The sequence below is a fragment of the Ailuropoda melanoleuca genome, chromosome 7 (assembly GCF_002007445.2).
Source record: "Ailuropoda melanoleuca isolate Jingjing chromosome 7, ASM200744v2, whole genome shotgun sequence".
In the NCBI taxonomy this organism is placed as follows: Eukaryota; Metazoa; Chordata; class Mammalia; order Carnivora; family Ursidae; genus Ailuropoda; species Ailuropoda melanoleuca.
In genome coordinates this window covers 97,059,500-97,131,588 of record NC_048224.1, presented here as the reverse complement: position 1 = coordinate 97,131,588, position 72,089 = coordinate 97,059,500, and the positions used below count along the sequence as shown (strand labels likewise).

The 72,089-nt window shown below is 39.4% G+C and overlaps 1 pseudogene; it reads left to right on the top strand.

The window, feature by feature from the left end:
• Positions 1 to 41,067: 41,067 nt before the first annotated feature.
• On the top strand, positions 41,068 to 60,021 carry LOC100476199 (annotated as a pseudogene).
• The last annotated feature ends 12,068 nt before the right edge of the window (positions 60,022 to 72,089 follow it).

Below are 72,089 nucleotides of genomic sequence, written 5' to 3'. Positions count from 1 at the left end.
AGCTGGTTCTTTGAGAGAATCCATAAAATTGACAGACCACTGGCAAAACTTGTCCAAAAACAAAGAGAAAGGACTGAGATTATTAAAATTATGACTGAAAAGGGAGAGGTCACGACCAGCACCATTGAAATTGCAAGGATTATTAGAAACTTTTATCAACAGCTATATGCCAAAAAACTAAACAATCTGGAAGAGATGGAGGCCTTCCTGGAAACCTATAAACTACCAAGACTGAAACAGGAAGAAATAGATTTCTTAAATAGGCCAATTAACTATGAAGAAATTGAGTCAGTGATAAACAACCTTCCAAATAATAAAACTCCAGGCCCAGACGGTTTTCCTGGGGAATTCTACCAAACATTCAAAGAAGAAATAATACCTATTCTCCTAAAGCTATTTCAAAAAATAGAAACAGAAGGAAAGCTACCAAACTCATTCTATGAGGCTAATATTACCTTGATCCCCAAACCAGGCAAAGACCCCCTCAAAAAGGAGAATTACAGACCGATTTCTCTAATGAATATGGATGCCAAAATCCTCAACAAGATCCTTGCTAATAGAATCCAACAGTACATTAAAAGGATTATCCATCATGACCAAGTGGGATTCATACCTGGGATGCAAGCATGGTTCAACACTCGCAAATCAATCAATGTGATACATCATATCAACAAGAAAAGACTCAAGAACCATATGATCCTCTCAATTGATGCAGAAAAAGCATTTGACAAAATACAGCATCCTTTCCTGATTAAAACCCTTCAGAGTGTAGGAATAGAGGGTACATTTCTCAATCTCATAAAAGCCATCTATGAAAAGCCTACTGCAAGCATTATTCTCAATGGGGAAAAGCTGGAAGCCTTTCCCTTAAGATCAGGAACACGACAAGGATGCCCACTCTCGCCACTATTATTCAACATAGTACTAGAAGTCCTTGCAACAGCAATCAGAAGACAAAAAGGGATCAAAGGTATCCAAATCGGCAAAGAAGAAGTCAAACTGTCTCTCTTTGCAGATGACATGATACTCTATATGGAAAACCCAAAGGAATCCACTCCCAAACTATTAGAAGTTATAGAACAATTCAGTAAGGTGGCAGGATACAAAATCAATGCCCAGAAATCAGTTGCATTTCTATACACGAATAACGAGACTGAAGAAAGAGAAATTAGGGAATCCATCCCATTTACAATAACACCAAAAACCATGCGTTACCTTGGAATTAACTTAACCAGAGACGTAAAGGACCTATATCCTAGAAACTATAGATCACTTTTGAAAGATATTGAGGAAGACATAAAAAGATGGAAAAATATTCCATGCTCATGGATTGGAAGAATTAACATAGTTAAAATGTCCATACTACCCAGAGCAATCTACACTTTCAATGCTATCCCGATCAAAATACCGAGGACATTTTTCAAAGAACTGGAACAAATAGTCCTTAAATTTGTATGGAACCAGAAAAGGCCCCGAATCTCCAAGGAACTGTTGAAAAGGAAAAACAAAGCTGGGGGCATCACAATGCCGGATTTCGAGCTGTACTACAAAGCTGTGATCACAAAGACAGCATGGTACTGGCACAAAAACAGACACATCGACCAATGGAACAGAATAGAGAACCCAGAAATGGACCCTCGGCTCTTTGGGCAACTAATCTTTGATAAAGCAGGAAAAAACATCCGGTGGAAAAAAGACAGTCTCTTCAATAAATGGTGCTGGGAAAATTGGACAGCTACATGCAAAAGAATGAAACTTGACCACTCTCTCACACCATACACAAAAATAAACTCCAAATGGATGAAAGACCTCAATGTGAGACAGGAATCCATCAAAATTCTAGAGGAGAACATAGGCAACAACTTCTATGACATCGGCCAGAGCAACCTTTTTCACGACACATCGCCAAAGGCAAGAGAAATAAAAGATAAAATGAACTTATGGGACTTTATCAGGATAAAGAGCTTCTGCACAGCCAAGGAAACAGTCAAAAAAACTAAGAGACAGCCCACGGAATGGGAGAATATATTTGCAAAGGACACCACAGATAAAGGACTGGTATCCAAGATCTACAAAGAACTTCTCAAACTCAATACACGAGAAACAAATAAACAAATCATAAAATGGGCAGAAGATATGAACAGACACTTTTCCAATGAAGACATACAAATGGCTAACAGACACATGAAAAAATGTTCAAAATCATTAGCCATCAGGGAAATTCAAATCAAAACCACACTGAGATACCACCTTACGCCAGTTAGAATGGCAAAGATAGACAAGGCAAGAAACAACAATTGTTGGAGAGGATGTGGAGAAAGGGGATCCCTCCTACATTGTTGGTGGGAATGCAAGTTGGTACAGCCACTCTGGAAAACAGTGTGGAGGTCCCTTAAAAAGTTAAAAATTGAACTACCCTATGACCCAGCCATTGCACTACTGGGTGTTTACCCCAAAGATACAGACGTAGTAAAGAGAAGGGCCATATGCACCCCAATGTTCATAGCTGCATTGTCCACAATAGCCAAATCATGGAAGGAGCCGAGATGCCCTTCAACAGATGACTGGATTAAGAAGCTGTGGTCCATATATACAATGGAATATTACTCAGCTATCAGAAAGAACGAATTCTCAACATTTGCTGCAACATGGACGGCACTGGAGGAGATAATGCTAAGTGAAATAAGTCAAGCAGAGAAAGACAATTATCATATGATTTCTCTCATCTATGGAACATAAGAACTAGGATGATCGGTAGGGGAAGAAAGGGATAAAGAAAAGGGGGGTAATCAGAAGGGGGAATGAAACATGAGAGACTATGGACTATGAGAAACAAACTGAAGACTTCAGAGGGGAGGGGGTGGGGGAATGGGATAGACTGGTGATGGGTAGTAAGGAGGGCACGTATTGCATGGTGCACTGGGTGTTATACGCAACTAATGAAGCATCAAACTACATCGGAATCTGGGGATGTACTGTATGGTGATTAACACAATATAATAAAATAAAATTAAAAAAAATAAAATAAAATAAAATAAAATAAAATAAAAGAAGAATAATGGAAAAGAATTCAAGAAATTAATTATGGGAACAGAAAGAGGATGAAAGTTTGTGATTTGTTTCCTATAACTTCATAACTTCCCCTCATGCAATGACCACAGATCAGTGTGATTTGTTTCCTATAATTTCATAACTTCCCCTCATGCAATGACTGGCTTCAGATCAGTCCATCATCTGTTAGGGCATATACACAATGCTTTCTCCATGTTTCCTAATTCCTTGACTTCTCAGTTTCAAAACAGCTTAGCTTCAAAAGTTCTTTGAAACATTTTTCCACTTTAGCTTTTAATGAGTAAACTTTAATCCTCAGTTTATAAATTATAGGAGTATAGTCTGTTGCTCATTCACTGTAATTTCTCTTTGCTTCTTTTAATATCTAGTGACCAGGCAAAGGAAAAAAAAAAATGTCCTAGAGCAAGGTGTTTGTTAAGGGTCCCCTCACCCTGCTAATCGTGGTCCCATTTCACGGTCAACTGCCTTGCTTGGTTGGTTTTGGAGAATGAAACATGGGGAACTCTATAATAAATACCTCTTTGTCTCTTTCTAAGTCTCTGCCTGTCTACTTTCCTACCCCACTGAAATGGGCTAAACAACTATAACTACTCTTCACTGATTCTCCAAAAACAATAACCCTGGCACTGGAGATACAACAGCAGTTAAAAGCAGACCCATTATCTGGTCTTAAGTAGCCCATAGTCTAGTAGGAAAGACAGATGTTGTCACAGAGCCACATTAGTAAGTGTGTGGTTTCAGGCTGTAATATGATGTCACTCTGTCCAAGAAGAAAGAGGAAATGGGTGTTTGGGATATTATGACACACCTTGGCCTCAGTCATTGTTGAGAAGCACAATAAAGAAGGAAGAAGGAACTAATACTGCTACCTACCTGTAATGGTTAATTCTCTATGTCAATTTGGTAGGCTTTGGTGGCCAGCTGTTTGGTCCAACACTAGTCTAGACGTTACCATGAAGGTATTTTTCACATGTGATTAGCATTTACAATCAGTTGACTTTAAGTAAAGCAAATTGCCTCAGATTGGGTGAGCATCATCCAGTAAGTTGAAGGCTGTAAGAGTAAAGACTGGGGTTTCCCAAAGAAGAAATTCTGTCCCCAAACTGCAACATAGAAATCCTGTCTGTTTCCAGCCCGCTGGCCTTCCTTTCAGATTTCAGACTTAAAACTGTAACATCAACTCTTACCTGAATTTCCAGCCTACTGACTTGCCCTAAGGATTGTGGACTTAGCAGCTCCCATGAAAATAAGTCAATTCCCCCTTCCCCAAACAATTATAAGGAGCCAATTCCAGAGCAGAGTTCTATTTCCCTGGAGAACCCTGATCAATATACTGTTGTCCCTACACCACACAGGCAACCCCCATAACACACACACACAAACACACACCCAAGGGCTACAAAGCCAAAACATCAAATGCTGTCTAGCCACAATGGCAGCTCTACCTTGTTCCAAAGAATGAATTTTGATATCTTTCAATGACAGATGATAAAATAACCCAGCAAAGCATCCTGGCATGTGTAACAGTATACTAAGTGGAAAACTTCCTATTGTCTCAAAGTTTTAGCTAAAGCCCTGAAGGTAAAGATGAACATTGTAAAGTACAATACTTCAAAAGATACGCCAAAACACCTATACTGAAACACCTATGTATGATTTGCTAAGAACTGGCCCAAAGCTAGTTAGGCAACCTTTAACTCATTCCCCACATCCAGGTTATATAAAGAAAAGGCTACCAGGAGATGGATGAGCAAAGACTGTTGAGACAAGAATACTTTACGATGAACTGCAGAAGTGCTGTATGCTGGAAACTTTCTCCTACTCCCACCACTTCCTCAAGCCAAATGGTTCCCCCGAGAGAACTGTTTAGACAGTTTGACATGTAACCCTAGTATTCAAAAGGCACGGGGGCTGGTACCTGAAATAGTCCAAAGTGAGCAGGTAACCAGAGCAGAGTGGAGAGAGAAGGGGATGCACTGGAAATGGTTCACATTTCCAGCATTTAAAGGGATATGGGGGTTGAATTTACCCCATGTGCCAAATAAGTGCTGTAGAGAGTGGCCAGAAATTATTCATCTTGAGTGATTTTGACAAGAAATCTACCTGCCAGGTGCAGTGTCCCCGAATGCAAAAGGCTGGGTATGGGTTCAGAGCCGGAAGGAGAGTTGAGGTAGATGAATCAGAGAGCAGCGCAGTGTTACCAGTTCTGCTCATGTGTCACGTTAGAACCCAGAAGTGCCCCAGAAAGAAAGACCCAGCTTTAGGCTCTCGTCTCACAGAGGGCACAAATGACAGACCACACCACTGCCAATCAAATAAGCCCCTTTCCTCCAGTTCCTGCTCGTCCTTCTCTCTGACCATGAAGCCCTCAGAAAGCAGTGAGTGGGGAGGGACAAAAATGTCTGTCACCCTCCGCTGTATGTTTCTGAGCCTGGGAAAAGGAGAAACTTAAAATTAGACAAGTGAGGCTGGATTATTAATCTGTGAAACTACAGAAATTAACAGACCTGCCACATCCTTAAAAAAATGAAATGAACTTTATCCAACATTCCACCCTAAAAGAGCAGTCTTGCCCTCTCTGGATCACTTTGCTCCTCAAAAGTACAGCTTCCTTTCCTACTTCATTTCTTCTACTGAGCATGTTCTCCAAATTCCCATCTTTCTCAGCCTTCCTAGACCAAATGATTTCCAGTTATAATCTTACCCCAAAGTAATTTTAAAGCACATTACCGCCAAATAAAATACATTACCATTTTGAAATTAAGATACAACATAACTTTCCTGCATGCTAAAAATTATGTCTGAAGAACTAGTAACAGTAATAAAAGAGAAAATATTTTTCAGATTTTGCCAAAAAACAGAAAAACAGGTAGAAATGATCATTTACTAAAGCACTTGTGGGAAAAACTCACATCATATAACCTATATTTAATAAGTAAAAATGCCTATGAATACTTTCCTAACAGCAGCAGATTTAAAGCCAATCAGGAAAAGAAATATAGCTACACACCCACATAAATGAAGTAATAGTTGTTTTTGTATCATTTATGCAATGACAGATTAGATGATGATAGATAGATAGATAGATAGATAGATAGATAGATAGACAGAGCCAGCCAGCTATCAGAGCATTGTTTTATACTGTGAGAGAGTCAAAGTTCAGAAAACATGAAAGCATCAGAAATAATGGTAAAATGAGTAGAAATGGTGAATTTAGGTAATGAGCAGGGATTCTTCTAATTAAAATACAATAGTAATTATAATAATTAATTACTTTTTACAGCCTTTTAAATGTTTGAATTTGAAGAGCATTGGACAACAAGCCAGATAATTTGGTAATCCTGGCTCTTCATTTACTAGTTAGGCCACTTTAAACAAGCTACTTAAATTCTCTGGGCCACCATTTTGTTTATCTATAAAATGAGTATATTAGATCAGACAATCTTTACAATTACATCCATATATATTCTTCCACAAATCAATTTCATACCTCACCCCTTCCCTTCTTAAAGTTATGCCTCATGTCTCTTAACTCTATATTCCCCTTCCTAGGGTAAAGGATGTTATATGATGGCAAAGATAGGAAGAAAGGAGGCCTGCAAAGAATGTAAATGAAATCTCAACCTCTCTCTTAACGTACTGATTTGTGCTGATTTGTTCTTTTTTGCCATCTTCATTTGATCTCCTAATGGGGTGCCTCACCAGAGAATAAACTTGCTTGGTTTTCCTCCTTTGAGTTAGGTTAGAGAGGAGGTGCTAGAAGGTCCCCATTGGTCGCTTTAATGGAGCGCATCTCCTTTGATGTACTGAAGGCAGTCTGCCTCCAGGGACTGGATGTAGGGCTCTTTGAATGCAAGATGCAAAATTATTCCTAGAAGGATAGGTAGAAAATAAAGTGCAATCAGACCCATTTTTTCTGCAGTTTGAAAAAAAGAAAACTATAAATTCAATACAATTTCAAACAGAATCCCAATGGATTTGTCTTGCTTTGGATCTTGACGTTAATTCTAAAATCCGTATTAAAAGAACAAAAAAACTATTTGAAATATGAGAAGAAGAAGGGAGTCACTCTACAATATACCAAGTCTTACTATAAGCTATATTACTTAAGACAAGATAATATTGAAGCAGAGATAGATGACTAAACCAATGGAAGGGATGAGAGAGCCCAGAAACAGACCTGTACATATCTGGTAACTTGACATAGGAGAGGAATATCACTGAAGATCAGCTAAGAAAACATGGACGATTCAATAAATGGTGCTCATACAAGTGGTTATATGTGTGGGAAAAATTGGATTTCCTGCCTCACCTCATAAGCAAAAATAAATTCTAAGTAAAGACTTAAATGTGTACAACACAACTTTAGAACATTTAGAAAAAAAAATAGAATATTGCTTTTTAAAAGTCAAAAAAGAATCATAAAGGAAAAGATTATAAGTTAAACTACGTTAAAATTAGGAATTTCTGCATATCAAAGGGCAATATTAAAAGAAAAAATGTCAAAAGTCAAGCCTTAGACTGAAGATACCTGTAACCAGTTTAACCCAGAAGAGATCAATATCCAGAACAAGAAAACCAAAAGAAAAACACAGCCATCTAATATTACCAAGTGTTGAGAAGAATATGGAGTAATAGGAAATTTACACACTACCATTGAGAGCAAATTGGTACAATCACTTTGAAGAGCAATTTAACAATAGCTAATGAATTTGAATATGCACAGATCTTTTTTACCCAGGTAAATCCACTGAAAGAGACTTTGGAGTGAAATCATGAAAGCAGAAAAGATGTGACATTTTGGGAAAAGACAATGAATTCATTTTGGCTGGAGCTCATGTGAAAACATGTTGGATGAAATAAAATCTTTGGTTTGGCAACAAGGCACTCTAACCTGGCTCCAAGCTCTATTTCCTACTCAAATTCTATTCTATAGGCAATGAGGATCATTTGAAGACTGATAGGCACAAGGACAGCAAAATCAGCACAGTTTTGAGAATTCAAGCTTAGGACAGTGAGGAAACCTCTGAATTATTATAAACTGAAGAGTGACATGATCCAATACACACTCTGGAAAAATAATTCAGACAAAAAAATGATTATTCCATCTCTGTGTATTTACTGCTAATCAGAGTTGATGCTCGGTGTAATACGGTGGAGATAGGGCAAAGGGACAAATGGTGAGCAGAAAATGGTAGGAGACCAGATCACACTAAAAAGTAAATCATGAGATCTTCAATGTGAAAAGTTTGTCCAACACAGAACAAATCACTGGAGAAAATTCATTGGTGGATGTTAAGAAACAGAGCTGTTATGGGATTTTAAGATACTATAATAATTGGCCCATTACAGATTTTTACTTTTAGTAATACCTTCCTCTTACAGTGGAAATCTCCTTTTTTGCCAAGAGGCATTTTTGCTACAAGAAATATGTAAATAAAAATGTTTCCCTTGTTATTACATATTTTTTCACTGCCAAGCTGTTTATATTGAGAATATAAGAGAATAATCTATAGAAAAAGTACAACAATGGTGGAGACATGTAAATGCAATAAAAGAAATATATTCAAATACCCACCCTAACTCTACCTCATAAATGAACAAAGCTCCTTTGTTATGATTTAATAATATCCTTTTTTAAGATTTTTTTTGAGAGAGAGCACAAGTGAGAAGGGGGAGGGGCAGAGGGAGAGAGAATCCTGAAGCATTCTCCTCACTGAGTGAGGAGCCCGATGCACAGGGCTAGATCCCAGGACCCTGATATCATGACCCGAGCCAAAATCAAGAGTCAGATGCTCAACTAACCGTGCCACCCAGGCACCCCAATTTAATAATATTCTTTACAGGGACTGTAACTAAAAGAAATTTCCATAAATTAATCCCAAAATTGTAAAGTATTGCTTATTATAGATTATTGCTTATTAATACAAAAGACTATTATAGAATTTACTATGTTGAAAACAATGATATCACATTCTTATTTTCTCAAAACACAAAAGGACTCAGTATATATAAATGGGGCATACTGTAATTAATTGTAGTATATTAACAATTCTTCTGAAAATAGTCCTATAACGACTATTAGGTAAAATAGTGTAAGAAGTGACTCACATAGTTATTTTTACACCATACCTATTTCTTTTGCTAATTTTCTTACAATATCTGAAACTGAAAGAATATCTGAAAAAGTTTTCTCAAAATTTATCATAAAAACTAGTTATTCCATTTACTAAAATCCCACTTCCTAATTTCTACAAAGTACTAGAACAGATCTGTACCATTGAGAAATAAACAAAAATCACCAGCTTTTACATGAACATTGAAAAAACTAAGTCACTCTAAGCAAAATGTAACTGGTCTCACCAACAGCACTTTGTCTAAAATGTTCATTAGTTTCATTTTAGTGCTACTTTTTAGTATTTTAATACTATATTATTTGATAAGTTTCTTGGTTATTTCCCTACAGTAAGAGCCCCTGAACTTGGAAAAGAATATATAAGTACCATGAATTCAAGGTGGGGATTCAAATATTCTGTGTGTTTCCTTTATCTTTTCTTCCTCCCCAAAATGGCATCAGTTAGCCCTTCTTGGCAAACAGATATAGATACCACACTTCTTAATGGGCTCTCCATTTTCAGAAGATGTTCTTTTTCAACTATACATAAAACTACAGAACTAATATAAAACTACTTCCTCCAAACACAGCAGGGGCTAGGTTTAGATAATATTTTGTCCAAACCCACTTCAAAAGTGAACAAGCTAGAAAAAAGGAGCATACATGGGGAATCTTGGATCACAGTTCCATGTATAGTTATTGTCATGACTATTGTTATCATCATAAAATATATAGCATGTTAGCACCACTAAGGAGCACAAAGAAAAGGCTGAATTTTGGCTTCAATTTTGTAACATTTTTCTCCATTATTATTATGAATGTAGGAGTATTTTTTCTTTCCTTCTCTTTATCTTCCATAAGTGTCTCCTGAATACCCACTTTAGAAAATCACTGGATGACTTATTCACACAGGACTTTTCCCACAAAACCAGCTTCTGCTGAGATCCTTAGGAAAAGGAGAGGATCATTACTAGAGTCACATTTAAATGCATTTTAGGAGTTCATTAAAAAATAAATTAGAAATACTACCATTATCTTTCAAAATTGCTAACACCATTCTATGAAAGAATAGGCCTTCACTTAGGCTTTCAAATTTCTGACCATGAAATCTGACCCATTAGTGTCATTTTGATTAGAAAATATTGCTTACCCAGTAAAGGATTACATCTCTGGAAGTGAAAGTAAGTTTTTCCTATATGTAGAACTTTGTTTTCTTCAGAGAAAAAAAAAACACTTTCATGAATACCTAAAGGAAATTATTTTACCTTTCCGATATTTTCAATAAACTTTCAGACAGAAAAACCAAAATTTTGGCATTTCAGCACTAAACAAAAACAGTAACACGTAACTTTCTGGGGCTTTTTTTCTTCTTGCTAAAGAGCTCATAATTATTAATATATCAACATGATATATTAATAGATTAATTCATGTCTATCCCATAGATTATTACTAATAGAGATTTAACACACTAAGGATATACAAAACCTTGAATCAACTTATTCCATGTCTTTTGTTTTTCAAAAAAGGAACTTTTGCCAGAACTTTTGCTTTGTTTGTACACAGAAAATAATTTTTAGGGGCGCCTGGGTGGCACAGTCAGTTGAGCATCCAACTTTTGATTCTGGCTCAGGTCATGATCTCAGTGTCATGGAATTGAGCCCCACATCAGGGTCCATGCTCAGTATGGAGTCTTCTTGATTCTCTATCTCTCCATTTCCCTCTGCCCCTCCCCCTGCTCATGCACCCTCAGTAAATAAAGAAAATCTTTAAAAAAAAAAAAAGAAAGAAAAGAAAAGAAAGAAAGAAAAGGAAAGGAAGGGAAAGAATTTTAATTGCTGAAAGACAAAACTTGCACCTTGAGTTGTGCCATACTCTACTGAAAGCCATGTCCCCATGAGCCCATGTAAACTGGATTCTGATTACTGTCTCCATATCCTTCAGTTGTGTCCTTTCATCTTATATCTCTGAAATCTCCATTAGGACGGAAAACCTATAATTTCTTTCCCTTTAAAAGTAATTCATAACTCTAATTTAATATATTTAAACCGTGGGCTAAACATTCAGATGATGCACCAGGGTTAAAAGTTCCAGCCCTTGCACTCAAGGGGATGTTCAATGCAGGTTCATAATGCTGCGAATTAATTCTAGTACACTGTCAAAAAGAAACAAATAATTAAGTACCCATTGAAGCAAAACAAATACTCCAATATCAATACAGCATATAAAACACCACAACTTGTCAGGTAATTTAGCGTGCTGGAATTCTTTCAATATAACTGACAGCAGCAGCCCCAATTCTCAAGGTAATCTGGAAATTTTATCATGTATTGAAATGCAATTCCTTTTAAATGTTAAACACTGCACATTTTACAGAAGTTATTTCACAGCCTCATGCATATCCCCATTTATTCTGCTGTCAGAACCTAGAGCCAAAAAAGCAAGGGCCAGGAAAAGGCACCAAAAAAATTCACATATAGTACTCCCTTCCCCTTCAGAAGGACCCTAACTAGAACCACTTAACATTCATGAAGAACTAAAACTATAAGAGCAAACAGTGGTATTTTACAGACTAAGATGACACCTGCCACTGAAGGTGTTAGAATTTTCCTCGTTAACCAAGCACAAAACAAGAATTAAAGAGTAGAAGCAGTAGATTTTGGAGATAGCCTGAAATTTTTTGGCCTCTCTTTTTTATTGAATTATCCACAATGCCTACATAGAGTAGGCATTTGTTGAATGAATGAACGAATGAATGAATGAATGAATGAGTGAATAAGTATGCTTGAATCCTACACTGGCCCCAATTCTAAAACTAGTTTACAATACCTTTTCTTGTCTTAAAATTGAAATGGATTATACATACCTTTCTTCCATGGTTATCTTCAACAACTTAGGACCTAAAATAACTTCTTCTCCTTCTCTGCCAACCTTCTCCCTGCCTTTAATTCAGTTTTTAGGTTTGGCCTATATATGCTTGGATTAATTTACATGCTTTATTAGAGAAACCCTAGCTGCCTTAACAAATAAAACCAAAAGTTTCAGAGACTCAAAATAATTAAAATTTCTTTCTTATTCACCTAATAATATTGAACAGGAAAACAAAAGGAGTAGCCCTTCCATAAGGCCATAGGAACTCAGAATTACATAAATTCTGCCATTTTCACCAAAGAGCTTGTAAATTTATCCTGGGAGTTATCACCTTCCCAACTAACTAGAGGGAAGGAGGAGCCTGGAGAAGAGTATGACAGAAGAGTATGTGTCAGACTTGAAATTCATATGCATCATTTCCAATCCCTTTCCACTTGCTAAAACCCAGTCAATGGCTAGATCTAATTACAAGAGGGTCTTGGATAATGTGGTCCCCACCTGGGTGGCCACACAGCTTCTCACCAACAGCTCTATAACATATAAGGTGAAGGGCACAGGGACAGCACAAATATTTTGCTTGACAGTTCCATGTTTCTGCCACAGTTGTGTCCTCATCGGAGACATGAGATCTAAGGCAGCTTGGGACCAGGACTGCCTGGCTGCTGCCTGATGCTGTCAACCTCGGTTTACCTATATGTTACCTTTGAGACACATGTCAAAAAAAGAAACCATGGAGAGACTCAAAATGACTACTGATTTTTTTCATTTGTTAAGTAATTTTGAAAATAAATGTTATTTGTGACATCCACGAGCCATCAAGCGTTACAATTCATTGACAATACAATTGTCCTGTTCCACGTGACTGCTAGCTTCGATGCACGGGAAACTAGAATGTGGTAACAGAAATCAACTTTTATCTCCAGGAGTGGAATATGTGATATCCATGGCACTTCCAGTTTAAATTAGTGAAGAAGTAGGTCTTAAATATACTCTTTAATGATCTTTACTACAGTCATAGATCTCATACTTAAAAAAAAATTGCATGCCACAAATATGACCTATTCATTTTCTCCCAAAGGAAATCTGACCATAATTTCAGCAGAAACTTGTAGTTCTAGCACTCAAATTTGAAGAGCTTCACAAAGGTATTTTTGAAACTTTCTAATGACATCAACCTCTGCCTCTGGCCTTCGTCTTTTTACTGGCAATTCCAAGAGGATTGAATAAATCTAATGAAACACTGAACTCTTTCAAGTGGTCAGTAATCCATAGAAAATGCACTAGTTAGAAATCATTATTGCCTAAGCTATTTCAAAAAAAAAAAATTGAGTGGAGCACTAGGTCATAATCTCCCAAGAGGAAGTTACAAATAATTCAGTCTAAATCTCATGAAAATCATCTGCCACAAGGAAAAAAAAAATGAATACTATGCAGCTGTTTCTGCTATTGAACAAAATTGAAGAACAAAGTAATTTGCAAGAGTGGCAAATGGGGGTAAAATATTTGCCATGATAAATGATAATAATAACTGAGATTTAAAATTTCTAGAAACAGGTTAAGAGTTATAATCACTGAGCCTTCTTTGTATGTTGCACAACATCTCACCCATTTCAGACACAACAAAAGGATACAGGAAACCTCTCACTTCTCCATACAACACACATCACTATCTGCCTCTGCAATATTTTCTACCCCACTGAATTGTACGCATATCCTTGCAAAGTGCTTCTTTCTCCAAAATTCACAACAGCAACAAATCTACATATGAATTCTAACTCTAATGTGAATTTAATTTAACACTGATTTGGGTAAATATAATTAAGGGCACCATGATTGGGGGGGAAATGGTGTTAGAGCTGACAATATGTTGTGCATAGCAACTTGGTCCAATTTAACTTTTGATCAATAGTGGCGTTTGGGAGTAAAGAGAAAATAGACTGAGCATATCAATTAAAAATTGGTCTGAAATAACAGGAGCTACTTCAGATGAACTTCATTTGAAAAATGCGATCTTCTAAAAGGCCAATACAACGCCTGGCTACTGACTACAGATTCCACTTTTACATGAGATCTAGAAAACTGGAGACCCAGTGCTGGTCTACACAACATAAAACATTTTCCATTTTGCATTTTGTGATTTGAAAGAGAAATATACTGGTACACCATCCAGATGAACTATGCAGTGAATGGCAAGTACTCTCAGGCAGAAAACCACATGCTGTGGATTTATTTTCACTTGTGAGGCTGCTCCAACATGTGCTGCAACTCAGTTTCCTGGGTATTCTCTTGGGGACTCTCCAACCAGCCACTCAGCAACCTCATCTGCCCTTTTCAACATAGCACGTTACGGTAACAATGGAAGCTGATCCCCAAAAGATAGCAGCAATATAAACTCGGAAACCTGTTTCTTCTCTCTGTATTTACAATTTGTTCCCTAGGTTAGCATGGCATGACACTTTGCTTATTCTTGTTAGCCTCTCAGGGAAAAAAAAATCATTCTATAATCTTGTTCTAGTCTGTTTTTCATTTCATATATAAATATTAGAGCCAGTTTGTGCAAGGCGGGGGGGGGCGGGGGGGGGAGTCTTTTTTGGTGGAGGTTGAGTATAGCTGACACACAATGTTAGTTTCAGGTGCACAACACAGTGATTCAACAAGTTTATACATTATCCTATGCTCATCACAAGAGTAGCTACCATCTGTCCCCATATATCACTATTACAATATCATTGACTGTATTCCTTATGCTGTGCTTTTTATTCCCGTGACTTATTCATTCCACAGCTCAACACTATTTTGATTGGAGGAACTTTAATTTTCTAATGTGAGGTATTATCAAATATACTACATAAACAAATTATTTAAACCAACAATCTTAGTGAGATAATTCAGTATCCTTGTTACCCTGAGATACCTCCACAGTAGATATATGATACTTCACACATAAACTCTAATTACACTAATTACAATGCAGGGGGAAAACAGCCTTTGTTTTGTAAATGCCTAATAAAATCGAGCATCAGAGCATTCCAAATGAACACATTAGGCATTGGTTAAGCAACAAGTCTCTTTGTCAGGTTATTTACAGGGGCCAAGAGAAACAGCCTTCCTCAGATATTTCCTCTGACCATAATTCTCCAACCTGGCCCCAAATATTTAATGACTAAACTTAAAATTTACACTGGGGAGAAAGCAAAACAAATTGCTATCTATATTTATAGGCCAAACTAATTTTGCATAATTATCTTTGATGAACTAATCAAATAAAGTCACTATTTTATTCCATGAGGCATCTTACCTATCTACATGAAGACAGGCCTGGGTTGAATTAGGGAGAAGCACAAGAAGAACATCACTGGTTCTTTATAAGCTACTCCAGGGAAGCTATAAGACACTGAAAGATGTATATACCACCCTAGAAGTAGTAGGGCACTATCTACAAAGAGAGAGAAAGAATATAAAAAAGGAAAGTGATGGGATACCTGGGTGGCTCAGTCAGTTAACCGTCGGGCTTTTGATTTGGGCTCAAGTCATTGAGTAAAGGACAGACGAGACTAGGTAGGAAGACACAGGTAGAGGGCAATGTGACTAGGCTCACAGAAATCTCAAATGAGGAGAAATAGATGAGATATTAACAAAGAGAAGGGAACACCTTGTTTGTGCTCGTGATATTTACAAGAACACTTTGTTCCTTCTAAATATGGATAGGATATACTCATATTTATGAATCCACCATGTTATTGACATGAAATTTACCAAGTTTCCTGGTCAATTTTCTATATAAGGAGGACCATAAAAGCCCTCAGGGGCAACCCACTGGGGACCCTTCTCACTGTAGAGAGCTCTTTTTCCTTCCTTTCTGTTCTCACCTTCACTTAATAAATTTTCACTTCACCCTTTGTCCACAAGATTCATTCTTCCACTCCTTGAGACAAGAACCCTGCAATCCTGCAACATCATGATCTCAGTGTCGTGAGATCGAGCCCTGCATCAGACTCCATATTCAGCACAAAATCTGCTTGGGATTCTCTACCTCTCCCTCTGCCCCCCCCCCCGCTCAAACACACTCTTTCTCTCTCCCCACTGTCCCATAATTAAATAAAATCTTTTTTTAAAAAGGAAGATGAAAGGGGTGCCTGGGTGGCACAGCAGTTAAGCGTCTGCCTTCGGCTCAGGGCATGATCCCGGGGTCCTGGGATCGAGCCCCACGTCAGGCTCCTCCGCTGTGAGCCTGCTTCTTCCTCTCCCACTCCCCCTGCTTGTGTTCCCTCTCTCGCTGGCTGTCTCTATCTCTGTCAAATAAATAAATAAAATCTTTAAAAAAAATAAAATAAAAAGGAAGATGAAAGAAAAGAATGATATATAACATTAATATGGTTGATGGTGATCCTGCGATTTTAAAAAAACCCTATTTTCCAGTAATCATCTTATCATTCATGCTATGATTATACACCACTGGACACTAGTTATACTATTCATAAAACTACTGAACTCAAGCAAAAGATCTAAAATGCCTAGAATTAAAGAAGCAAAATTAAGGGCACTATTTATCTTCCTACTCCATCAGAAAAGAAATATTCTGGGAAGATGGTGGCCACATAGTTTTTGAATCTCCTTTAATCTTTACTTAAATAGATAGCAGGGGAAAAAATTCAGAGACAGCATGTCCAACAAGCTAAGTGACAAGACATCCCCACAAACCATCAACTGCAAAGCAGTGAGGAGAAATCACCAACAACCAAAGATCTCCAAGGTATCAGTGTTTGTACAGAAGAAAGCAAAGCAATATCTGATTGTCCTAAGCACAAGAAATGCCAATAGCAAACATATGCTCACAGAAATGCACCTGAAACTGGAAGGATTTTGCCCAATATTATGGTAGGAGAGTACAAAATGGCAAATAGGACTGAAGGAAACAGAGCAGTCTAGACACGCTTTGCTTCTGAAATAGACTTTCACGCTGAAAAGAAAATTTTAAGGAAAAGAAACTGGTGGTAATTGAATCAAAATTTCACAGAACAAGGAAGACAGAAATGAAGGAAAGTGAATGTCCAGAGGAAAGTGAAGAAGGAAAGTCACCAGGTTTTGAACGCTACTCAACAGCAGTGGAAGAAGGAGCACTCTGAAGTTAGAAAGCATTATTAGCATAAGACTATGGTTTTGAGTTGCCGTTTCCTATTAAAAAGAACCAAGGCTTCTTGGACAAATTGTTGATTCCATGTCTGGAGCAGGACACATACAAAATGATGTTGAAATACCCTTTTAAAAAGCAAAGACTATCAGATGGGACAATGTGGCTTCAATAACGAAAACCATTCCTATGGATATATATAGATCCATTCATTAATGTTTAAATTACTAAAAATTAAACAATCACCTTCAAAGGATAGTAAATAAAGAGAAAGAAACAAGCTTTTATTGTCTTTCCTATATGACTAGACCACTAGATAACCAAATAATAGATGAGAGCAAGTGTCTACTTTTAAAAATATTTAAGATAATTTTTTAAATGATAGGCTATCACCATTTGCAACCACCATCCACTCGATGAATTAATGGATTTATATAATAAGTATCAATGCCTGCTGAAAAAAAGAGACAACCAGATATATGTGCCTTCTTTCGTCTTGCTAAAATGTCAAACATGAGTATGACCAACCCTCTGAATCTTGTAGCCAATTTTTAGGAATTAGAAAGGAGAATAGAACATGACAACTTAGCCAAGAATATACAGTTACCAAAATCTAGACAAAAGGAAACTCGACAGTTCAAGTTATCGAGGTCCTTCAACAACAAAATTTTAAGGAAAAAAAAGGGATGAGGTAGGTAGGGGTGGAGAGAAAAACTGTAGATTAAAAGAGAATCTAAAGACATCATTTTTTAATGAAAAAGACTAAGATACAGTGCATAAAGATGTACTGTTGGGTGGTAAAAAAAAAATGCAAGGACGTAATTACTATAAAAGTCAGGATAGTGGCTATTCTGACAGAAGGGAGGGTTTGTAACTGGGACGGGCCTCACCAAGGGGTTTCTGAGATGGCTGATAAGGTTCTATTTCTTGAATTGGATAGTAGTTACATGGTGACTGTTCTAAAATAATTCACTACTGAAAGACAATATTAATAAAAGGAGAAATGAAAGAAAGAAAGGGGAAAAAGCAACAGGAGACCCATGGCAGATGGAAGATGGTAGGGGTTGTGCATAGGTTGTGTCTATGCAATCAGAAAAAGACTGAATTAAGACTCTCAAACTCCCATCTTCCACCTCCAGTGAAACCTGAAAGAGTATCAAAGCAGAGGTCAGCAACAAGTCTTTAGTAGAAAGTGCTCTGTTTCCGCAAAATCTCTGTGTGTTCAGATTTTTTTGTCACAGTATTTTTGCAGGACTAGGTAACAGCATTCACTATAGAGCCTACAATCAAGGAATGGAAAAACTGCCCTAGGAAAATTATACTTTCTACTGACATGAAGAAAAGAATTTGCCTCAATGTTCCATCATCTCATGTAAAAAACAAAAAAGAAAAAAAAAACCCAAGAAGCTGGAATTGAAATGTTTCAGATGATTTTATTTTATTCTATTGTTTTTTTCATTCTATATCCCTAACTTCTATAACAACAAAATAGCTTTGGCATGGCAATATATTGTTATGTATTCTATAACAATATATAAAAGTATAATTTGATGAAATGACAATTTTGAAGCCTGAAGCAACTATGAATGCTGAACATAAGACAGGGGAAGATGGGAGAGGAGGAAGCCAATTCCTTGAGTTGAATTTTAAACCATGCTGTGGTTGTTACTCTTCTGCAGCTCCCAAGAGCACTACCTGGACACGAACCGTCTTACTGTGGAAGGGAACAGGGGCACAGTCAGCAAACAACATGCTCTGCCTACTACAGTCTAATGGGGCCCCTTGCTGGTCTTTTCACCATGCTGCCTTCCACCTGAGCGAGTCTGGACAGGAGCTAGGGAGAAGGAAGAAAAGAGCATCTACCACTTACTTAGGCCACGAAGCACATATGCAGCATCTTAACTAATGTCCAGTTAGTAATCTACTGTAAGTTCAAACAATACAATGTCTACAAGGGGGGCAGAGACCTAGGAGGTTTCCTAAAAAAGGAGTCATCGTCCTACTAATGGCATGGGGCCACATTCCTGGTCTCCTGAGGACAGCATGCGAACTCTCCCTGAGGAGAAGAGACTCTCCTCCAGACCCCTCCAGAAACTGTCTCCTGCTCCACATTGCCATTCACTCCTTTTAACCTCTCACTCCCACACCCCAATCCTAGCCCTTTGTTCTCTTCTAGTCGGCCTCCAGAGAGGAATTTCAATCAGTCCCTCTCTGTCTGGTCCTTTCACTGCTTAGGCAGAAATGATGCTTCTTTGTTATATTAGTCACCAGTTCTTGATGCAATGTTCCATGAATATAACAAAATAAATATCATTAAATAAATAACATGTAGCCAACTTATACTATAAGCCAACTTATATTATAAATTCAATTTAAATTGAATTTAAATAAAAAAATAAAACGTACTCACTCTAGAAACTTGAAGCAGTACAGAAAGGTATAAAGAAGACTAAAACTGTAAAAATGTCCTATTATAATCTCTTTCTCCACGCATCAGGGATAGTATCTGTTAACATTTTGATAAATCTCCTTCTGTCTTTAACTGTAATCTTTAAGCAGTGGTTTATTTTCATTAGAATAAATTTCTAAAAATTAAAAAAAAAAAAGAAAGAAAGAAAGAAAAAAGAAATGATGCTTCTTATTCTCCATGCTGGTTTGATCTTCAAGTAGGATATCCAAAAGACAACCAGGTATTCCTGGAGCAGGAAAGATCACCTCCGGTTGGCATACCTCGTCAACCTTATTCTGCTAAAGCAGAAGCTTTTCCTTTTCCAGCTTTGAGTTATTTTATTAAAAACTTCCATCCACGGCTTTACCCTTAACATCCAGGAAGAAAGGTGGGGTCACCACAGAGCTAATGTAAGGGGAATCAGTGTGTTTACAGGTTAATAAATTTTCAAATTTATATCATATACATTTATATATATAGGCCTACCATACCTTCTGTGTAGACTATTGCTTTAAAAATAATGGAAATCCAGGGGTGCCTGGGTGGCTCAGATGGTTAGGCGTCTGCCTTCAGCTGAGGTTGTGATCTCCAGGTCCTAGGATCGAGCCCCACATCAGGCTCCCAGCTGGCTCAGTGTGGAGTCTGCTTCTCCCTCTCCCTCTGCCTTTCCCCCTGCTTGTGTGCTCTGTCTCTCTCTCTCAAATGAATAAATAAAATCTTTAAAAAAATAACAATAATAATGGAAATCCCCAGGAAAACATTACTAAAGGGGGAATTATGAAGAGTAAGGACTAATTCTGTTGTAAGAAAAGGTAGGGTTGGGTTTCAGAAGCTGGGCTTTAAAGGCCTCCATGAGTCTCCAAGAGAACATATGGTCACAGAAAGAGTTGTTTCAAAAAGGGCTTTGAAACATCAGCAAGAGTTATGAGCAGAATTCCTGTATATAGCAGATGACCAATAAATAGTTGTTGAATGATTGAATGAATTATTAAAAATATACTGATGACATATGCCACAATTCAAATGTGCAAAAAAAAAGTCACTATTTTCTGCAAGGAATCTCATCTTGCTTTAGAGCCCATTGAATAGAAACAACCATCTTGACTCATCAATGATTATAACTCAGTCTCTTCCAGTTATAGCCAATACTTTTCAGGTATTATCTCAGTTGCTTCAGGATTTAATCTCAGTAAATTACATCTTTTTCCTCTTTCTTTCTGATGACCTCCTCCCCAGAGACTTTCTAAATACTTAACGATTTGAGGCAGAGAAGTTTTGGCAATAATGTGCTCTGGTCTAGCTTTGTCCCAGCCGGCTCGGCATCCTGCTGAAGTGAGATTGGTCCTGCCTATTTCCAACCAGCGCCAGTGTTGAAAGCAGTAAGCCCTCCTACAGACTCCAGCCACAGAGTCCCCACGTTCTGCAGCCTCCTTGTCCTGACCCTATGCCTCTTCCAGTCCTCTTAGCGTTTGGGCAACCCCCACAAGTACCATGAGAAATGTCGACTCCCCAGATGACACACATATGCCATGGGAACCAGAAGTGTTAGCATAACCTGATTTGCGTAGACCTCTTCTTCAGACATTTCAAAGCAACCGCAGCGGGCACCCCTGCACACTGAATATACTGAATGTTCAACTTAATTAAAGGAGGTGCAGTCTCCCCAGGCCATGCCCTGAGAAATAAGGAAGCCCCCCTTGTTCCAGATTCTTCAACTCTCTCCAGCCCTCCCTACCCTTTGCCTCCTTCCCAAAGATTCAATTGTGGAGGGAGTATAGGGAGATAGATTCAGGAATGAAGACAGTCTCACTTTTGGCTTTTCTCCACTTCCTTCCTCAGGGCCTCTGCATCGGAAGCATTTTCCTTCTTCCCTTTGGACACCATTTAACTTATTTGTGTCACCGTTCTCCATTGGTATTATGAGAATATTAATTCCTACTCCACTGGTAGTTATAAGACTTGAAATAAATAATATGCAAAGCTTTCCTGCCCCTTCAATGCTCTCCTAGTTTTACCCCAAGAGTGAGCTGTCTCAATGCCAATATCCGCTTGGACACTTATATGCCCAAACCTAGAAACACATGTCCAGGCTCCCACAGTGAGCCAAGGACAGAATCAGAACTAAAAGCCAGGACTCCTGGTATGTAACTGAACTTCTCAAGATTTTCCACAATAAAAACTGCTTCCATAAAAGATTTTTTAAAAAGAGCAGAAACATTTGTTTATTTTTTCAGGAAACACATCTACTAAGAACCTCTGGTATATGAAGCACAGTGCTCATTACTAGGGGGAAAAGAAAGTAGTAGGGCAATGAGGGGTCAAATTCGCAAAGATGAAAAGGCACTTCTGTGTGCTCAAGAGAACTTTGAGCATTTGCTATTGCTTGAGCATTCTTGTGAGATTCCAGGCTGGAGAGGTAAGAGATGCAAGAAGGGAGAGCCTTGAAGCTACCCTAATGAGCTCTAACTTGGGCAGAGGGAGAAATGTTCTTACTACTGGCAATAAACCACTCTGGTGACAGTGCAGAGAGTGCTCTAAGGAGGACAAGATTAGAGATGAAGAAACCATTTTTCAGGCTGTTGTAGTAACCCAGGTCAGGTATTATATGGGCTACAATGACTAGGAATAGGGATAGAGAGGGTGGGAAAGATATAAAAGAAGAAAAGATTTTTTTAAAAGTGGGTCAGACGGGTAGTACTATTTTTACTTTTTCTTTGAAGCCATAGTTAAGACCTTCCCACAAACTGAACTTGTGTAATTAAAGCACATTTTATATTAAAGATGTTACAGAAAAACATTTCATGAATCAATGAATGTGGAAGTGTAAAAACAAATTTTGTGACTAAAAAGGCATATATTTTCAAATAAATATTTTCTTTTACTATATCAGCACATTTGAATCTTGATTTTGGCTTTAGAGTAGGGAAACCTGGATTTACATTTTGGTGCAGATACTTTTTTAACCACTCTGAGTAAAATTTCACATTTTATGAAATTAGTATAATTATTATTCTATCAAAGGAGAGTTGAAGGACCAAATGAATTGGCAAATGAAAATAGAGTACCCCAGCAGGGAAGAAAATGTATCCTACTCATCTTAAACTTTTCCTGAGTATAGAAACAAGAAAGCATCAAAATTCTTCTCCAGAAGCAAGCTAACTTCTATACCAATATCTGATTAAGAATAACGGTTAGGGGCGCCTGGGTGGCACAGCGGTTAAGCATCTGCCTTCGGCTCAGGGCGTGATCCCGGCGTTATGGGATCGAGCCCCACGTCAGGCTCCTCTGCTGTGAGCCTGCTTCTTCCTCTCCCACTCCCCCTGCTTGTGTTCCCTCTCTCGCTGGCTGTCTCTATCTCTGTCAAATAAAAAAAAAATCTTTAAAAAAAAAAAAAAAAAAAAAAAGAATAACGGTTAAACTGGGTAAGTACTATTTTAAGCATTTTTCATGGATTATCTGTAATTCTCATAATAACAGCCAGTAAGTGGTAGAGCAGGGGTTCAAATGCCAGGCCCTCTGGCACTGACTCATGAGATCTTACCCATTATACTCACAGCCTCTTAATAACAATCATTGTTATATGACTCAGCAGGGAGTCTGCCTCTTCCTCTCCCTCTGCCCCTTCCTCTGCTCAAGCTTGCATGCTCTCTCTCATACAAATAAATAAAATCTTATGATTTTTTTTAATCCTACCATATGATCCGACAATTCCACCTCTAGGTATTTATCCAAAGAAAACAAAGCCAACAATTTAAAGACATATTTGCATCCCTATGTTCATCGCAGCATTATATACACAGTCAAGATATGAAAGCAACCTAAGTGTCCATCCATAGATAAATGGGAAAACACACACATATATGTATATATGCACGTATATATACATACACACAATGGAATATTATCCAGCTGTAAAAAAAAAAAAAAACAAAAAAACAATGAAATCTTGCTATTTGCAGCAAGACAGATGGACCTAGAGGGTATTACGCTAGGTGAAGTAAGTCAGACAGAGAAAGACAAATATCATATAATATCACTCATATGTGGACTCTAAAAAACAAAAAAAAATGAATAAACAAAATAAAACAGAAAGAGACGCACAGATAGAAGAAACAAACTGTTGGTTACCAAAGGGGGGAAGGGCTTATGGGGATGGGTGAAATAGGAGAAAGGGATTAAGAGGTACAAACTTTCAGTTATAAAATAAATAAGTCACAGGGATATAATGTACAGCATAGCGAATACAGTGAATAATATTGTAATAACTTTGTAGAGTGACAGAAAGTAACTACACTTACTGTGGGGATCATTTCTTTATGTACAAAAATATCAAACTGTCATGATGTACATCTGAAACTAACAGCATATTGTATGTCAATTGTACTTCAATAAAAATTGTAATATATGCATATATAAAATCTAAAGATGATCTAATTAAATTATCCTGTTTTATTCTTGGTATCTGCTTAAGAAATCAAAACATTATTAAAACTAAAGATATTCAGATGTCAATAATATTTCCATTCTAAAATGAAATTTAAATGATCCCTTTGCCAAATATTAATGTTGAATATTCTTTATACTATTACCAAAGACTTTTTAATGCTGGGATTCCTTCAAAAACAAATAATGACAAATAATCAGAAGAACACACTCATACAGAAGAAGTGCTGCTAATTTATATGCTGCCTATATGTCCATGCATTTTTTGTAGTATTTATCACACTCTGTGTCATACGGTCAAGACATTAGGTGGTCAACTTAATTTGGACATCGGTCATGGCATGCCTGCTTATCTTTGCATCCTCCACAGAACCAAGCACAAGCTTCTCTGACATGGTAAAACTCAGTAAATATGTTATGTTGATTTAAAAAAAAATACTGGCACAGGAAGAGGCATTCTTTAATCTCACAACATCCCCGTCCCTATGCAGCAGGAAATACAGCGTGGCTTCATGATACCTCACTGCATATCATAAATAGAATTCTACCTGTGTTAAGCTCAGGCAACCCAGCAAAGAGGAAATGAAATGAAAATGTATTTAACAAATCAATTTGCTATCTGAAAAGTTCTTAAGGCACTAAGGGATGGGGCCATCCCCAAAGTGACAGACAATTCTAAATTATTGGTTGGCTTAATCATTTTCATAGAAAAATTACTGACATTTCTCTTAAAATTGTTTTCTCTAAAAATGAGATGTTGTTACAATATAGCACAAAATAACTGAGTGTTGGCTAAACCATACCTCTTATATCTCTATTTGGTTTTCTCCTAGAAGAGCGTTCTGATGATCCTAAATCTAAAGAATCTGTTCATTTTTACCCATTGTATTCTTTTTTTTTAAAAGATTTTATTTATTTATTTGACAGAGATAGAGACAGCCAGCGAGAGAGGGAACACAAGCAGGGGGAGTGGGAGAGGAAGAAGCAGGCTCATAGCGGAGGAGCCTGATGTGGGGCCGGATCCCATAACGCCGGGATCACGCCCTGAGCCAAAGGCAGACGCTTAACCGCTGTGCCACCCAGGCGCCCCTCACCCATTGTATTCTTAACAAATATTATCAAATACCATTTTTACTTATAATTGACCAAATAGCAAAAAGTAGAAAACTTTTGTGCCATGTAACTATGGAGAAATGTATATTTTCATACTTTGTTGATGGAAATGTAAATTGTACTTTTTGTTTAAAAAATATTTGAAGACATCCGTAAAAGTAAATATACATATACCATTTTAGCTGAGCAATTTTACTTCTAGAAATTATTCTTCTCCATATACATGCACATGTGTGCAAACACAAACTTCTGAAGATATATACTGCAACACTACTTGAAATGGGGAAAAAATGGATACAATCATCATTATAACTGTACTTAAATTGACTCATGTAATAGAATAGTATTAGCTATCAAAAAGAAATAAACAGGCTTATACGCACTAAGATTGAATAATCTCAACTAAATATCCTTAAGGGGAAAAAAATAGTAACAAAATAGAAAACAGTGTGTATAGTACACTACTTTGTATAAAGAAAGGACAGAGTACAGTGGTTCAGCTCAGCTCTGGTGCCAGACATTTCTAGGTTCTGCCACTTACTAGCTGATCTTCAGTAAATGAATTAACTTTTCAGTTCCTTAGTTTATCAATCTGTAAAGTGGGCATAAGAGTAGCCCCTTGATCCTAGAACTGTTGTATGAATCAACACATAAGGCAAAGACTGCTTGCTGATCACCAAACACAGTTCCTCTTTTTCCCTGTGCACACTCAACTACACTTGCCATTCTCTTTTGCACTAAGATGTGAGGATGTGACTGAATTCTAGTCAATGATTGGCAGACCTGGCCTATAAAAGCCTCTCATATCCCATCCTTTATGCTCTTTGCCTTTTTGCCAGGCAGATATTACTGGCCAGGTCAGTCTCAAAGACACATATTAAAGATTGAAGGGCCTCTTCAGTTGAGGTCCCTTAATAACTGACTGGAGCAAAGACTCCCTTCCCCACATACACCCATATTTCTGACTTAGATCACTTTCCGTTGGGTCTGAATAACAACTTTTAGGCTCAATTGTTACAGCAAGCTCTTACTGTTTGCTGCCATTATCATAATTATACTGTTTTTTGTTATTAGCACATAACTCTGAAAGACAGATAAGAAACCAGTAATAGTGTTTGCCTCTGACAAAGGAGATTGTCAGGCCTTTCACATCTCTTGAATGTTGTGCATCAGCATGTCCAATATGGATATATCATGTCTGAATTAGCAGGCTAGCCTATACTATGCTGTGATCAATTAGCCCTGAGATCTCAGTCTTAACACATCAGATGTTTATTTCTCATTAACATCACAGTCTGACAGGGAACAGGAGATCCTACTTCCTACAGCTCCTCCACAAGGTGACTCAAGACAGACAGTTTCATTTGCCACCTCCTTCACTGACTGCAGTACGGAAGGGAGGAAAAGGGTTGGAAAAGGCACCCCCTTTCCTAACTGCCATTAGTGCTCCCATTTCAGTGCCATGACCCCACTGAGATGCTAGGACCTGAGAAATGTAGTTCAGCCCTGTGTTCTTAGGAAATGAAATGTCTTGATGAATACCTGCACTTCCCCATGATGTCTTGGAAACCCTGACAATACAAAAAAATAAATAAATAAACAGGTTGAGGGTACTTTCTTGGCCATTTGCTATGCTTCAATGTTTCCTTTAACTGTGAACATACAGATTTAGGAACCTGTCTCTACAAAAGCATGATATACGAAGGCCTAGGCTATCCCAGGTCTATCAGATAATTGATATAAGATACAACAACTAAAAAGAATTAGAGCTTAGGAGTTCTTTAGTCTTTATATCTCGCAATCCATCATAAGAGCTTTTTGTGTACTTTCTATTTTAATATCTCTACTCAAGAGTTAAGGAAGTTCACTTCTCAGCACTCCAAATGAGAAAGTTAAAGCTGCAATTAGAGGTTTTCACTGGCAATTTTCACATACAAAAAAAGGTGAGAAGCAGTGACCAAGCTATACTGACCACAGTTGTCCATGGGTGGGCAAGCCTCTTTTCGCCCCAGTGTCCCCGGACATATCTCTGCTTGGACAAGGACCTCATCAGGGGACTCAGAACTAGTAAGAGTACAGCTACTGATTTCTTGATATTATCATTAAAGAAAAGCTTTTGGGCTGTCTCTTTCATTTGTTAACTCATTTTTAAAAAGTATTAATTTGGATACTATCAATTAAAGGAGTATTAAAGAATAACTGACAAAGGGCAATTAATTGGATTCTGTGAATTATAACATATACCCTTTTTAATGAGGTATAACTGACATAACATTATATTAGTTTCAGGTGTACAATGCAATGATTCAATATTTGCATATATCGTTAAATGATCACCACAGCAAGTCCAGTTAACAACTCTCACCATACACAGTTACAAATTTTTTTTCCTTGTGGTGAAAATTTTCAAGATCCACTCTCCTAGGTACATTCAGGCATGCAACACAGTATTATTAACTATAGTCACCATGCTGGACATTACATACTCATGACTTTCCTGATTTTTAGGTCATGAATTCTTTTTTTTTTTTAAAGATTTTATTTATTTATTCGACAGAGATAGAGACAGCCAGCGAGAGAGGGAACACAGCAGGGGGAGTGGGAGAGGAAGAAGCAGGCTCACAGCAGAGGAGCCTGATGTGGGGCTCGATCCCATAACGCCGGGATCACGCCCTGAGCCGAAGGCAGACGCTTAACCGCTGTGCCACCCAGGCGCCCCATGAATTCTTTTTGAAATGCTTTACCATTCAAAAAAAAAAATTAACAAATTTCCTTTTTTTTTTTTAATGAACACATCAGACTGAAAACTAAATGTAAATATTGATCATTGGATCTCTCCCTCTATGGCAGAGGCATTTCCTGCTGTGCTCTTCAACATTTTCCTGTCCTCTTGCAGGTCACTTGTTCTAGCCAAAAGACTGGGAGCGGAAGTAGGTGTGTCGGTTCTAGAATGAAGTATTTGGGAACCAGTGCATGGCTCTCTATTCCTGCAATGGGGACCTGGAAGCCTCCTGTTTTAGATGGCAGAGCTACAAGACTAAGTTAAGGGCCTGGACCTTGGAGGCACCATTTGAAAAGGTGCAGCTCTACAGAATTACCAGATCTATGGTGCATTTTGCACGACTGAGAAATAAACCTTTGTGTGTTAAGTCACCAACATTTAAAGGTGTGTTTGTTACTACAGCATAGCCTAGCTTAAACTGACTATTTCCAATTCTTTAACACATCTGAAGAACCTATCCCACTATAATTCAATTAACAACACATATTAAATATCTACTATATACAAATATGCAAGGTAGGTAATATTTGCCTGCATAAAGTAGCTATTCAATAGAAACAGTAAATATTAGGCATGGTTAGAATAAGGAAATAATGCATTATCTTTCCAGGATTTTCCAAACTAGTTTTAACACACCTTTATTTTATTTGAATAAACATTCATTAAATGCCTGTTATGGACAAAGTATCTACTAGACAGATGACTACAAAGATAAAGACACAATTCCTGCTCTCACAGGTCTGTCAGACCAATGAAGTAAACACACAAGCTCATAGACAATTACTAAACACTGTGTCGAGTACAGCACAAGTCAGCATGAGGGAGGGACATCTAGTTCAGCCTTGAAGAATCCTGGAAGGCTTCCCCAAGGATATGATTCCTAAAGAGCAACAGTTAGACTGATTAAAGTTATAGTTCTTTGTTTTCTACAGGGGACAGTTATCGAAACTAGATGTTGCTTCTCTATTCAGCTGGAATTAGATGTGTGTAAAGTAGTTGGCTCTTGAAGAAAATGGGGCAAAATACTGACTTTACAGTTCTAGGAATTTCAATTTTCTTTAAGCAATCAGGAATGAACATAAAACTTTTATCAACTCTTGGGGTGCCTGGGAGGTTCAGTCAGTTAAGCATCACTCTTGATTTTGGCTCAGGTCATGATCTCGGGGTTGTGAAGTTGAGCCCCACATCAGGCTCCATGCTGAGCAGAGAGTCTGCTTGGGATTTTCCCTCTCCCTCTCCCTCTCCCTCTACCCCTCTTCACCTGCCCCCTTGTTGCCAGAGGAGTAAGAATATAGGAATAAAGGATCCATTCAGTGGCTTTGTGTCTTCCTTGTAAAAGGAATTCACTACTTTGCCTATTTGAGTAAAAAGGTGCTGTTGAGAAGAATATGAACATCAATATTCTGCCAATTTCATGTCCATGGGAGGTACCATCTCTGGAGCATGTTCTTTTCCACCTGAATAAACAACATTGATTTTAAAAAAAAAAAAAACCTAAGGTTAAGAAGTCATCCAAAACAGGGGCACCTGGGTGACACAGCGGTTAAGCGTCTGCCTTCGGCTCAGGGCGTGATCCCGGCGTTATGGGATCGAGCCCACATCAGGCTCCTCCGCTATGAGCCTGCTTCTTCCTCTCCCACTCCCCCTGCTTGTGTTCCCTCTCTCGCTGGCTGTCTCTGTCTCTGTCTCTGTCAAATAAATAAATAAAATCTTAAAAAAAAAAAAAAAGTCATCCAAAACAGTCCCCTAACTTTAGTCAAATTTTAATTGTTTCATTTTACAGATTATGAAGTGAATTCCAGAAATGTTAGCATTATTGGAAAGTAAGAGTTGTAACGGGGATTAGAACTTGAAATTTCTCTCTGGGTAAAATAGCTTCACCAGACTTTAACTTCAACCATACAGAACCCAAAGTGCAATACCCCAGGAAACTGAAGAAGAAAATAGATCAGTTGAGTGACTATAATCCTGCAAACTAATAAATCTGAATGTTAAACATGGTTCTGGCCCTGATTTGCTCTATGCTAACATCCAAGTCATTTATCATTTTAGGATTTCTCATACTCTAACAATAGGAAACCAAAGCACTTTATAAGGATATTAATCCTACCTGCTTCTTGGGGATGCAATAATAATGTAAAGTTCTTTGAAATGGCAAGTACTAGAAGGAAAAATATCTGATTCAATGTTCTATTCCGATTTCAATATCAAAGCCCAATGCTGCGAGTTAAGGACAGAATGAAATCACTTGAAATCAAATGGTTGATGAAATTTCCCAAAGCTCAGCTGTATCTCATTACATCAGATCCTTTAGTTACTCGACTTTGCAGCTATTACTGAAAAAGAAAAAAAAAATTACCCTGTCTGTTCAGAAGATAGGCTGACATTCTTCTCTTCACTGTGCATTATCTCATACATTTGGCTCTTAACATTATTCCAAACCTTCTTAGATTTAATTATAGGTGTGTGTGCATGCGCATGTGTATGTGAGAGAGAGAGTGCACAACATTCAAAGCAAAGTGGGCCCTCACAGAATCTGAAAAACTCACTCTTTCTTCTTCTCACAGAAAGAATTCCACTTCCCCAGACCTTTCAAATATTTTTTTCAAAAGTTTTTTTGCTGCTTCACTTAAAAAAAAATAAAAATCCAATATCAGGATAATGGGTATTATAAAAATGGAAGGTGAACAATTCACAAGCGCTTTAAAGCAGAGATCCATTTAAAGGACTGGTCAGCCCAGTCTCTAAATGTTTGCTGTTATTCCACTGCAGAATCTAGAGTCCTTCCTTGTACAATTCTGTACAGCCACAAAACTTCCATGAGTTCATAGGGATTTTAACTTCTAGCATGTTGACCTAGTGAAATAACCACTCAATGCTATCTGCAGAAATACAAAAGCCAACACCATCAGCCCCAGGTCTCAAAAATGCCACGTCATCCTCCATGATTCATGTGAAATTCATTTCCTAAATATGGAACTGATAATGGAATTAAATGGATTATTTCAAAAACAGCAAGAGTAAGGCAGGGGAAACCTTCCAAGAAAGTAGGAAGCAGTTTAGGATTCATACAAATGTGCTGGAATTTTACAAACAGCCACACGTTGACTTAAGTACTCCAAATAATGTGCGACCCACAGAGTAGATGGTGGAAATTTTGCAAAAGAGAAGCTGAACGGGAGGCTATGCTCACCGTAAAGATCAGATCTTGGGAAACTGGAAACACATGTAAATGAGTTTAAACTTTAATCTGCTGGGTTTTAATCAAGAGATCAATGTAATAAGGTATGTGTTTTAGGAGCATAGATTATGCAAAAAATTCAGAAAGAAAAGGCAGGAGGTTAATGTGCTATTTGGGGAAAAGTTGATGAAGAGTGAGTCATATCATTGACATTGGGGATGGAGAGGAAAGGATGAATTCAAGAGATAGTCAAGAGGTAGATCTGAGAGGTGGGAGTGAAAGGACAGGTGAGAGAATCTCAATTTCCTGGAAATTTGGCATCCATTTATACTCTAAGATTGGACAACTTACTGGAGAATGATGCCATCACAGAAAGAATAATGGTGTGATGAGGATAAGGGACATGTATTGAACACCTACCATGTGCTAGGCATGTTTTGGGAGCTAGTACCACCATGATGAACAACACTGCTCCTCAGTAGGCAAATAGATAAATAAATGGTGGTATATCCAGGCAATGGAATATTATTCAGCCCTAAAAAGAAATGAGCTAGCAAGACTTGAAGACATGGAAGAAATATCAATGTATATTATTAAGTGAAAGAAGCCAATCTGAAAAGGCTATATACTGTATGATTCCAACCAAATCACATTCTGAAAAAGGCAAAACTATAGAGACAGTAAAAAGACCAGTGGTTGCCAGGAACTTGGGTGGAGGGAGGCATGAGTAGATGGAGCACACACAATTTTTAGGGCAGTGACACTACCATCTTTGATACTATAATGGTGTGTATATGCCATCTTACATTTGTCAAAACCTGTAGAATGTACAACATCAAGAGTGAACCCTGATGTAAACTATGGGCTTTTTATGATAATGATGTGTCAATGTGAGTTCATCAATTATAGCAAATGGATGTGGATAATGGAGGAGGCTCTGCATGTGAGGGGACAGATTGTATATGGGAAATCTCCCTCTCAATTTTGCTGTTAACCTAAAACTGCTCTAAAAAATAAAGCCTATTTTATAAAAACTATGTCCTCCGGGAGAAGAGGGGAGTTACACACATTCTAGGAGGGAAAGCTTATATTCTAGAAGAAAAAAACAAAGACAAATCATTGCCTGATTGCCAATAAACTTAAGGGCAAAGAAGAAAAAGAAGGAGGAGAGGAGAAGTTGTTTCTGTACTGGACTATCAAGGGAATAACTACTACGCAACTGGGTCGGAGAAGAGTTTGTGTGGAATGCAGGAGATCCTCAGAGTGCACCTTTTAGTACTCCCATGTTCTGTGATCAAAAATAATGGATATAATATATCATACTGGATATATTATTTCCTATATATATCATTCTCTGCACACACACATTGACACACACCCACATTCTGTGGAGGAAAAACATAGTAGGAAAAGGGTTTAGGAAATGCAGGGAGGGTAAGGTTGCTCTTTAAATAAAGTGGCCATTAAAGAAAGTGATCGTGGCAGGCCTCATTGATTCAGGGACATTTGGACAGAAACCTAAGCACTGTTGATACTTGGGAAAAAGCATTTCAAGAAGGACCTGAGTATGAAGTCTCTGAGGTAAAAGTATGTTAACATGTTCAAAAAAATGACACAAAGTCCAGAGTTCCTAGAATGAAATGAGTTAGAGGTTTTAGGACAGAGAAGTAGATAAAAGTAGACTGTTCCAGTAATTAAAGGATTTTGTAAGGATTTGAGACATTACCCTGAATGAGATAAGAAGCCACTGAAAAATCCAGAGCAGAAGAATGGCGTGATGAATCTTACATTTTAACAGGCTGTTTCTAGCTGATGCCTTGAGAATAGATCAGGAGGAGAGAAAAGGCAGAACCAGAAAGAATAATTATAATTATGAGTTGATGGCAATTATTCAGGCAAGGTATGATGGCAATTTAGACCACCATGGCAGCAGTGGTGAGATGAGATGGGATTCTACATGCATTTCAAAGGTAGATTTGGCAGATTTGCTGGTGTCTTTGAGATGGGCTATGAAAGAGAGAAGTCAAGATGACTCCAAGTTTTTGGTCTAAACATTTAGAAGTCTGAAGTGGTCATTTACTGAAGAGGGAAAGCTGTGGGAGGAACAGAATGGGGATAGGTAGTGAGATTAGGAATTTGGTTTCGGACATATTAAGTTCTTGGTAGACATCCCAATGAAGAACCCATTCCAAGGTTGAGGCCTGAGGTAGAGGGTTGAATTTTGGCATCATCAGCACACAGAAAGTTAAAAAGGCCATGAGAGTAAATGTACTTACCTAAGAAGCAGCAGTAAAAAGGGAAGAAAAAAGTTCACCAACTGAACCCTGGGACACTTCACCAATAAAGTTTGGGAAGAGATAGAATAAACAGAAAAAGAGATTGAGAAGAAACAATCTGCTTTACAGAAAGAGAAAGGCAGAGACAGAGAGAGCTTGGCCAAGTGAAGAAAGGGTTGCAAGAAGGAATAAATGGTCAATTGGCAGGTGAAATAATATGAGGAATTAGAACTTCCTGTTGAAATTAGCATTGGGAGAGCCACTGGGGAACTTGAGAAATAAATTTCAGGAGAAAGTGCTAGGGAGAAACCTGATTGAAATGAATTCCAAAGAGAAAGGAAAGTATAGGGACTAGACACATTGATGATAGACAAATATCTTAAAGTTTTACTGTAACTAGAGTTTTACTGTAACTTGAAGCAAATAAATATACTAGCGGCTGAAAAATGATGTAGAGTTAAGAGTGTTTGTTGTTTAATGGAAGAAAACTATATCTTGTTTGCCTTGTGGGAATGACCTACTCAAGAGGAGATAATTTATGATACAGAAGAAAGAGGAGACAATTGCAATGTCAATGTCCTTAAGGAAGTTAATTGTTCAGAATTCAGTCAAGCTGAGACATGATGAATAACATGGGAAGAAAAAAATATTATAGAAATTAGAATTTATACTTACGTAGGAGATACTGAGGAGAGGAAGGTCTTCAAGGGACATTTGTAGGGCCAGAGAAAGAGTTACTAGTCAGCCTGCCTAGATGGCATGGGTTGATAGTTTGAAGCTTGTGGGAAAATCCAAGAAACCAATATTTCTAGCTGCCAAATTGGGACCACAAAGGAGGAGCTCATGGAGAGATCTATGGAAAGTCGTTGTTTCTGTGTAGCTACCACCTGTGTGGGTTCACAGCCAAGCATCTGGTGGTTGGCCTGGGGCCACTGCTGGTCCGCAAAGCCAGCAGTTAGGAAGATGAGCTAGATGTGGAAGAGAGGAGAGTGAAGACCAGCTGAGACCCACTAGACCCACTAGACACCTCCACATCTGATGATCACAGTATTTGAGCACTACAACCTTCCAGAAACAATGGCCACTGATAAGTTCCTGATTAACTTCTGCCTCCTAAATCTTGTGCAAGTTCCCCTTTTGGCCACTTCTAATCTAGCCACACAACGGACTCTAGAAAATGTAGTTCTTACGTTGATAATAGCACAATCCAGGACTTTTCACTCCTTTCATCTTAGCATCCACATACAACTCTCTTAGCCATGCTTAACTTTCAAATAAAGATGGTGGCAAATGTTGCTTCTACTGAATACGATGCAACTGTCACACAATCAGAAACTGCCAACCCTCTCCCCCAAAGAGAAAACGTGTACTTAATCCATCTCTAGGTGAAATTCATTCCTCTTCTATCTGAGTCACACTCCTGTTTTGTTTGATATCTTGCAACTTAAATCCTGAGATATAAAATTAACCGCTATTAATTTTATATTAGTTAGTGGAAGGACAAGTTGCTACAGTAATCAACCTGACACCAAGCAGGAGAAGAGAAGAGGGAAAAAGAAATGTTTTAATTGGTTAATTGTATGTACAAATATATATATATAGAAGCAAGTAAGAAAAACACATAACTCTATTAATTCTAAAACTGGCCCCACAGTCATACTGGTATTTGTTGTGTCCTCCCTCTACTACCTATTCCATGTTGACTTTGTCCTCACCAAGTACTTTCACTGGTCATGGATCCTTGCCTGTGGAGTGACAGAGTCTTTCATTTCAGTTTGGGGTGGTTTCCCATTACTTCTATTACAAAACATGGGACTACTGAAAGGTGACCCCATGGGTCTTCAGCCTTCCATATATACTCTTCTCCAGCCTACATATATATATATATAAAATATTCCTATATATAATATATTTCCTACCCTATGCTTTGCATGTGTTTTACCAAGATGTCTAGAGTTGTTGCTACTTTCTGCTAATACAATTAATTAGCACAATATCATCAAATTAGTGCAGCAGCATGGCGTCCTATGGAATAACGAAGTAATCAAGATCCCCATGGACAAGATTATCACAGAGAATTGAAGAATTTTTATCCTGAGGTAGCACACTGAAGAAGTATTGCTGGCTTTGTGTATTGAAAGCCAACTGCTTCTGATAATATTTATTAACACATACAGTGAAAGAGCATTTACCACATTAATTGCTGTATCAGTCAAGGTTGAACCAGAGAAACAGAACCAGTAAGAGATATATGTTGAGAGATTGATAGCAAGCAATTGGCTGACATGATTATAGAGGCTGGCTAGGCAAGTTGAAAATCCATAACATAGCCTGTAAGGAAGGGCAAACTAGCATGGGCTGATGCACCTATCCATAGGAAGAGATTTTTTTTCTTCATTAGAGAACCCTCAGTTTTCTTCTTAAAGTCTTCCAACTGATTGAATCAGGCCTACCCAGGTTATTGAGCATAGTGTCTCTTACTGAAAATCAACTGGATATCTAATCATATCTACAAAATACCTTCACAGAAACACCTACATTAGGGTTTGGGTGGACCACTAGGAACCACAGCCTACCCAAGTTGCAGATTAGATGCCAAGAGGTATTGATTTTCTCCAGCAAAGGAAACAAATCTGGAACAGCAGTTGGAATTTGATTCACCACTTTATTAAGTTTATAAAAATCCCATTGTCATTCTCTAAGATCCAAGATCCATCCACCCTCTGCAAAGGCCAAATAGGTGAGTTGAATCAGGATGTGGTAGAAATGACCACTCCTGCATCCTTCAAGTCCTTAATCAAGGCACAAATCTCAGCAATCCCTGCAAGAATGCACCATAACTTTTAGTTGGTGGTAGAGGCTTTTCCAGTGGTTTCTATGCAACCTTCCTACCTAAACAGCCATCTCTTCATGAGTCAGGGAATTCTAGTGGGAATTCTCCTAGTGGCTAAGTATATCTCCTCTAACTATAAATTCCATGCTTGAAAAAATAACCACAAGAGATGTTTGGAGACCAACTGGACCACTCTGAGATGGACACAAGCCAAGATTCCATTATCTGAACTCCTCAAGCCCTTTATCTTATAGGTGGACTGTGGAGGTATTTTGAGTCTCCAAGAACTAGTGTCAGTTCCGAACCATAAAGTCTAGTTAGTTCTCCTTCCACACAGACACCAGGTAAATAACCATGGTTCCTTTAAGGAAGGCTAGGAGAAAGATTTACACTAAAATTTTTGGCACTGTAGCAGAACTTTTCCTCAAAGGGACTCAGTCTCCCCTGCATTTCAGGAGCTCTCAATCTGTGAACTGGCTCCATCCAGGAAACAACTGAAGGACTGCAACACTCTTCTTCCCTGGTGACTGAAGTCAAGACTACCGTTTGCAAGATCCAGAGCTCTTCACTTATTTGAATCAAATACAATTTTAGTAGCCTGCCCATAACATGTATCCATGTACAGGTAGTGTCACTGGCCAAAAAATCCTCCATGCTCTACCTATTCATCAGCCCTTCCCCCACGCACACTTTTTGATGGATATTTATGAAATAAACATAGTTTTCATCCCAGATTTCAAGCTCAAATATTCTTGACAAATTCTTTTTTGTCAAAAAAAAAAATCACATGAATAAGGATAGTTTCAGATACTGTTAAGACATTTACCTTAACTAGGCAGAACCTGCCTATTATAATCAGTGTCTTTGTGCACATGATAGGCAAATCAGATAAGCAGCACTTTGAACAGAATACCCCCTAAAAGAGTTTGCTTGCTTGTTTCGGTTTTTTTTTTTTTCTTTTTGAGCCAACTTTTACTGTATAGTTGCTTGCCGCTGGACAGCAGCAGGCACACCTGTTGTGTGATGTACACATAGACACATATGTACGCACAGGGATACACCCACGGCCCACACCTACAGCACAGACAATGCCACCTGTGCTTGTAAGGACAGTACAAACGTAGCTTTTGCCAATTCCACAGGAGGATTCACATCCAAAATAACAAAAAGCAAACACGGTAGTTCTGTGTCACATGGGCTCACAGATCCGCATGTTGAGAAAGGAATGAGGTCAGCCACTCTTTCCATACTCTGACATCTGTCCCTCTGGGGAGATAAGCTGAGAGCCCAGGAAGGTCAGGCAGGGCCCCCACGCTCTGCCTGTGTGTTGCCTGGTCCCTCTAGTGCGAGCCTGAGTGCCAGCACCCACCCCACTTGCTGACAGTCTCACCCCAAAGCCAGGTGCCAGGAGGCCATGCGTCTCCCCAGACCTCCAACTGCACCAGTGGGCACTTCTCCAGCATGAACTCACCTGAACAGCCCATCTGCAGTTAGAACACTTGACAATAGTCCTGAAAGGGCCCTTCACAGAGCAGGAGTCTTGCGGTCACGCCTGGTGGCCAACGGTGTGGAAATGCCACCTGCTGTAACCACAGCACACTCCAGCTTCTTCCTCTGCTGGGTCTCCAAGGGTGCCCACTGCACTGACTACCCAGGGAATAGGAAGGGTCACACACTGAGCAGTAATATCTAAGGCAGCTTGAAAATAGAGTAAAGCCATAAGGAAGGCAAGAGAAGACCACGTCACTGAGCAAGAGAACTATACATGCCAGCAGCCACCCTCAGACACCCTGCAGGTCTCTCTCATGCTTCCTTCCCGCCAGCCACAAGTGGTCAGCGCTGCCTGGCCCCTGAGGGCACCGGCTCATCGGGGTGCCTCTCAGGGCAAGCCCCGTGCTTTGTGAAACAGGCTGTGCTTCAGCCTGCCCCCGCCCAGCATCCCTGGCCACACGTGGCCCCAGCACCGGGCAGTCCTAGAGTGAGGACCCAGGTGCTCCCACTGCTGCATGGCAGGCAAAGGGTCGCCCCCGCGTGGCCAGTGAACGGGTCAGACTCAGCAGCTCTGCTCACCAGGGAAATACACAGATCACTCAAGAGAAAGGGAAACGCAATCAAGGCTGACAGTGAGTGTAACAGACTTCGGATGGGGCTCTGCTTCTGAATCACCAAGTGGAAAGGCCTTCAGGGCTAAGCAGGGGAAGTTCTAACACCGCCCCCCCGTCTGGATCCTGGGGTCCCTGGGCCTTGGGCAATTATCAACGTCACTGGCATGATTTATTTAGCTTTGACAAATTCTGCAGGAGACCGGATTCGACAAACTTCCAGATCTGACCCTATTCCACGCCACCCTGGTGTCCAGGGGACCTTCATGTGTCTGTAAGTGGAAGACATCTGAGTGGACTCACTCAGACACATGCTGTGGGCCTTGAAGTTTTCTGACCGCAGAGCTGCAGGGCCCCCGGCAGACCCCAGCAGCAGGATAGCCACTGCAGAGCAGAAGGCTTTCTACTTTCAGTCCCGCTTTGAACTTGGCTCTTGGCCAACTTGGCCGACCACTCGGTTCTTGGGGGAAAACAGCACAAAAAGTTATTTCCAGAAACATCACAAGGGCTGACTGCAGCCTGCCTCTCAGGCTGAATTCTTGCTGCTGTTCCGGGACTGGCACAGAAGACTGCCCTATGGTCTCACCTCCTTCCTTGTTCTGCAGGCGGGGAGGTGTCAATGAATTTCTTATCCTTTCATGACATCTGATTCTAGCAAATTATTTCTAATTTAGTATCACAGTGCATATTTTCCCTGTCACTGAATGTCCTCATGATCATGTTAATGAACAAAAAACAAAACAACAAAATGGGACCCAAAACGTACCCAACGACGTGGCAGCGGCCTGCCGCTGAAGTCACTCTGCTGAGGCGGCCGGGGGCCTCACCCAGCGCTGCTCTCAGAGCATGTCCACATTCCATACTGACACTGCTGTCCTTTCAGCCACTTCCTGGCCAACAAGAACCTGTTCCCTGCATAGCTGAGGGCAGGCAGACAAGGGCAGAGGCTCAGCAGGCAGGCCGTGGGGGACAGGGGGAGAAGGGGGCATCAGCAACACGCTCTGGTAAGCCTGAGCCAGCATCGTCCTCCTCGTTCTTCATCTGAGAGCGATGCTACATGCCAACCTATCCCCTTCGTGTTTCTCTACTTTTGCACATTTGCTCCCATTTTTACACTGCTAATCCTTTTTCTAACTGAAAGAATGCCTACTCATCACTTAATACTTTAGGTAACACATCTCTCTTCTACAAGGTCCTACTGGCCTCTCCTGAGAGAGAAAAGACCTCTTTTCTTTAGGACAGACATTCTCAGTGGGGTGACATCACACCCAAGTGGGTAAACACTGGTTTTAAGGAGCAAAAAAAAAAAAAAAAATCCTGCCCTTTTTTGTATAAAGCACAAATATACATACAGTTCTTAAGCAGATATACAACATGTCTGTGGTAATTTAAATTTAATGTGGGAAGAAGTGATTGAGATAAAAATGTCTAGAAAGGCTCTTTGGGCAGGGTGGCAGGGGAAAGAGATGAAAAAAAAAAAAAGGTAGGAAACACTGCCCCAAGGTGACATTGTATCTGTACATATCTGAACATCAGTCCTTCTAATGCTTTATTGTCACTCTCCCCTACTAGATTATAAGATCTTGAGGACAAGATCCAGATCTCATTCTTTTTAGTCCTGCCCGACATACAGTAGACACTTAGATACGTATTGAGTACATTAATGAACAAACCATATGAATGACTATTCACAAACTCACGATGAGATCTCTATCTGGGAAAACAATCCCTCATCCATCATTTGTCTCCAGTTTAGAGAGTAGACATTCCAAGTACCAGACCCTCCCCTGTCAGCCCCCCAAATCCTTTTTCTCTTTCGCCAAGGATGTTTTGGGTGTAGAGCAGTTGACAGAGGAGTGCCCTCATGAAATAAGTGAGCACCTTACACACACGGAGAGTTCCCAAGAAAAGCGTATGGACTAATTACTTTCCTCCCTTCTTCTCCCTACCCTTTAAACCACTAGGTATTAAGTTGGGTAATTTTAGGACACGACTGCTTATAAATATAGATTTTCAAGTCATTACCAATAGCACAGAGCCCGAGCCTGATCCCAAATCACTTTCCAGGTGAAAAATAGCTGAGGTGCAAAGACAGACACCCTAACTGATACAATGTGTCCGAGAGAAAAGAGCAGCAACATTGCTATTAAACTGGATTTTCTGTGTCCCAAAGGCAGTGTTATTTTTTACAGGGTTCGATACAAAATACTTCTACAATTGAAAATGTATGATTCCTAGCACTGCCTTTACCCACAGTCCATGCGAGGGCAACATCAAAAAGCCACTGCTGCTCATTAAAGACTGCCCTTCGAAAATAAGGAATAGTCCTCTAGCAGCCCACAGTAAACAGAAAGACAGAGCAATATCTTCAACGGTTTCCGAACAAGCAGTTCCTACTCGCCGCCAACAGCAACTGTCTCTCAAACAGGATTGCGCATTTGGCCTCCAATAAAGAGATTCTGTGCAGCGGATGATATGAGAGTAGAAATGCAGCTCTCATTGCACTGTTTTCCTTTCTGGGAGAAGCCGGGCTGGGGATGTACAGGTGTAAAGCAATTAACCTCTTAATACAAACATGGAACATGGAGCTAGAATTGACCCAGGAGATAGCTGATTCCATTCCCCAGCCAAGATGAGAGAAGCCCCTGGAGCACGCTAGCTACTCGATTCGCAGGAAGGGAAGAACATCTCAGGCCACAGACATGGCACTGACTCACCTCGGCCCACCTCAGCCTCAGTGCCCTCACACGTCTTACAGCGATGCTGGCACAGCTCAAAAAAGCGCAGGTGGGAGGACGTTGATCAGGGCTGGGGGATGGCTGGGGTAAGCGTGACAGAGCCCCAGTTCTTCAGGGAGCATAGCTCCTCTGGATTGAAAAAGGAAGAGACAATAAGTCAGTAAGTTGCCCAAATGAAGCACAGATAATAGAAAAAAACCACTCCCTTGTTCATCCCAACTTTGATATATCAGAGGCTANAAAAAAAAAAAAAAAATCCTGCCCTTTTTTGTATAAAGCACAAATATACATACAGTTCTTAAGCAGATATACAACATGTCTGTGGTAATTTAAATTTAATGTGGGAAGAAGTGATTGAGATAAAAATGTCTAGAAAGGCTCTTTGGGCAGGGTGGCAGGGGAAAGAGATGAAAAAAAAAAAAAGGTAGGAAACACTGCCCCAAGGTGACATTGTATCTGTACATATCTGAATATCTCCTTCTAATGCTTTATTGTCACTCTCCCCTACTAGATTATAAGATCTTGAGGACAAGATCCAGATCTCATTCTTTTTAGTCCTGCCCGACATACAGTAGACACTTAGATACGTATTGAGTACATTAATGAACAAACCATATGAATGACTATTCACAAACTCACGATGAGATCTCTATCTGGGAAAACAATCCCTCATCCATCATTTGTCTCCAGTTTAGAGAGTAGACATTCCAAGTACCAGACCCTCCCCTGTCAGCCCCCCAAATCCTTTTTCTCTTTCGCCAAGGATGTTTTGGGTGTAGAGCAGTTGACAGAGGAGTGCCCTCATGAAATAAGTGAGCACCTTACACACACGGAGAGTTCCCAAGAAAAGCGTATGGACTAATTACTTTCCTCCCTTCTTCTCCCTACCCTTTAAACCACTAGGTATTAAGTTGGGTAATTTTAGGACACGACTGCTTATAAATATAGATTTTCAAGTCATTACCAACAGCACAGAGCCCGAGCCTGATCCCAAATCACTTTCCAGGTGAAAAATAGCTGAGGTGCAAAGACAGACACCCTAACTGATACAATGTGTCCGAGAGAAAAGAGCAGCAACATTGCTATTGAACTGGATTTTCTGTGTCCCAAAGGCAGTGTTATTTTTTACAGGGTTCGATACAAAATACTTCTACAATTGAAAATGTATGATTCCTAGCACTGCCTTTACCCACAGTCCATGCGAGGGCAACATCAAAAAGCCACTGCTGCTCATTAAAGACTGCCCTTCGAAAATAAGGAATAGTCCTCTAGCAGCCCACAGTAAACAGAAAGACAGAGCAATATCTTCAAGGGTTTCCGAACAAGCAGTTCCTACTCGCCGCCAACAGCAACTGTCTCTCAAACAGGATTGCGCATTTGGCCTCCAATAAAGAGATTCTGTGCAGCGGATGATATGAGAGTAGAAATGCAGCTCTCATTGCACTGTTTTCCTTTCTGGGAGAAGCCGGGCTGGGGATGTACAGGTGTAAAGCAATTAACCTCTTAATACAAACATGGAACATGGAGCTAGAATTGACCCAGGAGATAGCTGATTCCATTCCCCAGCCAAGATGAGAGAAGCCCCTGGAGCACGCTAGCTACTCGATTCGCAGGAAGGGAAGAACATCTCAGGCCACAGACATGGCACTGACTCACCTCGGCCCACCTCAGCCTCAGTGCCCTCACACGTCTTACAGCGATGCTGGCACAGCTCAAAAAAGCGCAGGTGGGAGGACGTTGATCAGGGCTGGGGGATGGCTGGGGTAAGCGTGACAGAGCCCCAGTTCTTCAGGGAGCATAGCTCCTCTGGATTGAAAAAGGAAGAGACAATAAGTCAGTAAGTTGCCCAAATGAAGCACAGATAATAGAAAAAAACCACTCCCTTGTTCATCCCAACTTTGATATATCAGAGGCTATACTTAGCATTAGGAATAGCATGGTGAAATTTTTATATATATATTTATGTAACATTTATATTATATATATCATTTATAAATATCATTTATTTTATACACACACACACACACACATACACACATACACACATACACACAAAAACAAAACAATCAAAAACATGGTCTTTGCCTTCAGGGTGCTTAGAGCCTAAGTACACAGATAGAAAACAAACAACTAACGAATAAGGCCATTTTGATCAAGGATTGAACAATAAAGAAGAGAAGGTGTTCTGAGTGAGAATACCATGGCCCTGGGCTCAAAGGAGCTTGGCTTGCAGCTTGTTTCCACCCTGCAGTTGGCAGGCAGGGGGCCAGGGTGTTTGTCTTTTCTCCTGAGCTGATTTCCTTTGGGAAGAGGTCCATGTGGGTGAGCTCTCTCCATATACCTGGGGAGATGGTGAACGTGGGAGATAGAGAGCTGTTTCCAGCTAGAGCACAGAACTCAGTGGCAGAGCAAATATTCAAGACTGAGCTTTCTGCCTTCAACTCCATAGTGTGAAATAGCCTGCAAGTTCTTGAGAAAGAAGTAACAGAGTCGTATGAAGTTCTTCTATGAAGGCCCACATTCCTAGCCTCTCCCCACTCCCAGCTTTCACTTCGAACATTCAAAATCTAAAAATCAGTGATTTGTTTCTATTGTCTCTCCCTCCCTCTCCAGCATCCTTTCGTCTCTGCTCTGCATTCAGTGAGAGTCAAGGCTTCAGTATAAGTCCACCTTCCATCTTAACTCCCTACCCAGCCAGCTGTTATGCAAAGTGGCAGGCAGGTGGGCCACTGGTCTGACTCTGTTAAATAGGAAACTGGGGTTCCAAGAAGCCACTTTGCACCAGAGGGCCACCTGATTCCTCCCCCCAAAAAACATGCAATTCCTCTTACCTCGCATGGAGTGTGCCTTCCATGGAGCCCATAGGTTCCTAAATGGATAAAGTCTAAATACAAGATTTCTCAATGCATCTTGTTTCCTCACTGTTTGAAAATGGTGTTTTACTGTTCGATTTGTTTGCACAGTATCTCGAATGCCCTGTTATTCCTATCTTAATGCATTTAAGGTCTGAACTTGAGCCAATGTTTTTATTTCCTTCCATTTTGCTTAAAAATGAAATAAGAATGCCATTGAGGATACACTGGTGGCTGCAACCGTATTTGATATTCCTCTAAGAAATTGGAGGTCTATCATAGAAAGAATTACAGACATCACCGAGTTTTTTAAAGATTGCATTTATATTATTCACAATATTTTTGCCAGGAAAGCTCCATATAATGAGGAGACTCAGGAGATTACACAGAGGTAGTTACTGCCAAAAGGTTGAATGTGGCATGAAATAAAACTGCCAATTTGCAGTTGATTTTCAGCAGTTATGCCGTGTTTCGACATTTGATCCCTGACACTAAATATGTGTTCCTTTGCAAGTGTGTGATAGCTGTATAGATGATGATGACGGAGGAGGCAAACATCAGACAAAGAAGTACTGAATACCAGAGCAGTAATAGATTCATGTCCGAGTGTGAGTATAAAGATCCAGGAACAGATCCAATGAATCAACATTGCAGATCAACACCACTAAGCACCGATTTGTCTCGGAGAGTCACTCTGAACCGCACAGTTTGCCTTCCTATAAAAACTTGAAAGTCAGGGTAGAACAATCTAGTAGCAATCTGTGCATTGGCAGGAGGCTTTTCAAAGGAAAGATGATATAAATGTAGGAAGAGATTTAGGATTAGTATAAAAGCAGCTCTTTGAAGCCAATCCATACCAAGCTCTCTGGCTCCTCTGCGGCTTCACGCCCATCTCCAGCAAAGGTTCCATCCATGCCGCCCTACAAGCAGGCCCCCAGCAGATGGCGTGCTGGGGGGGGGGGGATGTGTGCAAACAATCCCTGCATCGATAGTCTGACACCAACTCCCACATCAGGTACCTACTGGCCCCAAAACTCGGAGCCTGACTCGAGCTGACATTCAAGGCAATCCCCTCAATCCTTCTTAACCCTCATCTCTCCTCTCAGCCCCAAGGAACCTTAGACCTTCCCTAATCCATCAGTTTCCTCTCTCTTGCTTTCCCACCCCTGGGTGCAGGCAAAGTTAGGCACAGGTCACTGCCGTATATATGCAGACACACACATTTTGCATATATCTACATACAAAATATATTTTAATAAATAATACATTTCATAAGTGATGCCTATAAATATCTAAATATATGTTCACCTCAAAGTATATTTTGGTATTCTATTAGTACTGCATAATTATTTATAATAGCTTGAGTTTTAAAAAGCAGCTAATACCAGTCATGTCCTATTACAAATGTCAGGTGTTAGCAAAATTAGCAGTTCTGCAAACATACAGCTTTTGCTCCTAGTTTCTTGGCTGCTTTAATCTGTGCAGTTGTTCCCAGTATGTAGTGAGACCTTGACAGATACGAAATCAAAAGGAATGGCATGGAGGAACAACTGGGCTTGGAGCTAGAATATCTAGATTCAAATTTGGACTAATACCCTCCCAATATTCCTCAGCTATTCTATGGGAGTAATATCCCCTGCTTGGCCCTGCTTTCAGCAGAGAGATGGACAGCAGAAATAGCAATAGTTTCAGTAGCAGTAACAGTGTCAGAATTGGCTTCTGTAGCAAGAAGAGTGACAATAAGAAGGTAGAAACTACATTTACTATATAAACAGTACAGCGGAATTCATTCATTCATTCATTCATTCATTCATTCATTCATTCATTCATTCAATTGTACCAGGAACCATACAACTGGCTAGAAACAGAGAGTCGCTGCCCAGGGAGTTGCCATCTAGCTGGGGGACAAAATAGTGCACGACAGGGAAAACTGCTCAGACACATAGATATACAAGAATGCTTTCTGCTCTCCTTCTCAGGGTGAAATGCTATACCATGATCCTCAGGGAAAAATAGCTAGCCTCTTTAAAGTATTTCTTTTCTCCTGCCATTTTCTGCCATGTCTTATCTTAGGTAACTTTTATCCTCTTCTATTTACCTAGGTCCTCTTTACAAACTATTCATTGATGCACCTGCTAAGTCCCAGGCATTTTGCTAAACCCTCAATTTCAAAGAAAACAGAATCCTCTTCTCAAGTATTTTCCCCACTACTGGAAAAAGCAATAAGAATTTACCAAAGGGACTGCTTTGAAGATAGCTAAAACCTCACTTTGAGATGAAGTCTCAATATTGAGAGGCATAGTGTCATGGTATCTAACACTTACCTTCGAATATTACAGCAAAAAAATACATGTGTACAGAGAGCATGCGCAAATACAACCAAATGTTCAAAACAGTTGAATATTGAGGGTGCAAGTTCACAATATTATTATTTCAATTTTTTTGTATGTTCAAAATATTTTGATAAAAAGTAGGCGCTACAAAGAACAAAACCTGGGATGCCTGGGTGGTTCAGGTAATGATCACAGGGTCCTGGGATCGAGCCCCACATTGGGCTCCCTGCTCAATGGGAAGACTGCTTCTCCCTCTCCCTCTGCCCCTCCCCCTGCCTGTGCTGTCTCTCCTCTCTCTCTTTAAATAAATAAATAAATAAATAAATAAATAAAATGAAATCTTTTAAAAAATTAAATAAATGAAATGAAATCTTTTTAAAAATTAAATAAATAAATAAATAAAATCTTTATTTAAAAAAAAAGAACAAAACTTTTATTGGAATCAGATCACCATGAGTCGAGGTCTGGCTCCAAATAGTCCAGCAGCATGAACTGGGAAAAGTTACTAATCTCTCCAGACCTCAGTTTTCTCATCCCTAAAATGAAAATAATCATCGTACATAGCAGAATGGGCTATTATGAGCATTAAATTGGGTTATACATGTCAAGCACTTAGCTGAGCCCTAACAAGTAAAATAAATATTAGCTACTAGTATTTTATTTTAAAGTAATACTTCTATGAAATGGTGTAGTTAAGATGTAGAAACCAGAAACCAAAAGAAATTGCCAAAAAGAATGAATAGAACAGACTAGATGTCCAGAAAGTCCTTCTAAAAATATGTTTAAAAATCTTTACCCAGCATTTTAACCACATGGCTAAGCTAATAGCAAGCTAAGGGAAATCTGCAGATGTCAGAAAAAAAATGTAGAAAGTTTCCAGAGAAGCAAGCAAGCTCTAAAGCAGGCAGTGCTCTGAGGGAATATGCTTATCCCTGGTGGTTTTAATACTGTGTTTTAACGGTCCCATGACTGGGGAACAAGAGGCAAAGCCTGGGGCTTGCCCAATGCAAGAGTTTGTATCAGAGACAAGTGAATAAAGTTAGGGCTTCCATAAGGCAACGACAGCAGTAAGTGATCTCCAGGAAAGCCCTGTTGGACAAAGGGAGATGGGGAAGTTACATGCTTAGTTCTGAATGGAGCCCACACTCACACATGTTTAGAAATAGAAGTTCTATCCCTGGGGAGTCCAAAAACTACAAGCTAAATTTTATTTGAAAATGGACTCACGTTGCTAGTATCTTCTAGCACCTGGCAGAAACAAACACAATCCTACATGAGAGATGGTACTTTAAGCCCACACTTCGAAGAATTCCTAGACAGAATAACCCAGGGACATGAGCTCAGAATCAAAAATCGTGGAATACATGAGGACCAAAGTTGACCTAAACAGCAAAGTACAGAAGGAGATTCACAAAACCGTGTGCTTGTTAAAATGGGTTTAAGACATTTTAAAAGTAAATAAAAGAGGTTATTAAAAGTATGGCAATGGAATAAGACACTTCCGAAGGCCAAATTGTGATCTCTAGAAGTAAAAAAATTAAATTAAATTAAAAATTCAATTAGAGATTAAATAGCAGGATAGGGCACAACATAAAAATTATTTAATGAACTGGAATATAGATCTGAAGAAATTACCCAGAACTTAGTATAAACAGTCAAAAGGGTAGAAAGTATAGAATATCGTATGGCAAGAGAAAAAAGAATAGAATAGAGGAACTATTTAAAGAGAAATAACTGAAAATTTTCCAGAATTGATAAGACTGGTCCTTAGATTCAGCAGCAACATGTCTTATGCAAGAACACGTGGAAATAAACCCACATTATATTGTAACTGCTGAACACCAGAGACAGAGACCATCTTAAAAACAGGCAGGGGGAAAAAGACCAATGAGTTAAAAGGAAATTATAAAAACAATGAAAGATAACTTAACAGTCACAATGGAAGCCAGAGGATTACGGCATTGTATTTTCAAAATGCTCAGAAAAAATAGCAAATAATTACAAAAACAAGAAAACTGTACCTCAAAAAAATCAGAGGAGAAAAGAAAAACAAAAAACTGAGTGTTTACTACCATCAGAAACTGCAAAGAAATATCCAAAGGAGGAACACCAGTAAGAAGAAAAATTATCTCAGAAGGGAGGTCTAAGATGCAGGAAGGAATTGTGAGCTTTGAAAATGATAAACAGGGAGTAAATGTAAACAAACATCAACCTTATATTTTAATAATCAGGAAAAAATGTCTACTTTTTAAGGCTTTTAAGAAATAAAATAGGGGCGTCTGGGTGGCTCAGCAGTTAAGCGTCTGCCTTCGGCTCAGGGCGTGATCCCGACGTTATGGGATCGAGCCCCACATCAGGCTCCTCCGTTGTGAGCCTGCTTCTTCCTCTCCCACTCCCCCTGCTTGTGTTCCCTCTCTCGCTGGCTGTCTCTATCTCTGTCAAATAAATAAATAAAATCTTTAAAAAAAAAAAAAAAGCAAAATAAACCTAAAACACTACAATGGCATAACACTAGCAGATTATTAACATGAGTGCTTTTTAGGAGAAAAGTAATGATGTTAATATTAGATTTTGCTAAATTAAAAAGGAACTATACAATTTTTAGTGAAACCACTAAAGGAAGAGAAATGCAATATGTAACTTCCTCACCTCATGGAGTTTTTTTTAAAACTTTGAAATAATTTATATTTGGATCAGTGGTCTAACAATAACTAAAATACTCCTGAAGGGGGAAAAAAGATTGGAGGTATTTGTCCTTCTGAATATTGACTTGTTATAAAATAAAGCTAGAGTAATTTAGGCACTAACGTATTGACACAGGAATAAACAAACAAACAGAAAGTATTTAAATACTAAAAGAGAAATACTTTCAAACTCGATTAAATAAAAACAAAATTCAGCACATGTCATTTCAATATCATATCGGAACATCTAATAATAACATATAACACTTACTAGGCATACCATGTGCCAGGCACTGTTCTAAGCATGTTACATGAATTAATTTATTTAATCCATACAAAGTCCTATGAGGTAGGTGTACTGTTACCCATTTTTGCAGATGAGAAAACTCAGGTTATATAGCTTGTCCACAATTATATAGCAAGTTAATAGCAGAGGTGGTTGACCCAGGCACTCTGACTCCAGAATCTATGCTCTTAACCACCACACTATTCTTTCCCAGCCAGAAAAATAGAAAGAGGAAATTTAAAACAAGGATTGTAAAGGAAGAAATAAAACTGACAGTGTCAAATGATAATTGTCTACATAGTAAACCGCAAAGAATGTAGAGATAACATATTAGAAATATTAAGAGTTTAGCAAGATTGATGGAAATAAAATCAATATATAAAATCCCATTGTATTACAATAAATCAGTAAAAGTTAGAAAAGTCTACTTTTAAAACAATATTATTTAAAATAGCAACAAAAAGTAGGATGCTCAGTAATAAACCTAATAAAAGTTGTACAAGACCTTTATTCAGAAAATACTTTTTTAATGTTTAAAATATTAAAGATGTAAATAAAGAGATATACTGTGTTCATGGACAGAAATAAACATTATTATAAAGATATCAATATTTCCAAAATGTTCTATAGATTCAATACAATTGCCAGAAAAATTTTAAGAGTGTATTTTCTGGAACTCGCCAACCTGATTCTAAAATGTATATAGCAGATCAATGGTCTGAGAATAACTGAAACAGTCCTGAAGGAAAAAATTAGCTTGGAGGTATTTTTTCTTATGAATATTGGTTTATAAAGCTAAAATAATTTAGGCAACACATGGATAGACAAATAAACCAAGGAAACAGAACAGAGAGCTCAGAAATAGACCATGCATATATAAAAATCTACTATAAGATAGAGCTGTAACCCAGCTAAATAGGCCAAAAAAAAAAAAAAAAGACCGAAAAGTTAAGCTGGAACAATTATTACTTATATGGGGGAGAATGGATTCAAATACCCACTTTGCCATTGATAAAAAATCTATCCCGGGTGGATCAAAGACTTGAATATGAAAGGAACAACTTTTAGGGAAAAAAAAATAGGAAATGCCTTTATGGCTTCAGCATAAGAAAGAATTTCTTTTAAACAACTCGAAAAGTGCAAACTAGAAAGAAAAGATAAATGAATTCAACTATACTTAAAAGACTTTTATTCAGGAAAACACACACACAATAAAGGTGGTAAAAGACAAGTTACATTCTGTGAGAAGATATTTGCAACATGTGTAACAGTTAAAAGGTTAAAATCCAAAATATATAAGAAACTCCTACAAAACAATAAGAAAAAGACAATCTTTTATAAAAATGGTCAAAGTACATCAACAGACATTTCACAGAAAAGGAAATACAAGTGGCCATTACAAGATATTCAAACTCAGTATTAAGAGAAAGCAAAAAAGCCCCGCAATGTTATGCCATTATGCCGTTTTATTCTCATGAGATTGGTAAAAATCTGAAAGTATTGACTAAGATATAGACCAAAAGCAATTCTGAGACATTGTTAGTGAGTTTCAATTGGTGCAATTTGAGAAATAATTAGGCATTATCTTGTAAAGTTGAACATATGTATTCTTCATAACCTTGCAATTCTGTGTGAGTTTACATCTTAGGGAAGTTTTCAGATGTCCACCAACAGATATATCTACAAATTTTCATAGGAGTATTACTTGTATTATCAAAAAACTCAAAAATAATCCAATTGTCCAAGTAGAATAGAGGGAGGAAAAAATGATGTGTCATGGACACTGCGACGAAATACTATACAACAGTAAAAATAGATGAACTGAACCTACATTCACCAATACAGCTGAATCTCAAGAGTTACGTTGAAAGAAGAAAGCTAGACATATAAGAACATATGTAGTATAACCCCATTTATACAAAGATCAAAAGTAAAATTAAATAATATATTTCTTAGGGAAACATACCTCTGTGGTAAAAAACATTTTAAAAAACAAGCCAATAATAAAGCAAAAAATTGAATTCTCATTCCCTTTTGGAGAGGAGGGGAAGGAGATGAGATCATGGAGAGACACATAAGGGCATTCAAAATAATTGTTTTGCTCCATTTAATAATGTATCTTATTATTCATTTTGTTATTTTTTAGGCCATACAGACATATTAAATATTTCACTGTATGTCTGACCTATTTCTCCAAAATAAAACAAAAATAGAGACCATCTGAAAACAAGTACTTTGTACTTTGACAATACTTTCCATGAGTGTCATCTGTGGCTTAATAAACCTAACTCAGATTTTAATGCAAACAATAAAAATTAAAATAAAAAATAAAATTATGTGGGGAAATTTACTCTTTGTAAAACACCCAATAGAGGTTTTGGTCTCTAGGAATGTAGGAGCTGAATGGTGGACTGTTGAGAAGGCCAAAAGTGGGGTTGGAAAAGTAGGCTGGAAATTTGAAGGCCATGCCAAGGGAGTCTGATTCTTTTTTCACAAGTCCATAGAAAGAAATGGAAAGGGTTATAGTGTAGAAGCCATGATTCAACTTCTGCTTTCAAAGATGACTTTGACTGCTAGTTAGTGAATAGTAGAAACCGGGAGACAATTACTGTGGTAATAGTAGATTGGACGCGAATTAGAGGGTTGAACAGGAATTGTAGCAGTGTTAGCAGAAATCCAGTGAACAGGGGCGCCTGGGTGGCTCAGTCAGTTGAGCATCTGCCTTCGGCTCAGGTCATGATCCCAGGGTCCTGGGACTGAGCCCCACATCAGGCTCCCTGCTCAGCGGAGGGCCTGCTTTTCCCTCTCCCTCTGCTGCTCCCCTGCTTGTGTTCTTTCTCTCTCTAATAAATAAATAAAATCTTCAAAAAATAAAAAAAAATTTAAAAAAAGAAATCAAGTGAACAGAGTCAAGGTATATTTTACAAATGGAATTAATAAGATATGTTGATAAATTAGATGTGGAAAAATGATATAAAACAGTGATAGGTCAAAATGTACATAGTTCTCATTTGCTAAGGGTGCATGGATTTCTGTGTTCTTTGACAGAAGTTAAAAAAACTAAAAGCAAAAACCTCCAGATGACTCATAGCATTTGACAGCATTGCCCATGCGGATGGAAGGCACACAGCTTCTCCCAGGGGAAAAACACACGGAACTATCACAAACATGTCAGAATGTCACAAACCCTTTCAATCATCCACGGATATATATAAAACTATAGATGTTTAAATAACATGTCATTATTTTGTTTATTCTCCGGTCTCAAATTTTCATGAAGGTGGACTATTTGAAGCCTCTCACTACCACAGCCAGCTAATCTGTGCCCCTGTTTCCAAACACATGTGTGACAATCTGACCCTACTGCCTGGAATAATAAAATAAACTAATGCTTTCTGAGAGCTTCCTAGGCACCAGGCACCGCTCATAACACTTGGAAATATTAACAGGTTTAATCCTCACTGCAGCCCTGAGAGAAAGTTACTCTTCTTATTCCTATTCACTGTATGTGAATTCCAACGTGTTCACTGTTTCTGAAACTTTAGGGTTTAGAGCTGTGACGCTGACACAAAAGAGTGTGTCTTAAACTGCTCAAATGACACTTGAATCTTAAATGTCTTTGCTGAAGAATTTTGGTGAAAATAGCCAATGAAAAATTTAGGAAACATACAGATATTGGGAAAATGAATCAATCTCTCACCTGATCAAGACTGGGGGAAAAAAGAGATTTCTCCATCACAAGGAGATAAAGAGATGCAAGCAAATTTCAAGGAAATAAACTATTTATTACCAAGTATCCCAAATGTTCCAGAGTATGTAGAAGAAAACCAGACAGGATCCAAAAATCCCACTTAAGACGGGGGGATAAACAATCCAACATCTGGATGTTTAAAACTTAGCTTTTATTTCAGTTTTGTTTTGTTTCTTCTCAACTGTCACACTGTAAAACAGATAAAACGGAAATCTTTCTCAAGCTGTAAAATCCACGCAAGTGTGTTGACAGCCAGGGGAGACACCGCCTTTGGGGTGAAAGTGTCTCGCTTGCATTTAAGGACTAAGCCTGTAACGAATGGTTTAGAGTGGTTCTCGACCTCGGCTCCTCGGGAAAATCACCCGGGGTGCTTTCTTCACACTCTCCCCCCAGAGATTCTCTTTAGCGGTTCTCAGGTTGGCCCTGGGAACCAGTAGTTTACAAATCCCTAGGAGAGCCTAATGTACAGCCAAAGCTTGAGAAGCCCTTCCTGGGACCCACGCCTGTGGGCATTCTCATGGCTACAACGGAGCCACGCTCTTGGGCTTCTCAGTGCTGTGGAAGCGAAGAAAGTCAGCACGAAGCTAGTGGCATCTTCTGAATTCCTACAGCCACGACGAGCAAGCACCGTGGTTAGACCTAAACTGGCAGTTGGAGAAACTGCTTACCAGCAGCGCCCTCTGGGAAACGTAGCTGTCTGTCAAACTAGCCACTGCTGACAACTTCTTTCAGATTTATTTGCTTCGATACAACATGGTCACACTCTGAGCATCAATACACAGTTATCGTTTTCTTCACTCTAATTATGAATTGGCTAGGTATTGGCTAGGTATGAATTAGGCAAGGAGAGGCGCCAAGCAGAGACATAGAGTATCTAGTATGTGTTGGACATTTTATTTATTTTGCTCTTAATGCTTACAACAACCCTCTGAGGAAGGCATTATTTTATTTTAGCCCTCCAATGAGGAAACTGAGGTTCAGCGGGATTTTTAAGTGATTTCTCAAGGTCACAGGGCTACTGAGAGGAACGCTGGAGAGGAGATCCCTCCTGATTTTTACTATACCACACCGCCCCCTAGGGCAGCCGGAGTTAATGGCAAGCACAGGACGGGTTAAAAAATAAAAAACTTGAAACGCCAGAAGGCAGTAAGCTTGAAATCCCGCGGTGGACCTAATTGGCTGTGATTGCTCTTTGCTCTGAACACTTAGAGCCTTTTCTGTTGGTACCACCGGCTTAGCACTTAACTCTTGCCGCCTTTTGTTAATTGCCAGCACATGTGCTCTCGTTGCCATTACAAGCAAGCTCAGGCAGGATAAAGACGATTCTTGATATTTTTAATCCACCTGAGAGCTTAAATTTGCCTTAGAGCAGAGCTTCTGTAACTGTCACGCACTTACGAATCACCTATAAACCTCGTTAGAAAGCAGAGTCTAACAGAAGGTCTGGGTGGGCCTGAGACTCTGAATTTCTAACAAGCTGCCTGGGATACCAAGGCTGCGGAGCAGAGGATCACACGCTGAGAAGCAAGGACCTCGTTATTCCAAATAAGTGCGGGTTTTTTAACTATAATTTTGTGCATGTAGCTTGGTAAATTACATTTCACCACGTATTTCATTTCTTAAAAAAAAAAAAAGGTGCCTCATTATCCTAACAAGGCTGTCTAAAGTCATTCCTTTCTCACTCAGTGAATCTTTGCAGATTGATTTGTTGATAGGTAGGACATCTCAACAAGAAAACACCTACAAATTATAGTTGAATTTCTTATGAATAACACAAAGAAACATTAGCTGGTTAATTAATGGCTTAAAACAAATAAGATGACAGTACGCCCCTCTCACCATTTCTTCTATTAGCAATGGACCCCCTCATGTGGGGCCATGACATCCTTGGGAATGACACAGTAATTGGGAGGCTTCTGATGAGACACCTGTGGGTAACCCTACTAATGTACTCTAAGACCCAGTCATTAAGAACATCAACTTCAGGGTTGGTAGACCAGAGTTCAAGCCCTTGCTAACATTTTACTTTTCAAAGCTCATTTCTTGTCCAGTACCAGCCTAAAGCAAGACTTGTAACTCTGACCAATCCCCAAATAGTCCCAACTTTAAATCATTAACAAGAAGTATATACATACATTCCATAGAAGAGCTTTTCTCATTCAAAACAATGAAATATTTCACTATTGATTTTGTGGTCAAACACATAAAAAGGGTTTATGTTGTGGTTCATACAATAAAACATTATAAATCCACATACCTTATTGTGGTTTGGAAAAGGACATCGCTTTACGATGTTCGCCTTTGTGTCCCCCACCCCCAACACACAAATACACATCCTGCTGTTCTGGAATAGTGCTTTACACGGATATAATCATATGCCTCAGGCAGCCTCAGCTTCCTTGGCTTGCTTATAAGAGGGGATTAATAACACCTTCTAGGTTTCCACGAAGATGGAACACCTATCTCCCTTCAAAAGCCCCTAGCAACCCCAGCCAGCAGGTCTCCTCTCTAGACCATTTCCCCCATGCACCCTTCCAACCTTCATCTTACCATCCATACCCTCAACTTTCTATATCCCTTTTTTTTTTTCAGAGAGATTTACTGGTCTCTTGGCTTTTCCAATTGGGATCCAATCCTTTAGATGACTGGTAAAGAGTTAGAAGTAGCAAATAAATAACTTCACACACGCAGTCAGTTCTCTCTAAATATTTATGAAATAGTAAATGGTTGACCTTCCTATAAGCCAGTCAACCCCAATGGATCCTCAATGTTGAATTCTAGAAATCTCTTCTATTAGAAAAATCAGATGTAGAAATACTAAGAAGTGACAGCTATCTATACTCCTCTTAGCTGGATCTTTTCCAGCCCCTTCTCACAAGGAGAAAAGAACAAATCAAGGGAACACCAATATTTAGATGGAATCTCAGAAACAGGGCAGCAGCAAGGACATCAGGATATCAGAAATGCTGTTTGATACTGCCTAGAACTCACATCTCCCCATGGCAGTCTTAAAAAATGTATATAGAAACATAAGAAATGCCCAGTCCCATAAAATCCATGTGATTCACCTGATTCACACTTAAGCTGTCTCACGGGTGAACTGAAGATATTACTACTTCAAATATAGGTTTGCTACAAAGAGTAATAGAAATGGCATGTATGTTTCTTATCCTGGCTAAAGTACTAGGTTAACACTTATAGATATTTAGTAAATGTTCCATTCCAGCTTATCTGGGTGGCAGTTTTCATCCCAGAGGTGCGGGAAGGAAGGTAGCAAATGCTTGGTCAATGTCTGTATTTGTTGAACTTGTAAAAAAAAGAAAACTCCGACCATGGCAAACAGTTTATATGTTAGGCAATCTTAGCTCTTCTAGCCTTCCACAATCTTATGAAAGGAGGTGTCAAGTTCTAAAAAATATAGTTGTCCATGTACAATCAAATTACACTCAGTGGCAGGGAAAGAGGAAATGATAAAAACAAAGCAAGGACAGAAAGTCCCATCACTGCAAAAAACCTTCATAAGAAAAGATCAAATCATAGCAGCAGATAGCAGGCACTCTAGTAAATCAGTGACATTAAAATAACTATAAAAGAAAATCTGAAAGAAAAACTTACCTAAGGAAAAAGTAAGAAAAAGGAAATAATGACTATTAATTGAATAAAATGTAGGCTATAAATTTAAGATAAACAAGATATTTTCCTCAGAAATTTTTATTAAAATTAAAGTCATATATAATTGTCCCATTGAGTAAGAAAACCTACAAATATCAGAGCTAAGTGATTATATGGCAAACCAAAAACAAGAAGACAAAACAAGAAAAGAGTGTAAAATACTTTATATTACATATCTATTTAGCAATGAAATCACCTTTTTCTGTACCTCCCTGTAACTCTCAAGTATTCAAGTAGAAATTGCTCTTTAAATGTACTAGCCGAAAATCTATTCAATACTTCGTTAATTGAGTTATACACAATAAAACCTAGGGGCTATGGTGAATACATTCAAAGTCAATGTGCTCAGTACAAAATCCGGTACATGTGATTACATTTCTAAGGCCAGAAAGAAAGCCCATGGGAACGAAGGTAATTTCCAGATTTTATACGCATGTGGAAAATGTCACACTATCTCCTCTCCTGGAGGTTTCTGAGGAATGCATTTTATTCCATTTGAAGCCTATGTCTTGTTAGAACTTCTTAGCCAATGTGTAATCTACACCTCTGTCTCTCCTGCGCGTGGAGCATGTTTCCTTATGCACCTATATAAATGGCTATGCTCACGGGAGTCTTCTGTTTTCGTTTTCTTTTTTTTAAATTCACATGCCCATCTTCCTGTTGATGATCTTATTAATGCTATAACTTTGATAAGCCACCGCCATCTAGAGACCTGGGAGTTCTATTAAAAAACATTCTCAAACCTTGAGCTGAAAAAGACAAGCACTAGCTAAACATCATTAAGGGCTGTTGTCTCAAAGAAAGTCAGAGACACACACAGCCGGCAGAGCACAGTTCTCCATATTTTCTATTGAAAAATGAAACTTTAAAAGAGCAAATGTTAGTACTGAAAACACAAGTACTTTGAGTGAAACCAGCACAGAAACTGGAGATAGTTCACGTCAAACTCAGTTCCCAGATAAGGGTGGGGAATCATGCCCTTGACTTCAGAATAGATCTCATGACTCTTCAAAGCATATAATCACTTAGATGGTAAATTCCAAAAATTCCAGAAAATTATCCCCATCCCAACCACATCACATACCCACATCTACCAAAAAGACACCACCTCTTGGATGATGGTTGAAATTATTATTTTTAGAGCTGCATTTGTGGTTTTCGCTTGCTGTCCTCCACTTGGATGCAGACAGTCTTAGAAATGGAATACTTCGACCTCATGTACTCCTGAGTTCTAAGTTAGCTGTTCCTCTCTCCCTAGCTGCAGTTGGTGAAAAGATCGAATAAAGAGTGCGAGAGGACAGAAATGCCCAGCGGGGAGAGAAGGAGCACTGAAGATGAGCTGATCTCTCCACAATTTTACCTAGGCGTCAACAGGGCAAACGTGTTTAATGAAATCATACATGGAACAAAAAAACATTTGAAACAGATAAGCCCAGAGCTGCTCTGATTGATGTTAGTTGGAACCTGGACCTCCGCCCACTGCACTTGTCTGTCCGTTCCTGATGCTTGCAAAACCACTAGCCCGTCAGAAGTTGGTATAGTGAAAGAGATCATCTTTGATATAAGAACTGTTCCTTCCTTTAAACCTGTAATTATACAGCGGGGAGGCACAGAGGCGTAGCATCATTCGAGCCCAGTGCCCGGCCACAGTCACCCGCAGCACCCCGCCTGCAGGAGGAGCAGCGACCGCAGCAAGGTAAACTGAGTTCCAGACAGCCGCATGGTGAAGCGCGCATCCCGCTTCTGTACGTCCTTCTGAGCCCCAGTGGAAAAGCCCGGGAGGCGGCTGAGCTACCCCTGGAGGAGGAGCGAGTCCGAGCCCTGGGCGCCACCACCGCAGGAGCAGAGCGCAGCCGTCGCCTTCGCGGCCCGCTCCCGGGCGGCTGTCCATGTTCCCGGGATGCAGGATAACACAGCTGACCCAGAAGCACTGTTGACAACATTAGAACACATTGGGAAAGGCCCCTTTGGAGACGTTTTCAAAGCGATTGATAACCGTACCCAGCAAGTGGTTGCTATTAAAATCACAGACCTTGAGGAAGCCGAAGATGAAACTGAAGACATTCAGCAAGAAATAACCGTTTTAAGTCAGTGTGACAGCTCATGTGTAACTAAATACTATGGATCATACCTAAAGCGTTCAAAATTACAGATTATAATGGAATACCTGGTGGCGGTGGTTCAGAACTGGGACTTCTTGGAGCTGGTCCATGTGAGGAGTTCCAGATTGCTACCATGCCCAAGGAAATGTTGAAAGGTCTGGACTATCTGCATTCAAAAAAGAAAATTCAGAGACATGAAAGCTGCCAATGTCTTGCTGTCAGAACAAGGAGATGTTAAAACTTGGCTGGCTTTGGAGTTACTGGCCAGCTGAGAGATACACAAAGTAAAAGAATTAGCTTTGCGGGAACACCATTTTGGATGGCTCCTGAAGTTCTTCAACAGGGGGCTCCTGACCCGAAAGCTGACATTTGGTCATTGGGAATTACTGCTACTGAACCAGCCAAGGGAAGGCCACCTAACTCTGAAATGCCTCCAATGAGAGTTCTGTACCTTATTCCAAAAACCAGTCCTCTAACTCTTGTTGTAGATTTTACTAAGTCCTTTAAGGAGTTTATTGATGCTTGCCTGAACACAGATCCATCATTTTCTCCTACAGCTAAAGAATTTCTGAAACACAAATTCATTTAAAAGATTCAAAGAAGACTTCTTTTTTTCTTTTTCTAAGATTTTTATTTACTTATTTGAGAAAGAGAGACAGAGATAGTGAGAGAGAGAGAGAGAGCAGGAGCAGGGTGGAGAGAGAGAAGCAGGCTCCCCAGTGGAGCGGGGTGTGGGGTTCTACCCTGGGACCCTGGGATCATGACCTGAGCTGAGGGCAGAGGCTTAACGACTGAACTACCTAGGCACCCTTCAAAGGAGACTTCTTATCTGACTGAACTGATAGTTCATTGTAAGAGATGGAAGGCAGAAGGGGGCAGTGATGATGGAATTGATTCTGAGGGCTCTGATTCATAATCCACCAGCAGAGAAAATCACACTTATCCCGAATGGAGCTTTATCATCATGTGAAAGAAAGCCCAATCCAAAGAAACCATAGAATGGGGCGAAGCAAGATCTTGTGCAAACCCTGAGCTGTTTGTCTATGATAATCACACCTGTGTTTGCTTGGCTTCAACAGCGGGGTGAGGATAACGCTAGCAGGAATCAGGCAATTGAAGAACTCGAGAAAAGTATTGCTGTGGCAGAAGCCGCCTGTCCTGGCGTCACAGATAAAATAGTGAAGAAATTAACTGAAAATTTTTGTAACACTTTCGTAATTAAAGTGTTCAGCAGATGAATCCCCCGAAGGAACTTATTATTGGCTTCTATTGCATATGAACCAGAGAAACCCACAAAAGTTACTTCAAGCTTAACGATGCTTCACTCATGAGCTTTATGTGCCTTTGGGATCTTTGCAGCATTGAAGATTTGGAAGAAGATATTCAACTATTTTGTGATGGTGTTTATCATTTTATATTTAAAGAGATTACTTTATGGAAGAACTTTTCATACTATAGTTTCACCTACATTCTACTAACGGTTGAGATCCAGTTTTGCTTTTAGGTGTCATTATTACTTAAGTTACTGGGATGAATTCCTTTCATGTTTTGATCTTTAGTTAAATGAACACTCACGAAATGCACAGGTCTTTCAAAGTCATCCTAAATTCAACTTTTGTAATTCATCAACCTGCAAAACACTTTTGTTTAACACAACATATGCTACAAGTGACTATCAGTGGGGAGGTAGAAGCAAGTTGTATCTTCTTAAAACAGAGGTTTCTCATAAGCTCTTGGAAATGAAACCTGGAAAAATAGTGACTCTTCTATCAAGTGGGGGTGATCTTTTAGGCAGCTCAGTGATGATCACCTCTGAGAGCCATGTGTTGGAAATATTTATAGGCAACAGAGGTAGTATTTACCTTCTCTTTTAGAAGAGGCAACTAACCCTATTGGACATGTTGGAAATTTAAAGCAATGCTAATTAGCCATGGATGGGGTTTTGACATACCAGGGGAATTAATCAGGCTTCATTTTTAAAGTCTTCAACTCATATCGCATATTGTATGCTTGGATTTGGGGAGCTTAAAAAAAGCCGATAATCATGGAATTAAATACCTGATCGACATGTAACTCACACCAGCATATTTTTGTCATGGGATTAAAATGTCCTACAAACTATTTATACATTTTTGTTCTTCATAATCATCCAGTACATAAGCATCACGTGTTCATATTTGAAAGGATATTTAAATAAACATTTTCTAGTTCATATTAAAATAACCACAGTACAGGCTGATCTCTGCCCATACAAAGTTAGACCATACAGTGAATTTTCAGTTACGGTATTGTTATGTGAGTAATACCTTTTCTCTTTTAAGCCCAGTATATATATTATGCCAGTCTAAGTCCCAAACTGGGCCTGTATTTCAGTAGTTGTAGAATTACTGATAATCAGTAGTTTTGATAGTTAATGTTTTATTATTTGGATCTGCACAGTTTTGTCTTTGCACAGAAGTCATTTTTAAAAACATGAATAATTGTCAAATATCAGAAGAAAGATGTTCTTCAAGTAAAGAATACAGCTTTTCATCAAAGGGCCATTACCTCCTCTTTTTCTGTAATAACACAGACACTCAAATAAGTTGCGATTGTGTCCTCTGCCAAAAAAATTTCTCTTCATTGCTGCTTATACTGTAACAATTAATTTTAACACATTGTATTTTGACGTAATGGTTCAGTTATAACTTTCACCTGCTATGTAACTGAAACTCAATTACAGTCTATAATCTATAGAGATCTGGAAATAATTTTGCAACTCATATCATGGATTAAATGAATATTTTTATAAAAGTAAAAGCAACAAATTTATAAATTATTTGAAACTATTTTTTTTTTGATTACTTGAAACTTTACAACACAGCTTCTCCATGGATATGAATTGTATTGCTTATTCATTATTAGAGTTATTAGTCCTGTAAATTGTTTCTAGGTGGAACACACTCCAGTGTTTTGGGGGGGGGGGTCTAAAAATAAATATATAAATTTCAAAAAAAAACCCTATAATCAAAAATTTAGTATTTTGGATGTTAATTTCTAAACAAATAGTTGGGAGGATGAACACAGAAAAGAGGCTTAATAGTTGTTTTTCAGCCAGATCCTTTGTACTATTAACATCTCTATCTTCAAACAACATGGCGCTAGCTAGCTTAAGCAGAAAAAAAAGGTAGGGTCCGCAGTCTCTCATATCCATACACAGAGGTGCTCCTCATCTCAGATACTAAAGAGCTATAGAAACCCAGTCACTCTCTTCTTCATATGTCCTGTTGCTGCTTCTCTCTTGCTGCAGATGGGTTTTTCTATTCTAAGTCCATGGAGAGGGAATGGCCACTATAACCCCTGATCTACATCTCTGTCCATGAAATCAGCCAAGTTCATTAGAAAGTACTTTGCTTGGCCCAGCTGGAGTTGAGCACCTCCAATCCCATCATGATAATCCAGCTGACAGCTCCACCAGGGGGTAGGGCAAGTTTCAGAAAAGAGAGCAAGGTGCTGGTCAAACTACTAGTAGCTGTCCAGCCCCCCCTTCCGGAAGCCTATGCCCCCTGACACAGCAGTGATGCTCTGGACCAGCTCGTACCCATCAGTGAGAGCCGAGTCTACCCATCACTTCCCAACTCCATGTTTAATGAGGTCATACGCGTAGCTTGAAATCAACCACGGTGGGAGTATTTATACTGCACAGACTGGCAAATGCTGTAAAGCAGAGAATACTTTTTCAGAGTCCCTTTACCAGCACCACACTGTCACCTAAGCCTCCACAATTTGTGATGTTGGAGACAGCCTCATTAATATCTACTCTCACACTGTGAAGCTCTGCAGAGAGCCTTAGTATCCTTTTCCTCAAAAGTTCGGTCCACAAGAAGGTGCCTTGTAGATCCGTTCACTCGGATATGTTTATATGTTTGAGAAAAAAAAATAAAGCAAGACACATGCATCAGCATGGGTCAAATGCAGCACATCTCCGATTCTACACAAAGCCTTGTTTTCTGCTGTACTTAGTACAGGGGCAGACATAGGTAAGAAGGATCCCCAAAATCAGCCACATTCTTCTTTTTTTTTTTTTAAGATTTATTTATTTATTTGACAGAGAGACAGCCAGCGAGAGAGGGAATACAAGCAGGGGGAGTGGGAAAGGAAGAAGCAGGCTCATAGTGGAGGAGCCTGATGTGGGGCTCAATCCCAGAACACCGGGATCACGCCCTGAGCCGAAGGCAGACGCTTAACGACTGCGCTACTCAGGCGCCCCAACATTCTTGGTAAAAATAGAAAAGTAGCAAACAGAGAACTTTGGTGCAGAAGGTGAGAAGAAATGGTCAAATTTATTAGAACACTCATTGGAATACAGCAGAAGCTCAGTAAGTATCTCAGGGAGGGTGAAGAGAAGAAAGGAAGCGGGAAAGCGGTGGAGGTACAGGGGCAAGAGGGAAAAAAGGAGGATGGAAAATGTAAAAGGAAATGATGAGCCATCGATCAAAGAAGACAATCCTCCACTGAGAGTATAAGCAAAAGATATGTTAGCTGATAAATAGAAAAAGCGTTTTCAACAAATCATATCAAGTGCTGAACCTGGGACAGGGCTGCGCATACAACAGTTAGGAGGACATGGTCCCTGCCTCAGGTGCTGTGCAATTTAGTGGAAGAGAGACTCAAATCATCATCTCAATATTGGTACATGCTATGATTAACCATAGCGTGCTGAGGGAGACCAAAGAAAAGCTTCTATCCCAAATGTGGGAGTCAGAAAAGACCTCCCAGAAAGGGAACATATAAACCAAGCCCTGAGAACACATAAAAGCTTCACAAGTAGATAGGGTGAAGCAAAAGGCATTTCAGATGGAGGGGAAAATGAACGAAACGGGTATGGTGGTGAATAGAAATAGGCAATCATGAGTCTGAAGGAAGTTCAGCCTGGCTGAGTATAGCGTGCAAGAGAGCAAACTGGAGATAGACACCACACCAGGTCATGAAGACCTTGCAGGCATACTTGGAACTGGGACTTTAAGGACAAAGGGGAGTCACTTAGGGGGTCTAAGGAAGAGAATGCTTTAGAAAAATCACTCAAGGGGCACCTGGGTGGCTCAGTCGTTAAGTGTCTGCCTTCAGCTTAGGGCGTGATCCCAGCGTTATGGGATCGAGCCCAACATCAGGCTCCTCCACTGGGAGCCTGCTTCTTCCTCTCCCACTCCCCCTGCTTGTTTTCCCTCTCTCGCTGGCTGTCTCTATCTCTGTCAAATGAATAAATAAAATCTTTAAAAAAAAAAGAAAAGAAAAGAAAAATCACTCAAATTGGTTCACTTTTCTTTGCCACCACCACTTTTCTTTCAATAGGATTGGCACTACAACCTCTACCTGGTCTCCCTGGCTCCCCTCTGTTCCACCTCTAAACTATTCCACAGGGAAGTAGGGAGACCTGCTGGTAGTTGTAACATCAGTGCTGTTGAAAGAAAAGCATTGTGGGGGTAAAGAAAGGAGGAGGAGCAGTTCAAGAGCTATTTGGGAGGTAAAGTCAGCAGGATTTGATGATTACCAGGCTTTGGGGGATGAAGGAGGCAGGCTTAAAAGGGACCCCCAGATTCCTGACTTGGGCAGGTGGATGGATGGTGGTGTTATTGACTATAAGAAGGAAATAAAACAGGTTTAGAGAGGTATACCAGGGGTTTAATTTTGAGGGGCTGTGGGGCGTCCTGACAGAGATGTATCGTAGGCAATTAATTAGTAAAGCATGGGAGAGATTACCATGATTTACAATTGATTACATGTTGGGTTTTGAGAAGGTCAATAACATTGCTTTTCCCCATCCAGGCTGGCAATCAAATGAAGCATGGGCATGAGCAAACAGAAGCAAAATATCACCTTTGAGTATAGATACATGCCATGCTTGTGTGAAAGGATTTCAACCTAAAATGGAACCAGAGGATATGACACGGAGAATCTCAAACAGGTGCCTTCAGGAAAACAGAACTTAAGAACCAAGAGACTGGGGGCACCGAGGTGGCTCAGTTGGTTAAGCGTCTGCCTTCAGCTCAGGTCATGATCCCAGGGTCCTGCCTCCAGCCCCCGCGCTAAGCCACACATCAGGGCTCCCTGCTCAGTGGGGAGTCTGTTTCTCCCTCTCCCTCTAGCCCTCCCCCCAGCTGACACGTGCATGTGTGCATGCTCTCTCTCTCAAATAAATAAAATCTTCAAAAAAATAACCAAGAGACTGATTTGCATTAAGCGTCTGATTTACAGAAGACCAAGACTGATCTCTTGATCTGTGAACATCTGCCAAGACTCTACATCCTCGACCCAATGAACTTACTGCTTAGACTCTGGCTAGACTTCCTCCTCTTTGCATTCCTTACCCGTAAATACAGCCTACCCCAAACCCTCCACAGATTCATCTGTGGCTTGTTGCAGCATGAGTTTCCCGAATTGCAATTCCTCTGCTATTCCCAAGAAAACTTAATTTCTGGTAATTTTAGTTTGTCTCAGTTTACCTATTTAGGTTGACATTTGGGAAACTTACATTGCCAATGTTTCCTTTCTGATTTAGAGAGACTATGGTAGTCAGCCTCCAAGATGGCCCCCAATGACCCCTGCCACCTGACACTCATGTCCTTATAAAGCCCTCTCCCACAGTGAATACAGCTGAATTGTATGACTAATAGAATACTATGAAAATGGCAAATGTGATTTCTAAGGCTAGGTTATAAAAGGCACTACAACACCTATCTTGTTCTTTTTTGGATCTCTCACTCTGGGGGGCCAGTTGCCATGTCATTAGGTTATTCAAGTAGCCCTACAGAGATACTCACATGGTAAGGGACTGAGAGGTCTTGCCAATAGCCATGAGAGGGAGCCATCTTGGAAGCAGACCCTCCTAGTCGAGCCCCCAGTGACTGAGGTCCCAACTAACATCTTGCCTGTAACCGCATGAGAACCTGTGCTAGAACCATCCAGCCAAGCTGACTCTGAATTTGTAACCCATAGGAACTGTGAAATAATGTTTATTATTTTAAGCCACTAAAATATGACTTAAATGTTGAGTGGAATTTATTACACAGCAACAAATTAATAATACAGAAACGTAATTACCAGGTCATAGGGTGCCCTGCCCTGTAAAAGGCTAGTGGTTTTCAAACTTCAGCATTCAGCACAATTACCTGAAGTGTTTATTAAAACACAGATTACTGGTCCCCACCTATGAGTTTCTGATACAGCAGGCCTGAGGCAGGGCCTGAAATCTGCAATTCTGTAGTGAGTTCCAAGGATTTGGGAGTTGATTAAGGAACAGATGTGATAGATGTGACAATTGTAGTAACATACAACAAGCTTTATTTGGGTGACATTTCAACATGTTCTCATGTGCAGAAAGTCTCCCATAGTATGAGAAAATTCAGAGGCCACCACACGGTGAGGGGATCATGTGTCTAGGTAATGTCGTTCAGCTGCCCATGGGAATATCTGGGTCACAGAGGTCAGAAGGGCAGCAGTATCTTGGAGTCTTCTTGAAAGCTCCAGTGTTTTATCCTATCTATGATTAGCGAATGTCGTGTGCAATTTCATGGGGTATGCAAAGCAGGCAGGATCTATATGGCTAAAAATCTGCTCATTTATTAGGGCTCTGTTTAAAAGAATTGGATGTGTACAACGTTAAGTTTGGTGCCAGTGGGCTGTTGAGCTAAGTGGTCCCATACTGCTGTGAAGAAGAAAACATTATAGGGCTAATATTCAGAGGCCATCTTGAGCGCATTTAGATAACAAATTCTCACAAGTCTCTAGAGAATCCTGATGCCTTTGATCTGAGAACACACTTTGAGAAGCACTGACCTAGAGGAACAAATAATGTAGGCTTCTTGTGAGCAGGGTCGGGGGGCTTTAAAAAAGAGGGTGAGGTTCAGATCCTTCTCCCAAGTTGGCATATCAAATAAAGTCTCTTTTCCTGAAGAGAAATAAAAAGGGAAGAAGAGGGAGATTACTGGAACAGAAGTTCTATCCACTAAGGAAGGAAATACTAGGACTGAGGAATAACTGTTCTCTCCCCATGAAGATACCCTCTAAGATGATGATTCTATATCCTAAAAAACATATTTTCTATAGGGACTTTTTGTTGTTGTTGTGCTTGTCATTGAGAAGAAAAAGCTCCAGTGAGGAAGGCCTGGTTTTCTCTAAGCAGCAACCAGTTTCATTATCCTGAAAAACAACAGTACTTTGCCAGTGGGTGGTACAAGCTGTTTATATATCCTTACCTTAATTAAGTAATCTCTGACTACAAATGATTATCTCATAAGTGTTCTCAACAGAGTTTCTTTAAAGAATTCCAAGAAATACATCTATTTTCAGCGTTGTAAAAGGTATAGAAATTGTGTCAACCTTGAAAATAAAATAGCCAGTTATTTTAACAGCAAAGTGGGTTTATTCCTGAATAGCAGAGGAATTGCAATTCAGGACAAGCAAGCTATGGTGAACCATAGGCAAGCCCAAAAAGCAAAGAGAGGAACCCTCCTTTATAAAGGAAAGGGGGGAGTTGGGAAAGACTGTAATAAATAAAAAACCCCTTGGAGTAAACTGGGAGTTGGAGATGCAGTGTTTCTTCATTGGCTGATTTGTGACAGTCTCTCATTGGCTGGGTTGTTGCTGGGCAAGGAGAAAATCTTCCTCCTGCTGGGGTAGTAGAGTAGGCTTCTTCCTGCTGGGATCTGCAAAGAGCTCCAACCAGTGGTATGTCTGTGAGAGTTTCCCCCTTTTGGCCTCTCAACTCCATTTGAAATGAGGTTTCCTTTGTTCAGTTTCACAGTTGAGATCTAATACTGAAGCTGTTTCCCTCAGTTCAGTTTTTAGTTTCTTTCATTTCTCTTTTACAACATCATGTCCCCATAATCATCCATTCATTCAACCATTAATTTATTCATCAAGTCTGAATAAGTATGTTCCATGCATTAAGAACTGCCCTGGGTGCTTTGAGAGGATAGATGTTGAAGTCATAGCTGGGAATTAAAAAAACAAACAAAACTGATTTTGTTTTAAATGAACAAGAACCTATATAAAGAACATTTAGTTCCTGAGAGTTTTGACATGTTGGTCTCAGCTATTTTTTTCCTTCTCCCTCCATTTGCATTTAGGGGAATTCACACTAAATTGGCACAAAAAATTCAGGAGGGAAAAGACAACAGAAGCACTAACCTAACAAAGAAAATCTCCACCTTGAGATTTAGTGAATAGAAACGTGTCACTTTATATGGTAGTTTTAATGACAGATGCTGTAACTCTGGTAGGTGTTGCACGTCTCCCTTCTGGCTCCAGCCTCTGCGTTCTGTCAGTGTTGATACCATTTGCATAAGTACCAGTCATTATCCCCTATCAAGTGCCTCCTTTCCAACCTTGAATGTTTCTTCTTGATTCATTATAATTAAAGAGCTAATGTAGCCATTCAAGTTCACATTGTCAATGACCATGTAATCATCTTCCCCAGTGGCCAGAATTCCTTTCTTTTTTATGAGGTTACAATTAAATTCCTTCCAGCCATAAGGTCAAAAGAATCTGGAACAGTTAGCCTTCCCAGTGACTAATTTCACACCTGTGACTCTGATACATATAAAATAAGACCTCTTAAATGGAAGGTGTCAAATTAAGAAATAATATACATTTGACTACACCTCAACTGAAGTCAATTAGACGTAAAAATTAAAGACTGTGGATTCTTTTCCTGTTACTGGAAGTGATGCTTGATACTCCACTTATCAATTTAAGACACATCTGTGTCCCTTAGAAATGTTAAAGTAATTTGTAAATTGTAAGGGAATTAAAATGGCCCAAAGCCTGGGAGAATACCGGCCAGGAGATTAAGATAATGTTCTCTTGAATGTTCCATATAATAACTTGTCTATCACTCTGTGTTTTTCTCTTTCTAAGATTTGCTTAAGTTCTTCTAAAATGGATTTTGTTACTTTCCCTGCTACTGAGGCTTTTTGTATTTTGTAAGAGATTCTGATTGTTAGATCACTATGTGTGGCTAAATGCCATGAACAGATTTAGCCTCTTGGCTTCCAAGATGTAATACTGACCATCGATGCCTCTCTTTTTCCTGTCATCTTGAAATCTATTGTAGACCTTTGTCTTCACCTATAGCTTTCAGTGGTTCTCAGTTTAACTGTCACACACACACAGTTCTCCCCAGCTCCTTATGCCTTTATCTTCCTCTCACCTCCAAGACAAGAGTTGTTTTCAGCAGTGAAGCTATTTACTGGAAGCCTTGTGGCTCTCACTTCAAATGGAAGTCACTGTCAACTCTCCATCAGTGTATGTCAAAGGGACTCCCCAAAAGGAATCTGTCTATGGTAGCCACAGTGCTCCTGTCTACAAGGCTCAAAAGGGCTCCTGGAATGTATGGAGTGTGACCCACAGCCAGCAGCCTCCACACTCTGCAGTTCAGTTGCCCTGAGATTCCAATAAGTCAAAGTGAGCCTCTCATCAGGAACACAGGCAGATGATCTTCACTCAAAAGCATCTAGGTGAGGATTCTGTGCCCTAAAGAGCAAACAAGATTCAATTTCTTTGCTTCTTAAAGTTGTTGTTGTCATAAGAAAAATAACTGTTGTTATCATTGTCTATTGTTCCTGCTGTCCAGATTCCATTTGCTCTTCTTGTGAGACATATCTATATCTATACATGCCTTGATTGCCCTCCAAGTAACCATGCCTTCCCTCCCCTCAGCCCATATGCTTTGGGTAACATTTTTGCATGATGTAGAGTGCATGCGCCCAACTGTGGAGACAATGGACTGAGCAATATAAGGCGTGGTTCTGCGGCACCTGGGTGGCTCAGTAGTTAAGCGTCTGCCTTCGGCTCAGGGCATGATCCCGGCGTTCTGGGATCAAGCCCCACATCAGGCTCCTCTGCTGGGAGCCTGCTTCTTCCTCTCCCACTCCCCCTGCTTGTCTCTCTCTCACTGGCTGTCTCTCTCACTGGCTGTCTCTGTGTCAAATAAATAAATAAAATCTTTAAAAAAAAAATATGAGGTGTGGTTCCATTTCTCTAGCACAAAGAGTGAGATATCTAAGAATAGGGCCAAAACATAGGAAGCCGAGTCCAGGACTAGAGGAAAGAAGATTCTGGTGAAGTAGATAGAGTCCCTTCACCAAGATAAACCTGAAACCAAGCTTACTTGCAATAACTGAATTCTTCATTCATGTTTTCATTGAAAAATATCTGTGAAGCCCTTCTATGTACATTGCCCTCTGCTACAGCCAGAGATACGATGTAGTTCTGGATTTCAATCACATGTAAAAGGGCAATGACCAACCAGTGTGATAGGTGCTGAGATATGGCTGGGTGCACCTAGAACAGCAACCTCACTCAAGAGAGGAGATCTGTGTCCCAGAGGAAGAAGAGTTTGAGCTCTTTGGTTGAATTTTTAGTGTAGACTCTGATTATTGTAAATAATTTCAGCATGTCAATGAGTCATCCCAGCCTCTGACCTCTCGGTTGACCTACTTCTAGATGGCAGTTTTCTCCATCATACCATCCCTTGACATAGTACACCATGAACTTAGATTTTTACTTGGTACTTCTGTATCTTTAAAAAAATGAGCCAAACACCCTATCTCTGAGCACAATTTCATTCCTAATTCATTCACTTAGTGCTTCCTCCAGACGATACACCCCACCCCCATTACCACACTCTATCTTCAGGGTTTCTCTATCCTGCGACAATCCTTAGATCCTTACTTTAGCCCTCACCAGTGTCTTCCCTTACTTCATTTCCCATCAACTTCATTTCCCATCCGTTCAGCCTCACCAACCTGGCACATCACTTATCATATCCCATTCAAATTGCCTATTCAATACTTTATCTCCTTTGTGAAACTATAGCCTCTAAGAAGCAGGGGCTTCTTAATCGCCATTGGATCCCCAGTGCTTAGCATCATTTTGCTTTACAAATAACAGACAATTAATAAACTCATCCACCCAAAACATATCTCTTACAAACTACCATGGACAGACATCATGCTGAGTGCCTAGAATTTGATGATCCGGAACTGGAAACTCAGCCCTGCCCTGCCAGAGCTTACAGTCTAGTGGGTATGAGAGTAAGGAACTGGCAGCACTGCAATGAGCAGGACAGAGCCCAAGAAATCAAGGCAGCAACCAGTGGCAGAGTGCGGTTCACTACAGAGAACTTGCAATTCAAAGAATCAGCTGCCAAGGAGACAACTCCCCGACAAGCACATGATAAATACCTTCTTTTCCAAATGTATTGAGGAAGATGCCCCTTGAAGTTGGAGACTTTGACACTTGTTACATATGTACTAAAAATTGGCCAAAAATCACAAAAGTGATAAGTCTTAATAGGTTTCCTTGACAACAGAGTTAAGGGAGTGAAATCACACAAGGAGGTGGTAACTCTTTTTAAAACTATCCTGCTGATGTGGAATCATTTTCAACAAGTCCTACTGAACACATGCATTATGCCTTCCCCCCGGATTTTCCTGGCCTGTGCCTCTCAAGGATCCATAAACATTGAACACTAATAACAGAAAAGGAAAATAGAACACACCAGATGAAATGTTTAGAGGATACTAAACTGGGAGAATATGCAAAGGCCTCAAAATAAATAAATAAAACAGAAGAAAAATTACAAATGGTAGTCATATGGATCTAAATAAAATAACATCCAGATCTCAAGTTTATAAAGTAATATACTTAGGGAATAAGCATACACTAGAAAAAAGAAAATACTAAAATGAAAACTGCATAGTAACCAATACTAAAATATGAAAGGGTAGGAGCACCTGGATGCCTCAGTCAGATCATGAGACTCTTGATTTCAGGGTCATGAGTTGAAGCCCCATGTTGGGTGTGAAGCCTACTTAAGAAATAAAAACAAAACAAAATATGAAAGGGCAACCATAGTCTAACTTTAAATCCAGGAAAAAAAAAAAGAATACATTGAAAAAGACCCTATGATCAAAACAGGATGCATTAATAGGGTCCTTCATGGGAAGAGAATGCTCTTAAATGTGAGTCGGAGCAGAATTCACTGTTAAACAAGGTAATAACATTAAAATACTAGTTGATTTCTATTAAAAAGAGAGAGAGAGAGTTTCTCAGGGATTCTAGAGAAAGCTCAAACTCCCTGTACCAACTAGTAGCTCAACACAGAGGAAAGTGAGCAAACCGCAAAACTCAAGATACACAAGAGAAAGGACTAAATAAATATAAAGGAATTTAAGGACATGAATATCCATGGTTTAGTCAAGATTCGGATCAGTCTGGGGGGCTTAACTTTGAATAATATATAGAAAAATTTCAAACATCAATA